The sequence below is a fragment of the Myotis lucifugus genome, unplaced genomic scaffold (assembly GCF_000147115.1).
Source record: "Myotis lucifugus unplaced genomic scaffold, Myoluc2.0 scaffold_27, whole genome shotgun sequence".
NCBI lineage: Eukaryota > Metazoa > Chordata > Mammalia > Chiroptera > Vespertilionidae > Myotis > Myotis lucifugus.
In genome coordinates, this window is record NW_005871075.1 from 7,000,126 (window position 1) to 7,065,107 (window position 64,982).

At 37.8% G+C, this 64,982-nt stretch overlaps 1 protein-coding gene across 2 annotated transcripts; it reads right to left on the minus strand.

Annotated features, from left to right (window-relative positions):
* Positions 1–10,893: 10,893 nt before the first annotated feature.
* Positions 10,894–55,515, minus strand: HNF4G (hepatocyte nuclear factor 4 gamma). 2 transcript variants are annotated; one of them, XM_006086340.3, is made up of 10 exons: positions 55,394–55,515; positions 30,390–30,561; positions 26,769–26,863; positions 23,609–23,715; positions 21,920–22,075; positions 18,626–18,713; positions 16,965–17,117; positions 16,600–16,836; positions 15,137–15,259; positions 10,894–11,221 (listed from the first exon to the last, which is right to left on the minus strand). In XM_006086340.3, the coding sequence occupies exons 2-10, from the start codon at positions 30,533–30,535 to the stop codon at positions 11,100–11,102; spliced, it is 1,227 nt and encodes a 408-aa protein (XP_006086402.1). In that variant the 5' UTR covers positions 30,536–30,561; positions 55,394–55,515; the 3' UTR covers positions 10,894–11,099. The 2 variants fall into 2 exon arrangements, with proteins under 2 accessions (XP_006086402.1, XP_006086401.2); XM_006086339.3 differs by lacking the exon at positions 55,394–55,515 and adding an exon at positions 34,375–34,489 and having other exon boundaries at positions 11,009–11,221.
* Between the last annotated feature and the right edge of the window lie 9,467 nt (positions 55,516–64,982).

Here is a 64,982-nt window from a genome sequence, read left to right on the forward strand (position 1 = left end):
TCCTCCTCCTCCTCCTCCTCTTTGTCTTTCTCTTTTTTCTCATCCTTTCCTTCTCTTCCTCTTCCTTTTCCTTTTTTGACTAGTATTGCATACAATCTATATAGCAGTATAGGGAGAATTAAAATTCTAACACTATTGAATATTCCAGTTTTCAACTTGGTATATTTTCCTCTCTACTTTTTCTCAGAAAATATTTTGTAGCACTCATTATAGAGGTCTTGCATGACTTTTTTTTCTTTTCTCTCTTTATTGATTAAGGTATTACATATGTGTCCTTATCCCCCCCATTCCCCCCCACACCCCACATTCATGCCCTCACCCCCCTGGTATCTGTGTCCATTGGTTAGGCTTATATGTATGCATACAAGTCCTTTGGTTGATCTCTCCCCCTTACCCCCACCCTCCCCTACCTTCCCTCTGAGGTTTGACGTTCTGATTGATGCTTCTCTGTCTCTGGATCTATTTTTGTTCATCAGTTTATGTTGTTCACTATATTCCACAAATGAGTGAGATCATGTAATATTTATCTTTCTCTCATTGGCTTATTTCACTTAGCATAATGCTCTCCAGTTCAGAAAACTTCCTTGATGTGGGGAAGAAAAAAGTCACACAAGCACAGAGAGTCCCAAACAAGATGAACCCGAAAAGACTCACACCAAGACACATAGTAATTACAATGGCAAATGTTCAGGACAAAGAGAGAATCTTAAAGGCTGCAAGAGAGGAACAGAAAGTTATGTACAAGGGACCTCCCATTAGATTATCAAGTGATTTCTCAACAGAAACACATCAGGCCATAAAGGAATGGAAGGAAATTTATCAAGTGATGCAATGCAAGGGGCTGAATCCAAGAATACTCTATCCAGCAAGGCTATCATTCTTGTATGACTTTTGTTTGATTTATGTTTCATTAAGTTTTGATGCTATCATAAATCATATTTTTATTTCATTTCCCAACTGTTACTTGATTATTATATAAAAGTAAATTTTTTGTTTATATTTAGACACCTGTGAATAATGACAGTTTTCTTTCTTTACCGTCTTCATGTCATTTATTATGGAATAGAGGCCCGGTGCATGCCATTCATGCCATGGGGAGAAGGGGTCCCTCAGCCTGGCCTGCACCCCTCTCACAGTCCGGGACCACTCGGGGGATGTCTGACTGCTGGCTTAGGCCCGCGCCTCGGGGAGCGGGCCTAAGCTGGTAGTTGGACATCCCCCGAGGGGTCCTTAGCGCTCCTGCCACTGCCGCTGTTCTTGCCAGCCACATGCCTGGCTTCTGGCTGAGCAGCGCTCCCCCTGTTGGAGCACACTGATCACTAAGGGCCAGCTCCTGTGTTGAGCATCTGCCCCCTGGTGGTCAGTGCGCATCATAGTAACTGGTTGTTCTGCCATTCGGTTGATTTGCATATTAGCCTTTTATTCTAGGATTTAACTTCCAATGCAATTTTGAATAGAAGTGGTGAGTGGATATTTTTAACTAGCTTCTTCTTTCAAGAGGAGAATGACTGATATTTTATCTTTTTAGATTGAACAAGTATCACTTTTTCTGAGATTTTAAGAATAAATTTTATTAGTTTTTTTCTGCACCATTGAGATTATCAAAGGAATTCCTCCTTTATTCTGTTAATGTGCTTAATTACATTTAATGAATGTTGAAACAACCTTGCATTCCTGGGATAAATTGCAAATAAACAAATAAAATAACAAAATAATAGTTATAAATAATAAACTAGTTGAGACACATTTTTAAAGGCATTTATTGTAGTGATGGGAGAAAAGATAACTCTGAAAAGGTGGCATAAGAGCTGAGAGTGGTCTGTTAGCAACATGTTAACATGAGAAAAGTATTCTGAATAGAGAAAACAGAATGGTCAAAACCCCTAAGTTCCACTAACCAAAATGATGATGACGATAATGATGATGATAATGATGATGATGCCAGACCAGTCTAGTGAGTCAAGAGGGTCCAATGTTAAGTGATTAGGTTAGAGAGACAAAATGTATACATTAAATAGGGTCTGGGGGCATATAACGGAATTTAAATTTTATTCAGAGAGTAATGGGAAGCTATTAAAGCAGTGGTTCTCAACCTTCCTAATGCCGCGACCCTTTAATACAGTTTCTCATGTTGTGGTGACCCCCAACCATAAAATTATTTTCGTTGCTACTTCATAACTGTAATTTTGCTACTGTTATGAACCATAATGTAAATATCTGATATACAGGATGTATTTTTATTGTTAAAAATTGAACATAATTAAAGCATAGTGATTAATCACAAAAACAATATGTAATTATATATGTGTTTTCCGATGGTCTTAGGCAACCCCTGTGAAAGGGTCGTTCAACCCCCAAAGGAGTTGAAACCCACAGGTTGAGAACCGCTGTATTAAAGAGTTTTTAAAAAGGTGGGGCATGATCATTTATATTTGATTATGACATGCGAATACAAATTTCCAACAGAACTCCTTTTCTCATTCTACTTTAACATCTTAGTCCAGTTTTATGGTTTACCAAGGCATCTTTCTGAGCCAAATAATTTAAAAAATGACTACCTCTTTCAAAAGATATTTTTAAAAAACCAAAATATTTTCACTTACATGAACTGTAATTTCATTGATTAAAATGTAAATTTAAGTAAATATCTTCTTTTTATACTTACTACTACTGAAATGCCATGCTTTTTTAGCTGGGAAAATATAGAAGTTGAAGAATCACTTTGCAGTTTTTCCAAAGTTTTCCTAAGAAAGGCTATGTATTCTGTGTGTCTGCTTTTATCTGAATCCACTTGGGAGTCAGGAAACGGTCACGGCCCCAGAGTGAATTGCTGTAAATACTTGGCCAGATCTCAAAAGCCATGTGTGACAAGCACTTTGAGCTTGCTGTGATTACAGAAAATTCTCAACCTTTAGGAATTAGCTTGGAGTGATTCTCATTTATAGCACTCTTGCAATTCCACCTGTGTAATTATTTACGGGACTTAGAGCAGCAAGAGCACAGGCTGTGTCACTCAGAGGGATCTTAAGTATTGCCACATAAAACCTGAACCCCCGAGTTCTGCCTCAGGGTCACTCCCACTACCTGTTTCAGGTGCATCATCAATTCCAGGATGAGAGTTAACCATTTCTTTGCATATCTATCATTCCCTTTTCAGCCAGATATTTTTTAAATAGTAATAAAAGTATGTATTAAAGCCATATATATACATATTATTTATAAATTGAAAACACTTTTTGGTATATAATATATAGATGTTTGTTTGTCATTTTATAGTTCACTAATGATAATGTTTCCAGTCATATTTATAAAATGTTGGTCATTCCAGTCATATTTATAAAATGTTGGTCAGTAAGTCCTTGGGTAATATAGGTAGCTAACTGCAATGCTTTATCAGAATATAAAAAGAAGTAATAAGCAATATGTTTAAAAATTCCTATGTATATTCAAGTTATAATCAATACCAGATTATGTGGATTACTTTTAGAAGGTGGAATGTAACCCAAGAATTTATTTAACTGTTTAAAAAGCCTGGCAGGCATGGCTCAGTGGTTGAGCATTGACCTGTGAACCAGGAGGTCATGGTTTGATTCCTGGCCGGGGCACATTCCTGGGTTGCGGGCTCGATCCCCAGTGTGGAGTGTGCAGGAGGCAGCTGATCAATGATTCTCTCTCACCATTGATGTTTTTTATCTCCCTCTCCCTCTTCCTAACCAATAAAAATAAAAAATATATAGATTTATCCATCTAAGCTCTTAAAAGTCATCTGACAGCATTAAGATGATTTATTATAAACTAGGGGTCCAGTGCATGAATTTGTGCACCTTGAAAGAAACTGTGGGCCATGAGGCTGCGGTGGGTACAGGGGTGGGTCTTGGCCCATCCTCTGCGCCCCCACCTGGCCCCTCCCACCACAGCCCCAGGTTCCCTGTCTGCCGGCAGCCCCACTCCCGCCGCTGCTGCTCCCATGCGCTGATGGTGCCGGCCCTGCTTGCACCCGCTGATGGTGCGGAGCGATTGGGGCCAGCACCGTCAGTGGGTGCAAGCAGCGGCTGCTGCCCCGATCACCCCTCAGGAGCAGGGGGAAGCCCCTCAGGAGCAGGGGGAGGTGGAGAAGCCCTGAGGGGTGATCGGGGCCAGCAGCTGCTGCTTGCACCTGCTGATGACACCAAGCAATCGGGGCTGGCACCGGGTGCCAGTAGCGGGTGTGAGTGGCAGCTCTGGCACTGACAGAGGGTGCGAGCACTCGATGGGACTGCAGTGTGCAGGAGCAAAGAATTTTCAGTAACCACCAGAGGCTCGCCCAATGACAGTGACTGGCGCCCCACCTTGGTCTGGCGCCCCAGCTCACCTGCTCCACCATCCCTCCATGGCCTATGCCAGTCATGTTCCATCTCTGTCGCCTGCTGCCAACACCCGCCATGTTCCACGTGCACCCCTGGTGGTCAGTGCATGTCATAGCAACCAGTTGTTTGGTTGTTCTGCCTTTTGGTCTATTTGCATAATAGTGTTTTATATATATAGATAGCCTGAAAAAGACTCATTATTTTTCAAAATGACATCTTAAAGAGAAATTTCTCCAAAATATGTTCTAAGAAACTAGGGGAAGAGATACATATGTTAAAATATAATTGAGACAATAATCTAATATCTACATTAGATCATGACTTTGAAATAACATCACAATACTTAATATCAGAAATCATTGATTTTTAAAAAATGTATTAGTTAGAGAGAGAGGAAAAGAGAGAGAAGCTTGATTTGTTGTTCCACTTATTTATGCTTTCATTGGTTGACTCCTGCATGTGCCGGACTAGGGATCAAACCTGCAACCATGGTATATCAGGACAATGCCCCAGCCAGCTGAGCTATCCAGTCAGGGCAGTAATCACTGATTTTTTTAAATCTGTTCTCTCAGGCCTCACTGTTTATACCTTTGATAATAGTTGCTCCTTTTTTTAGTGTTTACTAAGCCCAAGATCCCATTATAAGCACCAGATTCCAATATGAGAATGACTTGAGTGAATTACATTCTGATAAAACCCTTTAATGATTTGATGCCACTTTTCCCATATAAAAATATAATACATTTTGTGCTGCAGAGTATCTTTTTAAACAAAGTTTATACTTTAAAATATGAAAAATAAGTTGATAAAGTATGTCTTAAAAACATCTATGAGAAAAGAGTTAATAATAATATAGATAGGGATTAAATGATAATGTTTTCCTTACTAAAAATAATTGTCTCTTACAATTTTTATTTTAAAAAATATGATAAACTGTCTTGTTCAAATAGTTACCATTATCTAAATATAATCCATTGACGCTGTAACCGGGTTGGCTCAGTGGATAGAGCGTCGGCCTGCGGACTGAAAGGTCCCAGGTTCGATTCTGGTCAAGGGCATGTACCTTGGTTGTGGGCACCTCTCCAGTGGGAGATGTGCAGGAGGCAGCTGATCGATGTTTCTCTCATCGATGTTTCTAACTCTCTATCCCTCTCCCTTCCTCTCTGTAAAAAAATCAACAAAATATATTAAAATATATATATTTTAAATATAATCCATTGAATAAGTATATTATTTTAATCTTCAGCACATTTCCTTCTTGAGCTTTATAACAAAAAAATTCATAGTTGTGACTAATCTCTTATCTGATTGAGAAATCACTATTGATCACCTATTAATTGCTAGGAATTGTATCAACTCTTGGGAATTCAAAAATGTACCCAATGTGGTACTTACTCTCCTGGGGTTCACTCTAATTAGCAATAATAAAAGTATTGCAATAAATTCTATAAATGGAGCACATACAACCAACAGAGACACATGAAGAAGTCCTTAATTTTACCTGAGAAGGTTGTAAAAATGTCCATGGAAGGGTGAAGGTGATATGTTAACTCAAGTAGGAGCACTAGAAGATAGAAGAAAAGAAAATGCCCACCAAAAGAAATAGTCTGTGGAAAGGGGGAAGCTAGAAATTTGTCAACTGGTCTCTGACATTACAAAGTCCTTAACTACAATAACACTTTCTAACTAAAAATCAGATCTAGCCAGCTTTTTTACTTAGTCACTTATTTCCAAACATCTGTAATTCAACTCCATCAACCCATTTAATGCCTTTTTCTCCTAACCCATCAGTCTTCCATGCCTTAATTTATTTGCAAATAAATTAAACTCTCAGAAATGTTTCATATCTTCAGTGTTTCAATGTAAACATTTTTGATTAGTTTACTGTATTTTAGAAATTTGACTACTGATGGTATTATAATCTACTAGAGGATTCGTGAACTGGTGGGGTCCCTCACACCAGTGCATGATCGGGGCTGGGGAGGGGCCACGGGAGGGCTCCAGGCGTGTCCGACCTGTCTTGCCCAGTCCTGATAGGCCAGACCCCAGCAACAAGCTAACCTACCGGTGCAAAGTGTCTACCCCCTGGTGGTCAGTGTGCATCATAGCGACTGGTCGAACGGTTGAACAGAGGGTCGGACATTTATCATATTAGGCTTTTATTATATAGGATATTTCATATATCTGATTTTATAAATTTTATTTTTATTGATATTATAGTCCTTATGGTTGGTTAATCATCTTACAATTGCATATGATAATACATGAATATAAATGAATTTTACATGTTGTTTCAGGTTGAGATCCCTAGGAATCACACTCCCAAGATTATGATATAGGACATTTATTAGGGATTATTAGGGAATGCTCTAAGGATCTACACCCAAAAAAGAGGATGGAGGCAAACGTTGGTAGAGAAAGAAGTTAAGCTGTGATGCAGACTCAACACAGACCGCAGTCAATCCCATCGTGAGCGCTGAAAATGGGATGGCTCTTCCAAGTTGTCCTGAGTTTGGGGAAGACGGCCAAGCCTGTGCTCTTTGGATGTAAGCTGCATCCAGGAAGGGGCCTGGCAATGGATGAGGTGGCTTTCAAATGAAGTAAATTCCCAGAGATGTCTGCTGGCTGGGAGTTCTTAGCCAGTTGCACTCCAGCTATGGGTGGAGGAAGTCCTTCAATCTCGAGTGTTGACTACAATGTAAGCCTTGTGCCTCCCACTCAGATGCAAATCTTCCTATAAATGTAGGTAGCAGCGTCTCCAAGATTCTGGTGAACTGCTTTTTGGGAACAAAATTAAGAGGAAGGTAAGTGGGACAGATTGATGGTCCACCAAGGAAGCTGGACTTGAGGCCATAGCAAATATTTACCTCTTTCTTCTAGAATCTAAGCTAGAGTCTCCTCGCCTTCAGCTGAACCTCTGCAGTCTCAGTGGCTCGCCTGGTGGCATGATCAAGACCTTCACCCATCCCTGGGCTCTGAGCCTTCAGTCATCAAGCTCTTTGCAAGTATTTAAATAACAACTTCTAAGTCAGTAAAATATTGGTTTATTAAGAAATTGGGAGACTGTCCTGGGAGTTGAGTGTATACATGTAAGGTTTAAAACTAAAAACAATACTGGAAAAATGTGATATAAACATATACTTTCAAACTATAGTGAAAAAATACGAGCAGCTGCATAGCATAATACTCTCCACATCCCTCCATACTGAGCAAAATATGCCTTTAGAGAAAGTAAGTATCACATGATCCCACTCATGTGGAATCTAATGAACAAAATAAACTGAAGAACAAAATAGATCCAGAGACATGGAAGCATGGAACAGACTGATGAATCTCAGAGGGAAATTGGGGGAGAGGGGAGAGATTAACCGGGGAACTTATACGCATATATGCGTAGCCCATGGGCACAGACAATAGTGTGGTGAAGGCCTGGGAGGGGTAGTGAGGGGTGGAGGTGGTAAATGGGGAAAAAGGGGGGGTGTGACATCTGTAATACTTTCAACAATAAAGATAAGCTTTTAAAAAATAAAAATAAATAGCCCTAACCAGTTTGGCTCAGTGGATAGAGCATCAGCCTGCGGACTCAAGGGTCCCAGGTTCGATTCTGGTCAAGGGCATGTACCTTGGTTGCGGGCACATCCCCAGTGGGGAGTGTGCAGGAGGCAGCTGATCAATGTTTATCTCTCATCGATGTTTCTAACTCTCTATCCCTCTCCCTTCCTCTCTGTAAAAAATCAATAAAATATATTAAAAAATATAAATACATAAAAATAAATAGAGCAGCTGCAACATTTGAATGTTGCTACTGAAGGTCAGAAGGTAGGGAAGAAGGGAATGGTGGGGTGGAGGACTGCACTATAAACTTCAAGCATAATTGTGTTTTTAAATGATGTACTCATATTCCCCTGATAAAAGTAGAACTAAAATAAAAATTAGTAGACTATAAAAACGACTGGTCCTCATAATACAAGCACATTTACAAAGAAGCTTTAACTATGACTACAAAATAAAAGAAGTGAAACACTGAGTTTAAAAATTTACATGCCAAGTATACCTATACAAGGTTGAAACTAGCCGGGGCCATATATTTCATTACTGTGACAAAACTAAAAAGCAAGCAAAACTACATAATTAACACACAAATGTGAGGATGGTCCCTTTAATCAGTGTCTAATTCTACGATGATTTGGAAATGTGCTAATTAATTTTGCTCTGGCATCTAAACACCAGTATTATGGAACTCTATGTAAATTTAACTAAATGCCCATACAAAAGATATTAGCATTATCTCTACAATTATAAAACATTTTTAAACAATAATGAAGCACCCCATTTCAGTTTTTTTATCTCAATTTTTATTTCGAAACTTCAGTGAAACAACATGGTATCACAGTTTTGAAATATTTTAATCTCACTATAATTTAACATTTTAAAAAATCTAGTAATTTTTGATTTTCAACAATAAAATTTATAAAAATAATTTTACATTTATAAAATGAATCATTATTTCACAATAAATTATTCCATCTTATTACATGAAAAAAGTATTGTGCTATATAAAAGGAATAACTTTATCAATATTTTGAAAATATCAGTTCCTCTCATCCAGCACTGTTGGCAGTTAAGTATACAAAAATATATTACAAAGTCCCTGACCACAGTTATTAAAACAAAATTGTTGGCAATAATTTGTAAAACATAACTGTTTAGTAAATACATGCAGATAAGTTAAAGGGTTTACTAATATGACTTTGTTTTATATTTTCAAGTTTTTTAATATATTCTAAGAGAACAACACAAAAAAGTAAGCAGAAATCTACAAATAATATCTGTATTTATAACAATCAAAAACATTCTTATTCATCACATAGAGATACCAAAGTAAATATTCAAACAATGTAAGAAAACTTTCCTCTTCTCTTTCTCTCTAAGATTTCCCAGTGACATGAAGATACCAGCTCTTGAAAGAATTTATTGATTCTATTTAACCAACGATAGCTTCTAAGGAATCATTTTCTATTTTAAGAGTTCAATTTCACTTTAAGAGCCAATGGGTTAGTTAACATTTTTATTTGTAGGGTAACTGGGGGTTATACCATCATAAGCTTAGAAACTTTGAAAGGTCCTGAAATTATCATGTAAGTCAGTCTCTTTCAGCTTGGGATACTTCTTTGTATCATTGATAATTATTCAAATGTTTGTTGCCTGCTTCAGACAGAGAGAGGAGGCTGGGGAGAGAGAGAGAAAGGTCATGGGTTTACAGACAACCCATCATTCATTGTTTTTAAGAAGCTCCAGCTTTAGATGATATCAAATAGTTTAGGGCTCCAATGAAGTGTGCTTCTCAGTCCAGAGTTAGGCATTCAGTATATCCCTGGGTTGCTGGATTGTTGAAAACCTGATAAATTAGTCATTTTGCTTCTGTTTTCATGATAACCTATCTGGTGTATCTTTTATTTTCTTTAATTTATTTAAAATATTATTTTAGGGGTAAGACTTTTATTCAAAGTACAAAAGTGGTTTCTTATCAAGCTGCCAAAATTTGGCACTCAATACTTGCATGTAAATATGTGTCCTAGGTAACATGACTGATAGTATTCCATTAATAGTCAATTACATATATTTAAAAACAATAGCAAGAAGCTCACATTTTTTCATCCCACACCAAAGATTTATTCTCATGAAAGTCAACCAGACCCTGGCTTAAATGAAGCTCTCCTACTCTCCAGGTTTATGAATGTTGGTACATTATTTAATCCCTAGGCTAAAGGTTTCTTTATAACTGAAAGATAATAAAACCTCTTTTTCAGGGTTGTTGTGAGGATAAATGAGGCAACACGTGTGTGACAGGTGGATGGTTAATTTGTCTCCCAATATTAGTCTCCCCGAGCTGTAGTTTTGGTTGGCACAAGTCTTTCTTCCTCCTCTCCCAGTCTCCCTGGGAACTGGATGTGGGTATGTGCCAAGTCCTAGTCAATGGATGACTTCCAGATATTTTTTAGGATGGAGAAATAAATGTCTCTCTCGGTGGAGCCACTGTTTTAGGGATTTCTTTTTTACAGTTTAACCTGTAACCTATCTGCTCAAACTAACACCTTTTATCTTAACATACATCTTCAAATACAGTCAGATCTGAAAGAATACACAGTCATCCTTGGAATGGCTATTTATATTTCTCTAAACTGAAAATAGGTATATTTAACTGTGGCCCAAAGACACTTCTTAGCCACAGGATGTCCATGAGGAATTGTTCTTCAAAGAACTATGCCCGATTTTACAGTAACTGCTTTATTGTTTTCTAATTTGCAAGTTTAAAATTTATTATTTATTAAAAACTTGGTTCATTGTATATTCACCTGGGATTTCTGATATAATAATATTCTCAGTCAAAAAAGAACACTTAGTTCTGCATAACATCACCCTAAAGCAATTATTTACAGATTTAAATTAATATGAAGGCAACAAATAGAAATGGTACATAAGATTCAATGGCTTAAGGCCCGGTGCTAGGGGAGCTGGGAAAACCATATGGTATAAATGTATGGATACTCAGATATACAATGGTTGCAACTGAAGGTTTCAGACAATAGCAAAAACAAACAAAATGAGTATAAAAACAAGAAAATAGGTTACCATCTTACAACAGCACCATGAAGAAGCCTTGGCTAAGAGTTTGCCAAAAGCATATCCTGAGATTTTCAAGACTGGTAATTTTTCACATTGAAGCAGTGCTGTTCAGAAGTAAACATATCCTTACAATGGCTTTTGTTTGGAGAGAGACTGGTGTGAAATGACTGAAGCTTGGTTTGCGGCAATTTTGTATTGTTCTTGTCCAGAGCCTTGTGGTGGGGAAGGGAGTGGGGTTTCAGGAGTTGCTAAAAAAGAATCAGAGAATTGTATGTGATGGCAACAGTCACCCTGATCCATCATCCCATTAAGTCCTGCATGACACCAATACACATTATTTTACTTTTTGTGTGTTTTTAAAGATCACACATAAAGTAGTGCTTTATATAACACTAGAGGCCCGATGCACGGAAATTCGTGCAAGAGTAGGCCTTCCTTCCCCGGGCTGCCGGCACTGGCTTCCCTCCAGCACCCAGGAACCAGGCTTCCAACCGGGACCCGGGACCCGGGACCCGGGACCCAGGCTGGCTTCCCTCTGGCCCCAGCTTCATCAGGAAGGACATCTGGAAGACGTCCAGTCTAATTAGCATAATGCCCTTTTATTATTATAGATTATCAGCTCACTGACATACCACTGAAGGTGCTTCCCTACCCTACCTCACCAAATAGATTTATATTGAACCAGATCATTCTTGAAAACCTTAAAGAATCCTTTTAAGGTGTGGTCTGTCTTTCTTAATAGCATTTGTGAGCATCTGATTCTCCCACACACCCAGCAGAAAAAAGTTAATGAAAAGAACGAACAGAATGCTAGTGTTTTTTTCAAATCTCAGATTTCAAGTGTTATAATTTTGTAATAAAAGTGCACATGAAATAAAATATGTTTGATTTGGCTTCCACTAACTCAATCTCATTAGATGACATTTTAAAATGAAGATAAGATACTTTTCAAGTGCTTTGAAATCTATGTTGTAGTTAAAAGGCATCTGAAAAATACTGGCTTTGTCACATCAAGATTATTCTATTATAATTGCTCTTGTTTGTCACTGCCCCCTGTCAATGCAAAGAGCAAACCTAGTTATTTCACTGTTTAGAATAGTGTTTCCTTCCACTGCAAACTTTTTTCATATTATAAAATAATCTAGGAGCTATTCTGTAATTTTTAAAAACTTAAAAGTATTTTAGTACTCATTATTATTTCATATATTCAACAGTGTAGAAAATATTTGATGGTCAGACTGAAGAATTGCAAACTTTATAGATTGTTTTTCTCCAAAACAGTTACTTAAAATTTTGAAAAAAATTCTATACAAATACGAGGACAGACTCTTTTTGCTTGGTTTTCTTTACTATAATAACTTTGGTATTATTAACTATGGATTAGCAATTACTTAGGAACAACAGTTTGAAACAGTTTAATTGACAGAAGAAAAAACAAATTGCTTTAAACATTTATTTTGGGGTACTTAGGGTGGATCTGAAACTGTAGAGGCCTGCTCTAAAACACCAAGAAAATATGCACAAATTAAGTTTTCCTGTGCTTATGTGTATGTTTTGTTTTGGATTAAAACTATTCTAAATGAGCACAAGCAAAGCAAAGCTTTCCTTTAAATGAGTCTTATAAATATTGTCGAAAGAGGGGGAAAAATGAAAAAATGTGATGGTGAGATTCTAAAAATATTAGAGGCAACAGCATGCTTTCAAACTATTAGAAAACTGGCAATTAAAAAGTAAAGAATTCAACCGCCAGCAGAATTGTTCAACCTTCTCGCCAGCTGATGCCTATAATGCTTAATGTGTTGTTAATGTTCTAAGTTTATGAATAACTGAACTTGGAGAGACACAACTCCGAGTATTTTGGTGTGATACTGAGCTTGCCTCTCTTGGCTCTTGACCACCTGTTACATGAAAATGGTAACATCTGCTTTGCAAGGATGGTCCCCAAATTATCACTTCCAAGTACACTGGGACCCGCAGGTTAAATGTGCCACCCTATCTCCAAAAGTATTTTTTCTAACAATTTCATTTCCGCCTCTGTCATATACTCAAAGATCTTTTGTTTTAGACACAATTACAGAGGTCTACCAATGCTTGTATACTACAGGGGAGATGTGAGAACACACATTTTTGTGGCCTCTACTTTTTTGGCCACTAGGTAGCAGTCAGGTGGTACTCACTGAGTTGTTACATTTCCTTGAACACTGAGGTAAAACAGCATTATAATGAGATATGAGTGGCTGCTGTCAATTCAGCGGGCCATACAGGTATGCATGATCATGGCATCACCGTAACTCAAGGCATCTCAGCGAGGTAGCTGGCTTAGTGTTCAGAGGCGATGGATCACAGGTAAATCTGGGATAATTACTATCAATTCAGTGGTAACTCTTGATATTTGGTCAAATAGGGATTATTATCTCCAGGATAGCTTATAGAAATAGAATCGTGTTAAATCTGCAATGATATCAGATTAAGTGAGCCACTCACAATCCTTAGTATTTATATAATTATTTTAGTTTCAAAGTGTTTGCCCAAGCAGCCCTCACTGTGCACAATTCTGATATGCACGAATCCAGTCAGCACAGCTAATGGCCCAGTCCTGCAAAAAGCATGGCCAAGTGTCAGCCTGGTACCTCCCAATTAATTGTGAGTACTGCATAACCAGGAACTTCACTGCTAATGTGTCTCCAATAATCACCTAAGTAACAGATGTCCTGTCATCAGTGACCTAGGGCATCACGTCTTTAATTCTGTCCGTACTTTATTCACATTGGCACATATTTTATTCAATTCACACACTGACAACAGAGTGTGTACTTGAGTTCCCTCCGTGTCTCCCAGTGATAAATCCACGTGACATTTTGCAAAAATAGACAATTGAAAGAGAATTGACTAAAAAAAAAAACCCCACACGTACAACATGACTCAAGTGCAGCAAAGAAACAAAAAGTGATAATCATGGAATCAAAATTCCAATTGCACATAAGTGGAGTGACAGAAGATAGCTGACCGTGGGAATGTGGGCAGGACTGCCGTTTGAGACCCTAAATATGCTTCTAGGACCTTAGTGAAGGACACTCATCAGCGTTCAGCATAAGTGAGGTGACTGGTTGTGTTGGAAAGGACAACGATGCCCCAGGGGAAATGAAACCAGCAAAAAAACTTCACATTAAATGGATTCTCGGACATATTTCAGGACACGGAAAATGCAAAGGATCCAGCACAGGAAACATAGTCAGTAACATTATAATAACTGTGTATGGTGCCAGGTGGGGACTGAAAACACCAGGGGGAACACTTTGTAAAGTATATGATTGTCCAACCACTATGCTGCACACCTGGAACTAATGTAAAATAATATTAAACATAAACTGTAATTTAAAAAAAATAATAAAAGGAGGGGGAAAAAGAAAATGCAAAGGATAAAATGTTAAAAGCTGATCCAAGCTTCAAAAGAGTAACATTCATTAAAGCACATAAAAATCCTCACTTGCTCTTACAAGTTGCAGGAGGAGGAAGCAAAAATACTGTATAAACTATGCTTCTTAAAATTTTTACAAAGAAGTAAAACTTTAATTTTCAGTGTTTCTAATGTTTTACATTACGGTGCACAAAATAAATATTAGGATTACTATATTTTTCAACTTCCCTATATATATTTTTTTAATTTACTTTGTTTTTCAAACTTCCCTCTATTTTTCTAATGTATAGTTAAAAGGGTTCTTAATGTTTTGACAGATATTTTTGTTCATTTGTAACTGAGGTATAATTGACATATAACATGATATGATAGACATTTTTAAAGGTCACAAGTAACCATAATTTTCCAGTGATTATTCGGGTTTCTATGCATGGCCCCAGCCTGCATAATTATTTCTATAAGTCTGCAGACCAGCAGAGCTGGGACTGCCCATATATTCTTTTCTGCTCCCAAACCCATGAAGTAGAAAGACTGAGGTACTGTATCTCCATTTTAGGGAGCAAACTCATGCCTGGAGAATACGTGACTTGCTGAATGTCACGGTCTCCCACAGTGGAGCCCTGGAGAGGATAACACCCAAATCTTGCAGTTCTGGGTACTCATAGATTCTTTCCCCCAATTCCTCTTTTTCTCAAGTAATTAAGTTTAGGACAATTTATGGTTGAAAAGAAGCCCACATACTTACAGATCTGGTCTGTATGAACCAGTGTTGACATGGGGCCTAAAAGTATGGTTTGTCCAGTTAATGGATCCTGAGACAAATGTGGATGCATCGGATGATGGAGATGGTTGACGTCATTGGAAGCGCCTACAGGAGATAAAAAGATGGTGATATTTAATCAGAAATGGCGAGTTTACCTTGGAACAAATGTTTTGATTGACAACTTGAAATATTGCTATTTTTGCAAAGTGCTTTTGGGGAGTTCAAAAATAAATTAATAGAACCACTGCTGTATTAAGGACAATGTCAGCTTTCACTGTACACTGGCTAGATGAATGCTGTATCATATTATGTTGTCTATTAATAATGGACCTTGTACGCTGTTTCCTGGAATCATTAGGGTGGCTGCCTGTTGTTAAGGCAATTCCAAGAATCACTTACCTCAAGTTTATAGTATTTGGGGTCGCCCTAATAGCATAAACAACTTTTATTTCAGGAAGACATCATTAGGGACACATTAAGCACCAGAAAACTAAAAATAAAATAAAGCGATGTTATCAGGAAATTTAATCTAGATCAAAATGCTTTCCTAACTTTCCTAACTATTCCTGGCATTTACTGCAGTAATGAAATCTCATTTTTCCCTCCTCATTGTCTTGTGTCAATTAATTATTTCAGAAGCAAAGTGTTCATATATATATAGGGTGTCCCAAAATTCACACAAGATTTGAATTTTGCGTGAGCATTAACAACAACAACAAATAAAAGCCTAATTTTACTTGGTTTATTTAATCAGATTCTAATATCTGTTGCCCTTTGATTTCAATCCCTTCAATTTGATAAGCATTACCAAGTACCAATGATGGCCCAGGAGCAGGGACAATGAAGACCAATGAAGACCACGGCTTTGCGTATGTGCCAGCAAAGCCGTGGAGGCCATTTACCCGATGTGCTATTCCATACATAACTCTATACTGTATACTTTATGAATCAATAAAAAATTTACAATTTTTAATTATAAACCTGTGTTTTCTATCAAAATTACTTCTTGCGTGAATTTTGGGACTATATATATATATATACACATACACACACACACACACACACACATATATATGTGTATATATATGCATATACACATATTTTGGGTTAGTTTGCAATTCTGTTGAGTTTGAGTTTTTAAAGGAGTAAAGGCATAGAAAAATACAATGATACTTCAAGGACTATTACAAATAGGAAATATAGTTCTATTCACCACATTTGAAGGACCTGAAATTTGAGGTTATTGGGACCATGAGGAGTTAGATGGTGGAGGCTAGTAAGAATGGGGATTTCATTGTGTTCATGTATTTTGTCCCCATCCAATGGGTATTGCAGACTTTCTAAATGTAAAAAGAAATTGAGTTCATTCTGTCACGGACAGAAAATAAAAGGGACAAACTTATTCGAAGTACAAGGTGGGATGCTAACAAGTAAAAGTGACTCACCACCCAGTAGCATCTCCTGGAGCAGGTTGTCGATCTTCACCATCCCGAAGAGCTTCACGAACTGGATCTGCTCGATCATCTGCCAGGTGATGCTCTGCAGCGTGGGCAGCAGCAGGAGCAGCTCCCCGAACCGGCCGCGGGAGTCGTACTGCCGGTCGTTGATATAGTCCTCCAGGCTCAGCTGTACCTGGAACCGCATGTTCTTAATCTTCATGGGGTCACTGAGCCCTTTTGCATCTGGTAAAGGAATAGAGAGGGCAGCCTGAAGATTGGATCTCAACAACGTGTGACGACAAATATTCCAATATTAAAAAGTAGTCTTATCTTCATTATAATTATTGTTTAATGGGTCTTTGGGAACAAACCTGGATCAAAAAATACAATGGCCTTCAAACAAGCGTACTCATTGTCATCGATCTGGATTTCCTGAAACGGCCGGACCAGCTCATCTAGGACCCGGTTGGCCACGCGGCTGATCTCGACCTCACAGCTGTTGCGCTGAATAATGTAGTTGTTTCCTGGGGGGAAAAATAATAAAGTCATCCTGCCCCCAAATTATCAGATACTGTTTAAGTTTTTACAAAACAATATTTTAAATGGCCTTCCCTTGCATTAATAATAATAGTACTTCATTTCTCAGTAGTGTTAAGTTAGAAAAACTTAAGAACACTTAAAGGATCAATAACATTGATAATATGATCACATGCATTTTAATAGCCTCAGTCACTGTTGATAACACTAAAGTACAGGCTAATAAATAAGCTAATAATTGACAAGAGAGAAGCAAAGTATAATGATTAGCTTTCCGCTATGTCAGTTTTCTACCAGTGTCTTACTCATTAATCAGCTTAATTCAAAGCCCAAAGAATCTTTCTGGCTTAGAGTGGATTAAAAACACCATCCTTTAGTGGGGTTGGTATATGTAGGTATGACTACGATTGAGACACTTTTTAACAAACCTAAGTAGATATATTTTATTCCAATTGATAATGAGAAAGGTACTATAGGGTCCTCTAAATGCAACAGAGCATTTAATAGAATTTGACAGCATGGTCTCTACAGTCACATTATGTGGTTTAGAATCCTGGCTCTATCCCTCACTAACCTTGAAACCTCAGCTTAACTTTCTCCACCTGAAAAATAGTACCTATCCCTTAGGGTTATTGTGAGGAGTAAATGAGATAGTGCTGATCTACATATCAAAAAGTACTTACAGCAATGCATATGACATAATAAGTGCTTGATAAATATTAAATATTATTATATTACATTCAATTTATTCATGTTTGGGGGCAAAAATATCTATCACATAAATAGAATAAACAATTTAGTAATCATTTCATACTAGCCAGGAAAAGGTAAAGCTAATAAGCATGAGAGAGATCTTAACTCTTTCTATAGGAAATCTATGTAAGTTAAGTAGGGTGGGAGGTTGGAGATTTAATGAGGACAAAAGCTTTTCCTTTGTGTCATATCTTCTCCACTCACCTTCCCTTCCACCCGCCTCCCTACTTCTGCTTCTTCTGGCAATGTTATTGAATCATCAGAAATTTTCAGACACTGTCACCAAATTATTTTTAACTTGGGATGTTGCACATATCATGGGCAATGATATCATAGGAGATACACATGCTCATTAAAAATGTACCCAATAGCATATATTGCAATTACCTATGTTACAGTTACTAAGTAGACACAGAGGAATGGGAAACAACAGAGACTCCCTAAGATGGTCACACAAGTCATTAATTCTTTGTCCTGATGATTTAATTAGACTCAAGAATCTGTTCATTGAGCAACAGCTTTCTTTTACTTTTCATCTTAATACATGCTGAACACACGCTGAACTTCCCTGCAATCAAAGCTGGAAAAACGGGACCTGGGTGAGGATATCAATTAGACCCAGTCTGCGAAAGGGGAGCACCATCTGTCAGTGTCTCAGAAGGCTCGGGACACACAGAATAGATCCTGTGTAAGAATGAAGCAGGCAGAATTTTTTCTTAAATTAAAAACAACAACAACTTACCCAAAAGCAAAATATCTTTATATATCATGGATCTCTTTGTAGCTCCGAGCAGTAAATGCTCCCCGGCATGAGCTCTCAGCAGGGCCACCTTAATGAAAAATTCCAAGTTGAACAATTAATGATAAAATATGATGATTAACAGATGGTATCACATGAGTCTGGATTAACTTAGAGTTCTTTAAGCCTAAGACTTTTTTTATTTATTTAACAAACTATAATATTCATAGTTGTCATCAGTAAGCCTTCTATTTTTCTATTTGAGAATATCATAGAGTTTAACTTTTCAAAATTTCTAAAACTAATGAGTCAATGTCATTAGTCAGCAAACACACAAACAAACAAAAAGACTCAACAGAACAACTAAGTGTTCTGGAATGAAGTAAAATCAAACCAAGCAGTGTTCAAACTCTGGCTTGGCCACGTACTACCTGTTTGATCTTGGGTAAACCAACCAGTTATGTTTGGGACTCATTTGTTTTCATCTACGCAGTAGAAATAGTGAATAAAATTTCAAATTCTAGACATGAGGATTACATGAGAAAATACATGTAAAACACAATCTCTTACACATAATAAACTGAATAGACAAGAGCGAAGTGAGGGCCTGTGACATGGTGAAATGAGAATGGTGAGTCGGACTGCTAACACACTCAAGACTGAACCCATAATTCCTTGCACTAAGCTCTGAACTGAGTTTCATGCATATACTTCATTGCCTACTGAATATCACCACTAGAGATAACAGGAAGCGTTTCTAATTTAACACTTCAAAGTAATGCTTCTCCAACATCTTCATCCTTGTCCAACATGCTTGTTCATGACAAAAACAGGACTCCAGTTTGATTCTTCTCTAATGGCCCAGCAAATCCTATACCACCCAGGCCAAAGCCTTTGCTTTTCTTGCCCTGGCCTTCACAATATACTCCAAGAACCTAACAGGTATTCTTGCCTCCTTCCTGGTTCCTCCATCCTAAGTTCCTCCATTCTAAGTCCTTCTTGACAGCGCTACCAAGATGAGATTTGTAAAATAATCATCACTTAATATCACTCCTCTGCTGAAAACTCCTCACTGGTTTCTTATTGTCCTTAGAATAATATCTAAACTGCTTAACCAAGGCCTCACAGGTTATAGCTCAATGCTTTGTCCCCCATGCACCCTGCAATATCTCTGCCTCCCTCAGAGTCTGTGAAGATACTCTTTCTGTACCCAGAATGCTATCTTTCTCTTTGATCTTGGTATGATTGGCTTCTTGTCATCCGGGTCTCAGGAAAAATCTTCTCTGATCCCCAATTTAAAGTATCTGCTACCACTTAACCCCGAGTCATTGTCCAACAATTCATCCCATTTCACTTTATAGGATTTATCCCCACCTAGAATCAACTTACTCATAATCTGTATGTCTTTTATTGTCTGTCTCTCCCAAATAGAAGGTAAACTTTATGAGAAAAATGATGCAATCTGAATTTTTACTTGCTGAATGCTCACAGTTCCTAAAACTGAACACTAGTCCTAATACATGCGTTTGGGTGAATTTACTGAGTGAATTGATATAGTATTCAGTTTTGAAAACTGTTAAATGGAGGTTATAAAACTTATGACACAGAGCTCCTGAGAGCATTAAGCAAAAGAATCTAATGTATAAGGCAACTGAAAGCTAATTCCCCAGTGTCTTATCCACGATAGACATTGGCAAGCCATGGCTATTAATGCTATATTGTTAATATTAAAGTCTGAGCTCGTAAAGAAAAATTGTTTTTTGACAGGTTACTGGAATTCAATTTCCCAACTTTTTTAATCACTATCTTCATATTTAAGTCAGCAACTTTTAAAGAGGAGTGATAGTAAACATATAAAACTGATAAATAACATAACCCTACTTATATGGCTTGGGGTGAGACAAGGAGGTTTTAGCAATTTAGCATTATTCACGGTGAAACAACCTTCCGAGCCAAGCTATCTTTATGATATGTCAATAACCATGACTCATAACAGGAAGGCAGTTACAGAACATTTTGAGAATGATTTCAGATTTCACAAGATTTTTTTTTTCGTCACCAAGCGAAACGCTCTCCTAGAAATGTAACTAAACTTCCTATGATTACTTTTTTTCTAGTTGTATATTTCGTCCTTTGAATTTTAAACAATTGCACCTTTCCCTTTTATTGTTTTTGTTTTTGTGTGTCCGTGATAAAGAACACTGGTCAGAGAATGTAAGATATACACGGGATAAACTACATATCCTGGTTTATTCAATGTTCAGGAATTGGAAATTTTCAAATTATTTTCATCTCCAAGATATTATATACTGCTTAGATGGAAGAGTTCAAAATGAATCTGAAACTAGTAATCTAATTTTCATAGACTAATTAAGAAACTAAAGCTTTTAGCTAATAATTAAAATGTCTTAATGTACGTATGACAAAGCATGAAAATATATATGTATTAGGAAAAATCACTATATCTGAATTTTCTCGATTGCTCTGTAGATTTCAGAGCATGATTCTACAGATTTTTTTGCTAGACATACAATTTTTATACAGTAACGCTAGAATAAAATTGTCAATATACAAGGCAAAATTTTATATGTTAATTGTACAATATGTCCACAAAGATACCAATACACCTGTATGGTTTCCTCTAGGAGTGGCCTGGAATTTCTGAGAAATTTCACGGGTTCCTTCACTAAACACCCAGACACAATAGTGTACCATTAACCTCCCAGGCATTTTCTCTGCAATCCTTTGTCTCACAATGGCAGTTACTTGCTATCTCTCTCAAGTTTTTTTAAAAAATGTACGTTTTTAATTGATTTTTTATTTTTTAGAGAGAGAAAGGGGGAGGGATAGAAAGACAGACACATTAATGCAAGAGTAACATCCATTGGCTACCTCTTGTATGCCTTCTACTGGGGATCAAGCCAGCAACCTGGGCATGCACCCTGACGGGGAATCAAACCAGGGACCTCTTGGTTCATGGCTTGACTTTCCACCACTGAGCCACACCAGCTGGGCTCACGTAAGCCTTTTACACTCCAAGAAGGGATCACTGTCCTGCTCAACTTTATCAAATCAATAAATATGCAAGACCTAAAATAGGAGTTAAACAGCTGTGCCTCTGATAGAACAAGGAGGTGAATGGATAAGAAAACCAATCTTTTTCTCATGAGATAACTTCACCTTTGTCAAATAGGGTAAATCTACTATAAACATAATTAAAAGAACACAAAAAACTGGGCAAAGTTAAAAAAACAGGTGTGTGGTTTTTTTTTTAAGCATTCAGAATTTAACTTCTACCTGATCATCCAGCGGTAACTCGCAGAAGGCAGGGATATATTTTGCCCATTCAACCAAGACCAAGAGCTGCTGTTTCATAGATTCACAGACATCACCAATGTTTGCAATTTTCTTCACATTTATGTCTGTGCTCACACCAGGGCTTGAGGCTGACATCTAGCATGAACAAGAACATTATGTTAACTTCTCATTTAAAACAAGACATAACCAATACTCCTCTTTTTTCTATGAATGCCACTGAAGTGGCGCTATCATTGTCACAGTATCTTCAAATACGCTAAATATTTTTAAATTGAGAACTGAAATACCTTTCAGTACAAGTTTAATTGAAAACATTCCCTGCATAGCACATACTGTGGGAGCACTATCTTATTTTAATGGACCCAATTGTAGAAAAAGTTACCCAACTTTTGGAGAGTGCCATAAGCTAAACTGACTATACAAAGAAATAACAGAGTATTTATATGAAATATGCTCTGTGGTTTCCTTTTTCATTAAAAAGTGATATTTCCATTAAAAAATCCATCTTTAATTTGTTGAAAATATTTACAGTGGATAAAGTTTAACAAACTGGGAGAAAGGATTTAGATGAGAAAGAAGACGTTTTATGTTCTGCACTAAATAGAAACCAGTAGAAATAAAATCAAGAAACCAACCTTTGACTTAGCATCATTAAAAAGCTTAATCTAATAATAATTTTTACAACTCTCTATGATTTTGAACTCTATAAAAATATAAGTGGCGTCAAAATGCCCTTCTGCAAGTTCTTATGAACTTTTCTGCACTTTCTGAATGTGTGTGTACGTGTCTTTCGGTAGTGCGTGTGTCCTTCCTCACACCTCCTTGTAAGCCATTCTCTAAGCACTTTATAGGCCATCAGGTAATCTGCAAGCAATGCTGATGATAGCAGTGAGGTTAACCTCATAGTATTACCCTTGTGTTATCAAAAACGAAAGTAGCTGCACTGACTCATTATAGAGCTGGATTAATAGTTAGCTATTTCATAATTTGCTTTATAATAGAAAAAATATCACTAACATTTCTAATAGAAGCAATGTTAAAATAAACTTTCTGAAAGGGTCTGTTTAGTTGATTCTTAAGCCACTGTTATTTATGTAGATAACTAATGTCCTATGTAAAACTTTAGAACTGATATTCTCACGCTAGAAACTTCAACTTTCTCTTGCACTTTTCAAAATCTGGCTCTTCCCTTAAACACCTATTTCCAAAGCAGGTGCCAAGGTGAGTTCTTGAGTCTAGAAACTGTTTGTACGGAAGGAAGCTCTGATGATCCGTCTCAACCAAACTCCCCAAAAGTTGTGATAACTGATTTTACACATTCAACCAACAAAACGAGATTCTCCCCCCAGAGCCCTGTGCCACACACAATGAACTTTGTAAACAAATGTATATTGTACAACCTTCCACTGAAATACATTTCATCGTCCCATTCATAAATTGGAATTGGTCCAGAAAACATCACATTGAAGTCAACAGTTCAACCAATATTTTCAAAGTAAAACTCTTGGATTTGCATAAACGTGATTTAGGTTAGTAATGAGCACATTTGAAAAAAAGTTAGATTATTTCAGCATTACACCTAAACAGCCATTTGATTCTATAAGCAGGGTGGGATGCTGGTCCATTTGATTCTATAAGCCGGGTGGGATGCTGGTGCGAGGTGGGTACCTGGCGAGACCGCATTTCTGCCTGTGCCAGCGTGTTAATGGAGGGGATGTTGGTGCCATCAAAAGTGCTTCTTCGGGTGCTGATTCGATCACGTTCATTCTGCACAGCTAGGGGAGAAAAATCACAATGTCTATTGGTCGCTTCTCTTCACTACGTGTCACAAAATAAAGTATGGAAAGTGAGAAGGGATGTTTCTAAAAGACCTGGGAATGTAGAGAAGTGTGACTGAAGACACTTCTCATTCTGTGTCACTTTTGAAGACAGAGCCAGGCTTGTCACTTGAGCTCAAAAAATATTGCCTGTTGGGATTTCATGACGGCATGCATGTTAAAAAAGTGTTGGGTCAGCCAGTTCAGGCGTGCTGTATTTCGGTAAGATGGTTTTCCAAACTCTTAGAGTTAATAAAACCGTGAGGTAACTGGAGGAAGAGTATCTATCGCCCATGAGATTGACCAGGTCAAAGAGAAGAGTGTCTTCACTATCAGAGATATGAGTCAAGTTGAAACCTCCATTTTCTTATTCTTCTAAGCCATGAGCAAAAATGGAAAGAAAATTTAGTTTAGTTGTGGTGATTTTAAGATTGCAATCTTATGATCTCTTAGGAAACAATGTTCTTGGAAAAGTTTACAACATGAATCAAGCCAAAGGCACAGCAGGTAGGCGTCTCTCCTGAGAAGACTGGGGCTGGAAACGCAGCGTTTGGGAAGGTGAAGAAACCCCCCTATTATAGAAAAGTCTTCTCAGAGAGAGCTAGATCGACCTTCTTTCAGTAGAGGAAGAAAGAAAAATGTGTATCCCCAAATTCCTTATTGAAAACTAAAATTCGCAATAAAATTTCCTAAAACTAATAAGGATGAATAGAGGGGGTTTGACTTGTGTATTTGTCACACAAAGAGGAACAGAGGTCACATGTTAAAAGTTGGATTTCAAAACTTAGGAGGTAAAATTATCTCTGTTAATCAAAAAGGATGGAAACAAGTCCTGTAGCCCCTAAATTATTTAAGTTAATGCTCTGCCCTGTTCTGCTGGGAGGATAAAACATTGAACTATCATAATTTTTAATGCAGTTATTTTTTTTGTTTAAAAAACTCACTAGTTTCTGCCCAGCCAATGTGACTCAGTGGTTGAGTGTCCACTCATGACCCAAGGGGTCACCAGTTCGATTCCTGGTCTGGGCACGTGCCCGGGTTGAGGGCTCAATCCCTATGTTTCTCTCTCATTGATGTTTCTATCTCTTTCTTTCTCTCCCTTCCTCTCTCTCTAAAATTATAATTATAATAAACAACTTTATATTTTAAAAATTCATGAATTTCTATGCTAAAATCTACTATCTATCCAAAACATACTATTAACTATCAACTTATTAATTTGGAAGAGAAAACACTGAACTTTTTGCCATTAAGAGTGAGTAGATTTTAAATTGGAATAAATCAATATTTTATTTTAAAATCTTATTTACTGGTAGCTTATCCTTCTCTTTTTTCATTTCTTTCTTTCTTTTTTCTTTTTTTTTTTTTGCAGAAATTATCATTGACTTTCAGCCTAAACTAATGAAATACATTTATGGAGATAAAAATAAAAATGTAAGTTATGCTTTTATGAATTGAACTTACATTATCAATCTTTTAAAAAAAAATGCTAAAATATATCATGGACATTTGTAACCTTCCTACTGCTAAAGTTTTCAACAGAAAACCATGTTTATATATATTTCCACCTTAAACTGGATATGATGCTATCATTGTAAATAAGGGAAACATAACCACGCTAAAATCCAAACGTTACTTCCTAATGTATTTAGAAAATACTAATGTATTATTCTGTGAATAGTAGATGATATAATTTCACTATTTTTGAAAATAATTCATATAAAAAAGGGGAAAACTCTTAAAGGAAATAAAGGATGGTGATCTGCAAGTGGAGATGGATGAAAATGATGGGAAAAGTATGTAATCAACCCATAAACTATCTGATATGCGACTAGATATAAACCATTTTTAAAAATAGTTTATTGATTTTTAGAAAGAAGGGAAAGGAGAAGAGAGAAACATTGATGTGGATCGATGCCTCCTGCACACCCCCTACCAGGGACTGAGCCTGCAACCTGGGTATGTGCCCTCACCTGGAATAGAACCAATAACCTTTTGGTATAGAGGACGATGCCCAACCAATTTAGTCACACTGGTCAGGGCAGGCATAAGTCATTTTTAAATAGGAAAGTGCCTCTCCTTTAACTCTGGGAACTTTCATTTGCCTTCTTTTTTGAGACTAGCAACCTGAACAAAACTATTGAAACTTTGGTCTCTTTAAAATATTTAGTGTCAAAAGAAAAAACCAGCTATGTTCAAGACAGGTTTGATACATCTTACATTTCTAAAGAATAGTGATTTCATTCCATTAATGTCTTAATAGTTTATGAAATAGTTCTGAAAACTATCTCTGTGTATATGACCGGCACAGGAATGTGGAAAAAACTGATATGCATAAATCTTATAGCGACTATTGCCTGCCAAACGTTTAAATGTGTTCAATACCTTTCTAAATTAACCTTACTTAGGTTGTAGGATAATATAACCAGATTATTTAATATATTCAAAATGAAACTGTTCACACTAAAATAGAGTATCCATTCTATGTCTCTGTTCCTCAATAGAAGACAAGCTCTGCGAGGGGGAGAAATATTCTATTATGCTAACTACTGAAACCTCAGCATCCAGAACAGTGTTGGGAAAGTAGCAGTGCTCAATAAATATTTGTTAAATAAATACATGAATGCATGCACAGTCCTTGTTCAGTTAATGTTTATAAAATAAAGGTATTCAATCTTATTAACAGTAAAAATGTGCTTAAAAATACAGTTATAATTTCAACTGATTAATAGATATTGGCCATCTATTTTTTGAACAAGATGTTGGAATGTTACTTAGACAACAGTTTTGTTGACAGGTGTAACACAGCAGTAAAAAAATGGCATCTGGTTTAGTCATCAGATAGAAACTGGGTGTTAGTTCCTTGGGTAAATCCTTAAACTCAAGGAACCACAGATTCTTCATTAAGAAAAATCAGAACTCATATGAAAATGTTATTATGATGAAATGAGAATGTGTGTATAACACTCTTCATCGATAATGTTAAATATCATTATTATGTCATATGTTACCTTCTTTCTTCATTCCTGCTCTAAAACACTTTCTTAATCGACAATATCTGCATTGATTTCTTTTGTCCTTGTCAACAACACATTGCCGACTGAACCTATAATATTAAAAAAAAAGATATATTAATTTTTCAGATAATTATTTATGGAAAGAAGCAAAGAAACAGACAAATAGACTTTAAATAAGTATGCCCAAATTTGGCCCAATAGAAAGAATGTATAAGAACAATTAACTGAACGCTCATATATAATTCAAAAACAAAACAAAACAAAAAAAAGAACAATAAACTGACTTTTCCAGATTGTGAACATTTGTAGCTTTCCTCCTGCTATCATTTCTAACATAAAACCATGATCAGCACATACATGGGAATACAAGCCTCACCTCCCATGTAGCCTTTAGAATAAAATAAAACTGAATGACAGTGCGCATGGTCATTTCTATCATGAGTCATGAAAGCCAAACCTAGTTTAAGCATCTTTGACATATAAATCTCAATTGCCTGTTGCTAAAGGTTTTTGGTGTAATGGAGACTATATCAGAACTTCATTCCTCTGCACTTTCATGCTTTTCTCATTGTAAATATTCTTCAACTCATTTTAAATGTGCTTCACATCCAATTAAAGTTTACTCTAAATAGATGCCCAACTGCATGTCAAGAACAGCACTGAGTAGTCTCTGCACAATTAGATGTCACCTGACATCCACTAAAATGGCTCTAATTAGGAAAAAAAATCAGACAATACCAGTATTGATGAGGATGCATAAAAATTGAACTTTCCCACATCACTGGTCATAATATAAAATGCTGCAGCTGCTTAGGAAGAAAGTTTGGCAGTTTTTTAAAAAGTTAAACATAGAGCTATCTTATGATCCAGCAATTCCACTCCTAGGTATCAACCCAAAAGAAAGAAACCATATGTTCACACACAAACTTGTACACAAGTGTCCACAGCAACATTATCCTAATATCTAAAAGGTGAGGACAACCCTAATGCCCATCAGTTGATGAATAGATACCTAAAATGTGGTTCCCACACACAATGGATATTATAAATAACAATGAACAGGAATGGAGTTCCGATACATGCTAGGACTTGGCTGAACCTTGAAAACACTATTTTAAATGAAAGAAGTCAGACACAAAAGGCCACATAGTATATAGTTTCACTTATATCAAATGTCCAGAAGAGGCAAATGTGTAGACACAGGAAGTAGACTACTGTGTGCCTCATATTGGTGGAGAGGAAGTTGGTGGGAAAGGGTAGTGACTGCTAAAGGGTAAGAGGTTTCTTTATAGGATGATGAAAATGTAGTGATCGATTGTAGTGATGATTGCAGCTCTTTGGACATACTAAAAAAAACTGAACTGTACACTTAAAAAAAAAGGAGTACCATTTCTGGAATTAGACCTGAAGCTTGATTCCCAGGTCCACCATTCTTGATAGGATTTGGCAATGTAATTGAACACCCACTCACACACACCCCAGTTAATTTACAATTGTAAGATAGGGAGGGCTTGCTGTAAGAGATTGTTATGTGAATGTACTTTAAAGACTTTGGGACAAATATTAAACATATAGTAAGCAACAACATTTCTTTAAAATTCTGGCTTAATATTATCCATACGTATATCTCTGATGACTTGTGGTTGATTAGTAACGATGAGAATAAAATAATATATTTTGTGACCTATATAAAATATTTCTTCTAGAAAATATGAATGGCTACTAAATATGAAATGAGTATAAAGCCTATTATAGATGAACTGAGCTGGAAGAGAGACATACTTCCTGGATGAGGAAAAAAATCATTGTTCATTTGAGAATACATGGCTGAGGAGACTCAGGAGAGAGGGCCAGGTTACCAACAATCACAGCAGGAGAACACATTCAATTAACATTAAACTAATGCAAAATGGAATACATATGTATTAAGCACCTACTGTGTATAAGATCCTGGTGTAGGGATTAAACAGAAAAATATTATCTATCTCTTCCATTCAAGGAAACTATAATCTAGTAGGGTACACATACAAGTTTACAGACAACCATAATAAATAACCTAATGTGAGAAGTAATGAGACAGTATTTTAAAGTGCTTGACAGGGTAAATCCAACTTCAGTGTGATGGAAGAGTTAGAGTGAAAATGAAATTAGTAAACCTAAGAGAATGGATAAATTTAAAACCAGCAAAATGTGAGTTTAAAAAAACCTTTATGATCCTAAATTTGTATCAATATAACAATTTTCCAAATGGAGAATTGTAGCATTTGCTTAAGAGCAAAAAATGTAAAGAAGGCCAAGGTGGTAGCAATACTCATGAAGGGAAAGTGTGAGTCAACTCTACATGTTGGTGGAATCTTTTCTGAATTTCTAAAAGTTGCTATGGTAACACTCCTTTCCTACTTTTCTCAGATAGGAAGCATGGAAATCTTGAAAGCCCTTTATGCTGCGGATAAACTCTGATTCTTAAAAGTTTTTGATGGATTTTGTTGTTTGGACTGTTATTTTTCATATCTATGGATTTCACCTTTAACAGAACACATGACTCAAAAAAGTACTGTTTCCCTTTTTTTTGTATTTATTTTTGTTGATGACTTTGGAAATCTACATTGGTCTACATTTTATCTTTGGAGTTTTGCTGTTTATAAAAGCAAGATCTATCTAAATATTATTTTTTGTTTACCAAAAAGGTGTTAAAGTGAATGATTTACATTTTTTTACATACTAAGGTTTCCTGGAAAAATTACTAGAAAACACTAGTTAAATATTTGGAGAGTTATGTATTAACTTTTCCACACCCTTAGAAATCAAATGGCATCACACTGGAAAAGAATTAACTTCTTCCCAGGCACAATCTGCACTCAAGAACTGTCATTCTGAACACTCATTGTGACATATCTAACCCTCAATTGTGCTATGACATTGACTAGATATTCAAACAGAAAAGCCAGCCTACTAGAAATGTGGGACACATAACATATAGTTTTAGATAAAAATGTTAAATTCAATGGCAAAATTGTGGCACAAGAAATAGATTTAAAATTTTATAACTGAAAATATAAATTCATCCATTAACTTAAAAAAGCTAAAAAAAAATGCTACCAAAGTCAACCGTACTTTTATAATTTTGTTTGAAAAAACTCAAGATACAATGATGCTTAAAAGAATACCAATACTTCAAAAAGGATGCAAACTGTAAAGCCATTGAAATGCAGATTTAAGTATGCCTATTGGCATATGAACATGTGGTAAAACAATAAAGAAATACCAGGAAAAGACAGGAAACTTCCGACAACAGTCACCTCTGGGAGAGAGGGGAGAAAGAGAAAGCCTTCAGGGGAGGTGTCCACTGGGCTCCGACTATATTGGTCTAAGTTGAGTGATAAGTATGTGGAATTTTTTATATACGTTGCAATAACTCTGGACGTTTCATAAAAGAGAACCACCTTGGTGAACTCGCGTCCTGCTCACACACTCAAACATCCTCATTCTTAAAGCAGCTTACAGACTGTGCTCCTAGGGCTACAGAAATAGAAAAGCTTTGAATTGTGTTCCCTTCTTGCATGCCTTTTGAAACACCTCTGCAGATGCCTTTGCTAAAAGGAGCGTTTCAGGTACCTGCACGAATACACGTGGCTCTTGCGAATGCTGCGTCTGAAGAAGCCCTTGCACCCGTCACAGCTGGACGCTCCGTAGTGCTTCCCTGTGGCTCTGTCCCCGCATATGGCACACAGACAGTTGACCCCGTTGTCTGCGGTATTCATACTTGTCGTCTCTGGGGCAGAACTATCTGTTCAAAAAAAGAGGGTGGAGTAGAGTTTGAGTCAGTACTGAGTCTTTCTAGTTAACTCACCCAACTAAATATTCAGAGGCTTGAAACAGTCCACTCTAGGCTTCTTGGAGGCCCCACAAACTGCTTCCTTTGAACCAATGGCTGCTTCTGCCAGTCTTCATCCATTCTCCCCTCTGACTATTAAACACTGGGACACTACAGGGCTCAGTCCCCCAACCACACTCTTTCTCAAGGGCAGCTTAGCTAGTCCCACAACATTACATATTATCTGTATGATTAACAGCCCCAAATTTTATCTCCAGCCCCTATGTCTCCCACAGGCATCAGTCTGAAATGCCCAAATACCTATTTAACAACTTTACTTTGACATTTAAGAGGAATTTTAAATTAATGTATAAAACAGAACACCTTGATTTTCCTTCTAGAACATGTTCTTCTTTCAGTCTTCCATACAGGTCTACAGTACCATCCAGAACCTAATGCCAATAACCTACGGGTCTTCAATGGATTCTCTCCTTATCACTCATACCCAATCCAATAGTAAAGTCTGTATTTAAAATACTTAGAGAATCCATAACTTTTCTCCTTTTTACAATGGCCACCCTTATCCAATTGACCATAATCTTTCCCCTGGGTCATTGCAATAGCCTTCTGTCCAAGTTCTCTCCTTTCATCCTTGGTCCCTACTGTTCATTACTCCAAAGCCCCACAGCGCTCCTGGTATAAGAAAGCCACATCTTACCAGCCTTCTGCATCCAACCCTTAGATACAGGTAAGTAACACCGTGGCTTCTGAAGCTCCGTGGATAGAGCCCCTTCCCACCTCTCCCATTCCACCATCTAGTACTATCTATTTTTCACCCTGTTCACTGACCACCAGCAAGGTGGCCTTTTTTCTCCTTGAAGTCTTTTTCTATCTCAGAGCCTTTACACTTGCTATTCCTTCAGCCTGGAAGGAGAGTTCTTCATCACAAATATCTTCCAACTGGTTTTCCAGTTTCTGTTCTACTCGCTCATTTTCTGTGAAATATTCTCTGAACCTCCCAGAGTCACTTCCCATCTTCCCTTCAAGTAGAACCTAGAACTCTAATTATTTAAAAAATAATAATAATAACTGATTTATTGTCTTAAATTATATTCTGTAATGGTCTGCCCATTTATTATCCATCTCTGTCTGTAGAATACAAACTTTGTGATGGCGGAGCATTTATCTGTCTCATCCACCCTCACTGTCTTCTAGCTCTAAGAACTGTGCCTGGCATAAAGTGGGATCTACTATATAGTTATGAAGAAAGAGGCTTTAAAAATCCACAGATGATTTTACTTAAGTATTTAAATGAGTTAATGTTGTTGACTACATCTTTAAAAATCTGTATGTACTTGCCCTGGTCTGTGTGGCTCAGTTAGTTGGACATTGTCCCAGTCAGGACACATGCATGCGTTGCCGGCTCAATCCTGTGAGGGTGTGTATAGGAGGCAGCCAATCAATGTTCCTCTCTTCCTCTCTCTCTCCCTTCCTCTCCCTCTAAATAACAACAAAAATGTATTTTTTTAAAAAAACCACTACATGGGGCTTAAAAAATCTTTATGTACTTAAAAGATACTGAATATATAAGGTAATATTTTTAATTTATATAATTGTATAATATTAACATAACAATTCATTACTACATCTCCAAAATAACAAAAGATAAAATGAATGGTTGTCATGTCCCAAGTACATTCTGTAACAACATAAATTTTCCATTTACTAATATTTCTGAGTAGACAGATATAATCTATATATATAAAAGCCAAAGCGACTGTTACGACAGAACGACCAAATGACCAGTCGCTATGATGCGCACTGACCACCAGGGGGCAGACACTCAATGCAGGAGCTGCTCCCAGACTGCAGGCCCCAATCGCCAATGGGGCCTGCTGGCCAACATCCTGGTCCCTCCCCCTGGCCGGGCCCCCAGGCTGGGATGGGGATCCCGGGGTGGGTGGTGGTGGACGCGGCCCCTTTCCCAGGGAGGCTGAGGGCCGGCTCCCTCCTTTGGGCCGGTGGCCTACCTCCCAGGTCCCTCCCACCAGCCGGCAGGTCCTGATCACCAGATCGGGGCTGGGCCCTGGGCTGGGACGGGGAACCGGGGGTGGGTGGTGGGCCAACGCAGGTGGCGAGGGAAGGAGCAGGGAGGCGGGGAGGTAGGGAACTGTACAGTGGCGGTGCGTGGGCGGCGAGAGAAGGAGGAGGCAAGGAACCTGATTAATCCTGATCGCAGGCCAGGCCTAGGGACCCCACCCGTGCACGAATTTCGTGCACCGGGTTTCTAGTCATGTGTAATTTCATCAAGTTAAAAAAATAATAAGAATATGCTTAAGGTTAACCATGTGACTTATAGTACTCAAATGTAAGAATTTTTCTTTTTGTAACATAAACAAAATAGATACTAGAAATAGGCAGCTAGAAGTATTTTAGAATTGACAGCATTCTATGATTATATGAAAATACGAAGAAATTCAACACTCATCATTGTCTTAGAGACACACATCCAAGGCCTCCACAAGCCCGGGCTGTGTGAGGGCTGCCAGGCTTTCAATGGGCGAGTGATAACCCCAAGTGAACTGTAACTGAGTGACTCAAGAGCGGATGTGGGCGGAGCCGTAAAGCTGTAAGCTCCTTCAGCAGCTTTAAGTTTAATGTCATACTCATATGTTATTAACATTATTAGAAAAAAACAAGTCCAAAAACATTTTGAAAAGTCAATTATTTTAGTAAATACTTATGATATGCCTATCTCTACTATTAGCAATCGATAGTCTTTTTTTTAAAATCATGATTCTACTGAAATAAATAATACTCTGTTAAATATCTCTCATCAAATCTAAACATAAGGAACCGAAACAGTGACTTTCTAAGATTTGCACTATTGGTTCATTTTAACTCTCTTTGTGCTAAAATTTCAGAATTCATCTTCTGACAATTTGTAATACTTGTTCCACCAATAATACAAAATAGAAGAAAATTAAGATAATCTGAGTATGTTACATTCTCAATTCTGAACTAAACACACAGACACACACATACACACACACACATTTTCCACACTACACATAATTACTAGGTTTTAAGAGTTCTATCAATTATAACTGATCTTAGACAATATTTTTACTTAAAAAATAAATTTAAAGTCAATGGTAAGCTGTATTATAAAAAGACCTGAACCCTAAACAACTCATGTCTTATTTAAAGTTAAAATGTTACAGTAGATGCATACCAAGAGCTTTTGAGGCTAAACATTAGCTTGTCAAGTGGGGTTATAATATAAACCTTTATTTCCTTTCATATTTGTGTGAAATGCAAAAACTTGGTAGTAATTTTCAATGCAGTTTCTCACTGGCAATGAGAACTGGAATAATGAAGTAGGGGGCAACTAGGAAAACTGTCCAGTGTTCTATGGAAACTCTGTCCCATTTGTCTTCTAAATGTTGCCTAGAAAATATACTTTACAGCCAATCTGCCAATGTTACTTATTACTGTGATTTACAGTAAACAAAATAACTCTTTTTACCTAACTGGGCCATGACAGAATTCTGAGGTTACTTTATTAAGCATAGCTAGGCTTTTTCTATTGCAAACATAGAATGGGCAGAACATTATTAATTTAAAATTTGTGATGAAGTCCAGAAGCTCAGATGTATGGCTTTAAAATGTGAGTCCCAATGTATCTCGCATTAAAGCCTGGGACTACCACCCTGGGAAGCTCACTCTGACTTCTCCCACTATACTTACTTAAAAATATATATTTATAAGCAGATGAGAACTCACCATTTGAATTATACAGAATCTGCATGGTTTCAAACTCCAAGGTTGTATACGTTGGGTCCAAAACTTCACTGTAATTTGCCATATCCATGTCCAGGATCGGTTCCGATACCCTCATCATTGACTTAGAGACACACATCCAAGGCCTCCACAAGCCCGGGCTGTGTGAGGGCTGCCAGGCTTTCAATCGGGGAGTGATAACCCCAAGTTAACTGTAACTGAGTGACTCAAGAGCGGCTGTGGGCGGAGCCGTAAAGCTGTAAGCTCCTTCAGCAGGCCAGCTCGGCTCCGGGCTTCTGCTTTATGGCATACGAAAGCAATTTCCTGTGATAATCTTGGAATGTTGCATGAAATCACCTTACCTGAAGTGCTTAGTGGACTAACTTGATTTCCTAGATTGATTTCCAGTAGATAATAAATGATGTCATTAAGAGGATTCAACATAGAAAAGAGAATCGAGTGTCAGGTTTTAAATTGTAATTGAACCAAGATTTATCTTATTGAAGGGGCTGAAATCACATACTACATGTTCCCCAAGATGGGACTTTACCGCCGTAAATGTGATAAGTCACAACGCTAAGCTAACACTTAACATAAGCTCTTAACAATTTCAAGTGTTCTTACCCATACAGTAAAGCTAACTTTGTTTATGTTGTAATAAAACAAGCTTGTAATTTGAAATGACAGGGATTTAAGATATATTTCAGTAGGAACCTGGGCATAACCTTAATAAGGCCTTTAACATATTCTCTCTAACTATCAATGTGTGAGTCTGTGTCCCTGGGTGTTTGCAAACCTCCCAAGGGCAGAAGCATTGAATAAATAATTGTAACATGAATAAGGTTCCATTTCTTTAGACTTCTGATGCCTATTATATTCTAGGTATTAACCTGAAATGAAGCCTTCCCTCACCAGTGTGGATCTACACAATCTCATCACCAACCCTCTATATCTAACTTCCGTATAGCACCCGATATCTTTTAAGTGTATATGTGACAAAGAGCATTTAGAAGATAGTATTCAATGATTATATTTTACTTCTGAGAATACACTTATTAATTTTATCTTCTAAGAAAAGGTTCCACCCACGGTTACACTATGAAGTCAGAATTTCATTTCTACATTTGTTAAAGATTACTATAAGGTACTATTTCTTTCTCAATTTTTTAAAACCATAAAACTTGTAAATAAATTAGTAAAGAAATTATTGTATTTTTCACCTGGGCAGGCTAGGCTGGCCTCTTAAACTCAAAACCACATGAAGAATTGTGAAGACAATGGCAGAGTCACCTTAGCCGCAAGTCACTGAATCAAACAGTGATCCCGAAATAGCCCTCTGGCCTTCATATTCTGTAGTCTCTTACTAGTGAGAATAATATTTGCAGGATACATTTTATGGGCTGATTTTCTTTAGTGAAGACTAACTGTACTAGTAGTTATTCAGTTTTTGGAGCAGTAGACAGCAAGAAAATCCCGTGGCTTTCATGTGCATGAAGTGGTTCTCATTTCTGGTGAACTTACACAAAAGTGTTTCCATTGTGAACCAAAGGATTGAATCGTGTGCACTCTCTTGTCTAGGTAATAACTCACTAGTGCTGAGAGATGTCACCAATGGGAGTGTTGCAACAGAAGGAAAAGAAGAAAAATATAAGGCAGAGAGCCCGGCCTGTGTGGCTAGATGGTTGAATGTTAACCTGTGAACTGGGAGATGGGTCGCCAATCGGTCTTGGCAAGGTTTGTAGCTTGATCCCCGGTAGGGAGGGGCATGGGAAGGCAGTTGATCAATGATTCTCTCTCATCATTGATGTTCATATCTCTCCCTCTCCCTTCCTCTCTAAACTCAATAAAATATAATTAAAAATATATATAAGGCAGAGAACCATTCATTTTTTCCTTTTTATTGAACTTATTGGGGTTGACACTGGTTAACAAAATTATATGGGTTTCAGGTACACAATTCCACAACACATCACCTGTACACTGTATTGTGTATTCACCATCCCATCAAGTTGCCTTTGAGAACAATCTATAATAATAAAAACTTAATATGCTAATTAGACCGGACAGCCAAATGACCTCTGGATGTCATTCTGGATGTCCTTCTGAACAAAGCTGCGGCAGTGGGGGCTGAGGCAGAGGCAGTTAGGGGCGATCAGGCAGGCGGGCAGAGTGGTTAGGGGCAGTCAGGAAGGCAGGTGAGTGGTTAGGGGCAATCAGGCAGGCAGGTGAGCAATTAGGAGCAGGCAGGAGAGTGATTAGGGGTGATGAGGTAGGCAGGTAAGTGTTTAGGAGCAATCAGGCAGGCAGGCAGAGTGGTTAAGGGTGATGAGGCAGGCAGGCAGAGTGGTTAGGGGCAATCAGGCAGGCAGGTGAGCAGTTAGGGGCATGCAGGCGAGCGGTTAGGGAGGCTGAGGTAGGCAGGCGAGTGGTTAGGGGCAATCAGGCAGGCAGGCAGAGGCAGTTAGGGGCGATCAGGCAGGCAGACAGAGTGGTTAGGGGCTATGAGGCAGGCAGGCAGAGTGGTTAGGGGAGATGAGGCAGGCAGCGAGTGGTTAGGGGCTATGAGGCAGGCAGGCAGAGTGGTTAGGGGAGATGAGGCAGGCAGGTGAGGGTTAGGGGCGATGAGGCAGGCAGGCAGAGTGGTTAAGGGCGATCAGAAAGGCAGGAAGGCCAGCGGTTAGTAGTCAGCAGTCCTGGATTGTGAGAGGAATGTCCGACTGCCATGGGATCAGGCCTAAACAAACAGTTGGACATCCCCCGAGGGGTCCCGGATTGCGAGAGGGTGCAGGCCGGGCTGAGTAACCCCCCTCCCCCCATGCATGAATTTCATGTACTGGGCCTCTAGTCTATATATATATATAAGGCTAATATGCAAAGTGTCCCCTCGGGAATTCAACCAGGAGAACGGGGGTTCGATCACTATGATGTGCGCTGATGGCAGGTGACCAGCAGCGGTGGGGCGCTAAGGGAGTGAGGGAAGGAGGAGACAGGGAGGGGGGGAACCTGATCGGTCCTGATCACCGGCCAGGCCTAGGGTCCCTACCTGTGAAGGATTTTCATGCACCAGGCTTCTAGTTCATTTATAAGATTGCAAAACACTAAGAAAAATGTGGATGCACTAACCCCTCCTTATCTGTGGGTCATTTATTCTATGAACCACCCCCCTCCCCAGTGGATGCCTGAAACTGTGGATAGTGTTGAACCCTATATAATACTATGTTCTTTCCTATACATATATACCTATGATCAAGTTTAATTTATAAATTGGGCCCAGTCAGAGATGAACAATAACTAATAATAAAATAGAACAATTATAACAATATACTATAGTAGTTATGTGAATGGCAATGGGCCCATCATCAAATAAAATGGGGGTTACTCAAAGACAAGCAATCGGATACCATGGCAGTCAATCTGATCACCAGGACAGTTACCACATGACTAACGAGATGCTAGGCAAAGGGACAGAGCAGGAAAGCAGGATCAAAACAGCATGGTTTAAAACATGATTTTTTTTTTTTACTTCTTGAATTTTCCTTTTTATATTTTCAGACTAAGAGTAACTAAAACCGTGAAAAGCAAAGCCATGGGTAAGGGGGAGGGGGCTGTGTAAAGCTCAGAGAACAATGCTGTCACAATGTTATTGTTCCACCTCATCCCATGCCCAGGGGCAGGATCACTATGGGCACGGCATTCCACTCACGGTTCATCTTGGCACAGTGGCCACATGTAGCCACTAGCAATTAATCAGAGCTGCCTTTTAAGATGAAACCTGCTTGCCATTCATGTTACTGTTATTATTTTCTTCATTTTATAGAGTAAAAACTGGAGAATTTCCAGAAAATACTGAAGATCCAAATAGCAGGCATATCTCCTCAAGTGGAAAGTTTGTCTTTTTAATGATATTGGGATCTGGACACACACACAGAATCCAGTCAGCTTCCATCTAGTAAAGGAAAGATTCTCTTTGCCCCCAGCCTGCCCCCCCACCCGCCCGCCCACATCAATAAATTACAAAGTACAGAAGTCCTCTTTTTCTTAAATTCTAGGATTTGTAATTTTCCTTAACTGGTTAAGCCAATAATATAATTAAAATAGAGAATCACAAAAATACATTTCATAGTGTATTTGGCTTCAATATATATAATTGCTACCTTTTGTTTGAATAAGAATCCACTATTTGGGATTCTTTATTAATTGTTTAATAAATCCCATACGCTACCTTGATTCTAGTCTGTTTTCTTTAGTGGATAACAAAGTCAAAGCTATCTGTAAAGCAATCTGAATGTTGAAACCTACTAGAATTTTATGCTTTTTCAAAATATTTTATGTATTCTAATCAACTTGTTTTTATCTACTTCCAAAGTATTTCTCATGGTTTTCATAGGAGAAAAGTATCTTTTTTTACACTCATATTTCATTGGATTATGCAATATTTAACTAAATTACAAAATAACAGGAACAAATGCATTAACATGCTAGGTGACAAATACTAGTGACCCTAGATCACTATGTGAAGCTGCTGAGATGTTGGGGGACATTGCAGCCATATTCACAATAGCCAAGATGGAAACAACACAGAAGTCCATCAGTGGATGAATGGATAAGAAAATGGGCTCTACAATGTAATATGTTCAGCCTTAAAAAGGAGTGCACTACCATATTACCACAACATGAATGAATCCTAAAAACATAATGCTAAGTGAAATAGGCCAGTCACAGAAAGACCAAAACTGTGCGTAAATCCACTAATCTGAGAAATCCAAAGTAGTCAAACTCATAGATTCAAAAAAAAAAAGAACAGTCATTGCCAGGAGCCAGGGGGAGGGAGAAATGGGGACACATCAACCAAAGGGTATAAAGTTTCAGTTAAGCAAGAAGAAGAAACCAGGAGATCTGCTGTACAACGTTGCAACAGTCAACAATAATGTGTTGTACACCTGGAAATGTGTTGGAAGAGCAGAGCTGTTAAATGCTCTTACCCAAAGAAAATCGAATAAAAAGATTGATGGAGAAATAAACTACATCATGGGAAAGTGTTCAACCTTTTTAGTAATCAGAGAAATGTAAAATAAAACAGTTAATGCTCTTAAGAAAAGAAAAGGTGCCCGCTACTTAAGGAAGTTAGCCTACCTTGGTGTGCTCCGCAAAGGAAGTTGAGACCCCCAGTTAAACCAGAGTTGGCTTTGTGGAGACTGTCAGAGTTTCTCTAGTATTAATTTTTAACATGAGATAACTTGTCTTTATACATTAATTTATATCCCTTCTTGTGCCCAATCTCTACTTCTAAAATTAATGAGGCTAAATTTAGAATATTTTATTAGCTTAAACAAGAGTAGGGAGAAGAATGGGAAAAAAAGGAAGATGGAGAAAAAGCAAATGTCGCAGAGAAACAATTTTAGCCATAGTGACTTTTGAATTATGCATCATAACCAAAGCAAATATCACCCCCAAAAAAGATACTCTCTTTAGTATTTTTTGGTGTATTCCATTCAATGGTGATTGCAGAATTTTCATAATTTAGTAACTCTGATTTTTGGAAGCATGTCTGTGATGCAACTAAACAAAATAAAATTATACAATTTAACTGTATAAACCATAGGTACATGAAGCAGTTCAGGTATGTGTTTACATATTTTCATGTTAAATTTCAGTTATTTTCAGGCAAACAACAGATTGATCTCACCCAGGGAGCTTTCCATTATTGCTTCAAGTACTTTTTATAAGTAAATTCATTAAGACTACATTAGGTTAAAAGCTTAACTAGTTATTAGGAAAACTATATTAATTTTATGCATAGATGATATAGAACCGATTACCCTTAAATAAATGGGACTTACATTATTAAACCTTACATTTAACATAAAGTATGAGTGCTTTTAATTTTATTTCTAAAGGTTTAACTGGAAAAAAATCATATATTCATGCTAATTCTTTTAAAAATATTTTATATATTTTTTATTGATGTTAGAGACAGAGAGGAAGGGAGAGGGAGAGAGAGGAACATTGATGAGAGAGAAACATCGATGGGCTGCCTCCTGCTGGCCCCCACCTGGGTATCAAGTCCACAACCCAGCCACGTACCCTGACGAGGAATCCAACCAGCAATCTCTCAGTGCACTGGACGATGCCCAACCAACTGAGCCACACTGGCCAGGCCTCATGCTAATTCTTAAGACAGTAATTTATAATAAGTAACATATACACTGAGTGGCCAGATTATTATGACCACGTGACGTTTGTAGGCAAAGTAGCTACACACACACACTAGAGGCCCGGTGCACAAAAATTTGTGCACTGGTGGGGGAGGGGGAGTGGGGGGGGTGTCCCTCAGCCCCACTTGTGCCCTCTCACAGTCTGGGAACCCTCAGGAGATCAACCACCTGCTGGCTTAGGCCCGCTCACCAGGTGGCAGATGGCAGGCCCATCCCTCGGTGCCTGCCCCGCCTCCACAGGTTGCGCACACGGCAGGGCCAATCCAGGGTTTGGGGTGCCAACCCGGGTCAGGTCGCACACGGGACTCCCCGGGTCAGGTCACACACGGGACGCCCAGGTGGGCCGGCCGATCACTGCTGCCCCACCCGGCCACCCCGGGTTGGGTTGCACATGGACACCCGCTGCCCCGGGTCACAGATAGCAGGCCCGGATGGCGGCAGGGCAGGCGGGATGACACTGTCCCGCCCTGCCTGCAGTATGCAAATTAGCTGCCATCTTTGTTGGCGGTCAATTTGCATATCACGCTGATAAGTCCATGGGAGGCATAGCGAAGATACGGTCAATTGCCATGTTTGTCTATTATTAGATAGGATACACACACACACACACACACACACACACACACACACTAAGTGGCCAGGTTATTACGACCACCCCATCAGTACTTCGTTGGGCCACTTTTTGCCTTCAATACTGCAACGATTCTTCTTGGCATTGACTCCACGAGATGTTGAAAGGTGATTCGAGGAATCTGACACCATGCCTGATGAATAGCACTGTCCAGTTCTGTGAGATTTGATGGTTGTGGAACCAGCTGCCTGATGGCTCTTTAACTTCGTCCCACAAATGCTCAATTGGATTGAGATCTGGTGATTGTGGGGGCCACCTAAACAAGGTAAAGTCTCCCTCATGTTCTTGAAACCACTCCTGCACAATATGAGCACCGTGGCATGGTGCATTGTCTTGTTGGAAGAAGCCATCTCCATTGGGATACGCCATCAACATGACAGGATGAAGCTGATCAGCAACGACACTTAGGTATGTTGTGCTATTCAGATGTTGTCCCACATGAATTAAAGGGCCCAAATCATGCCAGGAAAACATGCCCCAAACCATAACACTGCCCCCACCAGCTTGAAGGGTTGTACTCATGCATGTGGGGTGCATGCTTTCATGCTGTGTCTGCCAAATTCTCACTCTGCCATCTGCAACTTGAAATGTGATTCACTGGACCACATGACTTTTTTGCAATGCTCGACAAAGTACTGATGGGGTGGTCATAATAATCTGGCCACTCACGTTCAAATATATCCCATGTTCAAAGGCTGTTAAATTGTGTTGTTTACCCATATCTTCAGAAAAAAATCACTTCTACTGTTGTGGTAAACAACCTGCTTCCCTATTTATAATGGTCTGGCCCTCTAGCAACTTCTGCTCAAAATTATAGCTAATTTGCCTACAAACGTCAGGTGGTTATAATAATCTGGCCACTCAGTGTATATTCTAAAGTGAAATATATAAACTTAATCTGTGCCCCCAAATATAACATCTATATATATAAAAGGCTAATATGCAAAAGTGTCCCCTCGGGAGTTCGACCGGGAGAATGGGAGTTCAATCTATGATGCGCGCTGACCACCAGGGGGTGGCGCAGAACATGGTGGGCAACCAGTGGCAGCGGCAGGGCACTGAGGGAGAGAGGGAAGGAGGAGGCGGGAAGGCGGCGAGGTGGGGGAACCTGATTGGCCCTGAACACCGGCCAGGCCTAGGGACCCTACCCATGCACGAATTTCGTACACCAGGCCTCTAGTATATGATAAACTAAGATCTATTAAAAATCTCTCTTAACAGAGATCACTAAATAGAGGTCACTGTGCAGGAAGCTGAGTAGAATATTACAGTTCTTTGGCATGATCTCATAATTTGTGAGCTAAGATGGACCTTCTTAGTCCTAATCAGGTCACATACCTCAGAAAGAAAGACAATATTACTTACAGATAAAAGGTTGATTTTAAATAACACAACTAATGTTCTTGAGAAATGTTTCTCTCAGACCATGGTTCTCTAAACTGGCATGTGAAATATGGCATTTAAGTTTATTCAGAGCAACATAACGAAAGATGAAAACAACAGAGTGTTTTAAAAAACAACTCAATTTACTATTGACTATGCAATATAATAGCAGAAACATTTCTATCTTATCTGCAAGACTATTAAACCAGTTAAATTGTTCTAAACTTTATATTTGACTTAATCATTCCTTCATAGCGTGCTTGAAAATAGAAAACAGGCTAATAAAAATCAAGGTTATTTTCAAGAAAATAATTTGAAATGTTAATATCAATATTAAAACATTCTATTTTTCAGTTATAGTTAATAATTTTTTTCTGTAAACTTATTTCCTTGAGATTACTTTTCATTAGCAAACATAAACACTAATTTCAAAAGCGCATTTGTAGTTTCTCTTATTTCCATATTTCACCTTTTCAAGTGCAAAGGTTACACACATGTGATCACTAAAGTTCAAATGAAAAAGAATGACAATCCAAATCAACCCAGCATATGTTTCAGTGTTAGCAGGGAACCATTAAGTGGAGAACTCCAACAAATCAAATGGTTTATTAATTCTAAGCAAAGCCTCCTTTCATTTCTAAAATTAAAAAAAAACACCTCAATTAAAAAAATCATTATTTTCCTTATTGCCACTGTCTTAAGCTAACCAGTATTCCTCTGAAAAAGAAATCTCTTCTCCTCTCCATTCTACTTTAGATGAGGGAAAATAAGCATATAAAAAAATTAAAACAAACACAAATAGGCGTCTCAATCTTCAAAGCAAGTTGCTACTACTGACATGGAAAGAAAGATGTTTGAAATTGGCTATAATAATCGGACTCTATTTTCAAAGAACTTCACAGATCCTTTCTTAAAGCCCAGATTACATATCATTTTTAGATAAACAAAAATAAATTTTGCTTGTCTTTTTTCCCCGTTCTTCTAGCTGATGACCATGCAGTAACCAGCAGAACCACTGAGCTCACCAGGTCATTTAAACCAGTCATTCCCAACATTTAAAAAGTCTCTTATTAGTTTTGAAACATACTCCTATCCTATAATTGCTGACCATTCTTAAGTTAAACTGAACATTCATAGACTTGTTTGCATATGTTTAAAATCCCCCTTAAATAATTATAATTATTCCATAGTTTATCACTCATTCATATTGTTTTTCAATTAATGTTAAGGCCAAGACAATTTAAATCCTTATTTTAGACCCATCTTTACTCTGATCAATGCAAACAAACAACTCACATCACTACTAAAAAAATTCCATTTTATAATAAAATCTAAACAAGTTGGACAGAAATACACAGCATCTTGCCAAATAGTGGAATTAGTTGAGCTATATGTTACTATTCTTTATAATATTTATCATTTGGCTCATGTTCATATTTGTTTATTTGCTAATAAAGCATCAGATTATTAAAACTAGTTCTACAAATAAATGTAAAATGCAAAACTAAAAAAGATTTGAAACTGTATTATAACTAAATCAGATGCTCTTTGGATAGATAAAAGGAGGATTGCACAGCTGAGATTTAAATGTAATCAAGAAAATACTCTGACAAAAGCTAAGAGGTGATCTGAGAAATCTGCATATATTAATTTACCTTCAGGGTCAGTTGCCGTGTGACTCTAAACAGACTCTCCTTTTCAGAAGATAAGGAGCTGATTAGCATTAAATTATTAACTGGAATATAGGTATCCTGGTAGGGAAAAAACAAGTCTGGATATAAGGAACATGTTAGCATTCAACAGCTATTATTTCTGCATTTCCTTTTACAATGGGCATTATCTTTGTTGCTGCTGCAAGCTCAGCAAAAGTTAGTGGAATATTTAAGATTGTGGAGGCACTCTGATACCAAAGTTGCTGCACTGCGCAAAATGCAGGCAAGGAGGTTTTCAGTTTGGGCCAATGATATACCAAATATGTTCTGAAGAGGTATAATGTTTCATAAATGTTAGCCCAAGCTGGTTTGGTTCAGTGGATAGAGCATAGGCCTGTGGACTGAAGGGTCCTGGGTTTGATTCTGGCTAAGGGCACATACCTGGGCTACAGGCTCCTATCCACCCTGGCCCTGGTCAGGGCACATACAGCAGGCAATCAATCAATGTGTTTCTCTCGTATTGGTATTTCTCTCTGTCTTTCCCTTTCTCTTCTACTCTCTCTAAAAATAAATGGAAAAATATCCTCAGGTGAGGATTAAAAAAAAAAAAAGGAGCAGTTAATATGTTGACTGACTGACTGGAACATTGAAACATATGTATTATGACTGTTAAACTTTAGTATCTGGGAGCTAATACATATATACGTAACACATGCATACATACATGCATTCATACATACATGAGTTACTATTTCTTCATTTCAAAAATGTAGTAGTAGATTATATAGACAGTCATACACTCAAGAACTGCTCTATGTCCCTCCTAAAGCTTTTTTATATACATAGGGAGAACAATATATTAATGTGATATTATCAAACTAAATATTTGCACTCCATTTAATAAAGATAGGTATATGATGGCCTCAAATGAAATGATAAACATGTCATACCCTTTAAGATAAATTTATTTTTGAAAAACATACTGATTTGTTTTTCAAAAATACCATAATAAAATGTTACTATAATTTTATATCCCTAATTTTTATTAATCCTTTCCCCCCTAGAATGCTTTTCTGTCATACACAGTAAAACTTTTCCACAATAATATAAGTGGGGACCAAAAACTTCAATCTCATTACTGCGAAGTTAATAAAATGACCCAAGTCGGCCTATAGAATTAGTTGGCTTAGAGGTGAATGTCAGGGGGCTCAACCATGTTCTCAGGTTTTATACATAAAATGTAGCTCATTTACCCACAGCAAACCACAAGGCTTCCTTTTATGATTTCCCTAATTTTATCTTGGTAAAATTATTCTTGTAGTATATATACATAATATAAAATCTTGATAATCATAGCAAATTCAGTCTACTTTTATCAATTCAATAATCAAGTCATATTGGTTCATCCTAAGTAAACATTTCTTACTTGTCCCTACCTATTCATTCCCACAATTTTCCTAATACAGATGAAATCACTCCCTGTGTGGGCCATTGTCCCAGTCCTTTCACTTACTGCTTCCTCCTGTTCATCCATATCATCATGTGCACTCTGTTCTGTATGCAGGCTACTGCTCCTAAAACACTATTTTCTAGTGTTATCATTCAGATATAATGACTGTGACAACATAAAAAGCATACAGTTTGTAGACAGAAATACATAAGGAAGGTTTTCAAAACTACTCAGGATACAAAATGATCAAACATTTTTCATGATGACCATTTTAACCAGTCTGATCTTGTAATTTCTTGAGTCTTCGCTCCCACTGAAGAAGAGGTTGGGCATGTAATTATGGAATGTTGACTTGGGTTTCCTTTTACTATGTCTACCAAATTCACAGTAATTCCTTCCAGTTATAATCTTACCTAGCTATTCATATTCCTTAATGTATCTAGGTTTCATAGTGTATATATTGTGTATATGTGTACGCCATAAATTTTTATTTAATAAGTATATTAAAAGAAAGTCAACCCATGTGAAATGTGTGTCCACCATAGGTTTTTCAGAGATACTCAGATCTTTGTGTTCAAATTTTAATCTGTGGATATATGGGAGTGTATAGCTGTGAAACTTTATCAAGCGATACACTTAAGATATGTGTCATTTTCTTTATCTATATTATACTTCAATAAAGAGTCAAAAATTTAATCTGCTAAAAGATTGTATCTTAAGGAAATATCACTATTACTAAGAATTCAAGGTAGCCCATATAAAGTGTCTTCCATTAAATGGTTCATTATACAACACACATCAGTACACTAAGAATATTCTTAGAGCCCAGCCAGTGTGCCTCAGTGGTTGAGCATCAAACCAAGAGGTCACCGGTTCAATTCCTGGTCAGAGCATATGCCTGAGTTGCTGACTTGATCCCCAGTAGGAGCGTGCAGGAGGCAGCTGGTCAATGTTTCTCCTTCATCTACATCTCTATCTTTTTTTAAAAAAATTCTTTATTGTTTAAAGTATTACATAGGTCTCCTTTTTCCCCCATTGACCTCTCCCCAGCCGCCTCCACCCCCCAGCACATGCCCTCACCCCCCTACTGTCTGTGTCCATTGGTTATGCTCATATGCATACATACAAGTCCTTTGGTTGATCTCTTTATGTCTCTATCTTTCTAACCCTCTCTCTTCCTCTCTCTCTAAAATCTATAAAACCACATTTTAAAAAAAGAAAATTCTTAGAGAAGTGACAATTATTGATATTTCTAAGAAAAATGATACAGAATTATTTTTCTGGTTATTATAATCAATGTAAATGTTAATGAAGTGTCTTGATAAGCTTTTTACTAAATGTAAGGCTCTCTTCAAGATTATGGGCTTTGGGGAGGTTTTAAGAAATGAGTTCCAGGGTTCAGTAGTCCCATGTGTACGCTTATGTAGCACTACTGAGTATAGAAGCTCCCTCACACGTTCAACATACACACAAAGGTACCTCCTCACATCTTCAACTACTGTTCATCCCTAGGGTTCAAAATATAGAAACAATTAGTTTAGTATATATCTACTAGTAGGTCAAAAGAAAGTGAAATAAATTATTTAAATTTTTTCTACAAGAAGTAGCCATCTCAGCAATGGAGTTAGAGGCTACTTAGAGAGCCTATCAGATAATGATAGAAATATAATGTCCCAATTCCTTGGTTCTAAAAGGCAGAATTAGCATCTGGAAAAATCATGAGATAGAAGATTGATCATCCTGGGGATTCAAGGACGTTCCTATTTCTTTGCATAAATTATAGAGAGCTGAGATTCAACACAGTTTTCTGGTTCCAAAAGCTTTGCTTTTCCTTTTGTGCCATCTGTGTTGTGGTACGCTTCAGTTCCCTTTGTCCAGCTACTTAGACAAGTAACCAAACTCCAGTGAAAGCCTTTCCCCCTCTGTGGGCCTGGCATATTCCCAGCTTTACATTAATTTATATGGCAGATCACTCTTGAAATATCACTTCACCTAGATTAGGTGGCATATTAGGAAAACCTTCTAACTATAGCAGCGGTTTTTCCGTGAGGGGTGACTTTCCCTTGGGGACACTTGAAAATATCTGGAGATGTGTTTTTATTGTGACAACTGAGAAAGAGGGGTGATACTGGTATCTATCTAGTGGGTACAGGTCAGGACCGCTGCCAACATCTTGCAATGACAGAGCACCCACTAAGACCAAAGAATTATCTAGGTCAAATGTCAATAATGCTGAGGTGGAGAAACCTAGGCCATGTGTCCTCACTTAACATTCAACATATTTTAAATGAGAATCAATAGTGATTATGTATTTAAGTATTTTGAAAATTACCAAGATCAACTGTGATAATAGGCTTCATCAAGCCTTTTGGAAATTACATAGAACTGTCTAATCATTATGTGTTTATTTAAACACTAGAAGCCCGATGCATAAAAATTTGTGCACTGGCGGCGGGGGGAGGGGGTGGGGGGGGGTCCCTCCCCTGGTGGCAGATGGCACGCCCGATCCCACGCTGGGTCTGGCGGTGGCTCAGGATCGCGCTGCCGCCTGCCCTGCCTGCCCTGCCCCGCACAAGGCAGGCCCGGATCCCGCGCTGGGGCGGGCGGCGGCTCGGGAACTCACTGCAGCATGCCGCCCGTCCCGCCCCACACAAAGCAGGCCCAGATCCCATGCTGGGGTGGGACTGCTGCCCACCCCGGGTGGGGCAGTGCAGCGGGATCTGCCTGCAGTATGCAAATTTAATGGCCATCTTTGTGGGGTTAATTTGCATACTCTTCTGATTGGCTGATGATTGTAGCGAAGGTATGGTCAATTAGCATCTTTGTCTTTTATTAGTGTAGATGTATTTATTTAAAGTTATTATAAAATAAAGGTTTGTATAAACATATTCTGGTATACTCTAAACTATTCAGACATAACTTCTTATATATCATATGAACCCACTATCCCATGAGTAAGGCACTAATATGTGTATGACAAGGTTGTTTAATTGATGAACTAATGCAGAAGCATAGAAGATGTAATGCCTGGGCAGAATCTTTTACATGGAAGTCTGACAAATACAGCTTTTATAGCTTTCAAAGTTAATTAATCACTAAGTATTGGCAAGGGAGATATGAAACAGCATGAGATATGGAGTGAACTATAACTTTAAATAGATATGCAACAGACATTTTAAAAGATAATTTTCATCCAAAAAGTCATGATTTTTATTTAGTAGCATTGAAAACACACTGTTAATACACTCTTTGAATTTTCTGTTTGGTGTCTCCTCAAGTGAACTTTCAATCCTACAATCACTTCTACTCCGTTCTTTCAGTGAGATCTTGGCTGTTTCAGTTCTGATGCTCTTAAGTTTGGCAATCTTATCCTCCTGGTTGCAATTATGTACATAGGAATAAAATTCACATATATACACACATATATAGACATACAGAATCTATAGGTATAGATGGGAATAGTGATAGGGAAAGAGAGACAGAGACAAAGAGAGACATCTATAATGAAAACTATAAGATATTTATGAAAGAAACTGAAGACACAAATAAATGAAAATATATTTTATGCCCATGGATTGGAACAATTAATAGGGTTAAAATATTCATACTATTCAAAGCAATATATAGGTTCAATGCAATCCCTATAAAAATTCCAATAGCATTTTTCACAGAAATAGAACAAACAATTCTAAAATTTCTATGGAACCACAAAAGACCTCGAGCCGATTAGGCTCAGATAGAGCATCAGCCTGAGGACTGAGGGTTCCCGGGTTCGATTCCCAGTTGGGGCACATGCTCAGGTTGTGGGCTCGATCCCCAGTGGGGCGCATGCAGGAAGCAGCCAATAAATGATTCTCTTTCATCATTGATATTTCTATCTCTCTCTCACCCTTTCTCCCTGAAATCAATAAAAATATATTTTTTAAAAAAGACCTCGAATAGCCAAAGCAATCCTGAGAAAAAAGAAAATGCTGGAGATTCCATACTCCCTTATTTCAAAGTATATTAAAAATGTATAGTAATCAAAACAGTATAGTACTGGCATAAAAACAGACATATAGATCAAAAGAATGGAATAGAAAAACACATAAATATACGGTCAGCTAATTTAGGACCAAGTAGCCAAGAACATACAGCGGAAAAGGACAGTTTCTTAACAAGCCTGTTCTCCTAGTTCAATCAGGAAATCTAATTTGAATTAGAAAGCAGGTCAAAGGGAATGATAATCTAGTAATCAAGATATCTGCTACCTTGCAGGAATTAAGGGATATGAAAATGAGGTGGCTTGTTAATTATTTTCTCTGATTATGTTACCTATTTTTATCCATGTACATTTAAATATTAATCAGAGATACACTATAGTACAGCATTATTGAAAAAAATAAAATGAGAGTTCAAGATAAACCGCCACTTCAAATGCAGGATAAGAGTTCCCTACTTACTAAACTTTGTATTTAATAATTACCAAAGCTGCTTGTAAATTTTTTTAAAGATAGATTTCATTCTTGCTATCTTATAAACTGAACTTTTATGTTTATGGAATTAGTTTAGTATTTGTTTAAACTTTCAAACTCAGATTCTTAGAAAAATCACTAAATCCTCTATTTTCAGACCTATTATTATATAACTTTGAGCCTGGCTCTATAGTTTCTAAGAGACCAGAACAATGTATGCTGTGGTAGGAAAAACGGTACAATTGTCTATAATATATGCCTGATCTTAAATATTTACATAATCATTTTTAGAAGAACATTCAGGTGTTTAAAATATAAAATGTCTCATTTTCACTAGGAGAGAAAAATTAGTAAAATGGACCAATTTTAAAAATGCAATTCTACCTCCAAGAATGTTAAACTCTGGGGATGTCTTTTCCTAATTAAGAAAATAATTAAAATGCACTGTGTTAGTTATTACAAACAGACTGTCAAGGGTCATTCCACTTCAATCACTGAGTCCTAAGCAGAGTTAATTATTCAAAGTCCATGTATCTACAAAATATTTAAAATGTAACTGAGAGTTGAATGGATTCATCACATTCTCCCTCAGACCATTTTTAAACTACATGAAAAGGTGGCAAGAACCCTCAAATGTGTACATTCACAAGGCCTGTATCTTTACTTTTTGTAAATAATATTCTGGAGCTGCAATAGCACTCTCTCTAGCATCAGGTGCATTTGCATCTGTTTTCAAGTGACAAGACAGTGAAGCCGATCAGAGAGGCTGCAAGGTAAAACAAACAACGTTCTTGCGCATTTCACTTTAACTTTGTCCATATTTCAGTGAGTATCATTTGAGTACACTGTGGTTTGGGGGTTCCAGACTTTTGAAACCTTTGTACTGTTTTGCTTTGTGCTGGAAGAAAAGTTATAGACTGAGATAGAGAAGCCAACTCATGGTTGACCATGAACAACCTCAAATTCATTTGGAAATCCCAAAGGTGTATTTGGAAACAAGAAATGCATCCTATGAATCAGAAAGGCGTAGCCGGCATGAAGCCCAGAGACATCTCAGGCTAGCGCCTCATTTGCGGTTGAGGAGACAAAGAAGTTAAAGTGACCTGTCAAAAGTTCACCAACAAGTTAGCAGGAGAATCAGGTTTAGAAATCAGTAACTACATCAAATTTAACCAGTCAAAGCAGTACCTGCACTCCACAGCTCACCTATTTTTAGAGAGTGTCAGCATAGAAAAACAGAGATCTTCTCTCTAAACCCTAAGAGACTACTGATAAAATCCCCTGAAAAGAAAATTCCTCAGTGACTGTCATAGTAAGTGTTTAAGAGTTGAGTGTATCCCAGATCCTAGTAGAAATTTCTAAAACCACTACGTTAGTGAGTGGACTTATGAAATATCCACCCTCCTTTCTACGCATGAACCACCAAATGGAATAGGTGTAATTCAAAATCACAACATGATAGAAGTTGACAGTCTCAAACTAGCTTCCACAGTTCATAACTCACTTTATTAGAACCGAGGGTTAGGTACATATAAGCTATGAGGCCATTTTAATTTGTAATAAAAACATCAAGAACCTAATAAACAAATCATCATCAGTGAAATAAAAATACACAATCTAGACAAAGGGAAATATAAATGAAAAATGAACATATGGGAAATGTCCGAATTTGGTAATAATCAAAGGACATTAATCTTAAAATATAACTTTATGCCTAGTAAATTAGCTTATTTTGTAAATAACATTATTTGCCACAGATAACCAATAACATTCATATGAAGTTGTTAACTATGCAAACTGCCATCCTCCAAAATGTATGTGTATATGTCGGTGGATATGGACCTATCAAGAGCTATTAAAATGCTTATACCTTTGGCCTAGTAACACCAGTTCTAAGAATGTGTCTCTCTTAGATTTAATAACCAGAGCTGCACCTGGTATTTTAAGAGCAGAAACACTACTGTTTAATATAAAGAAAGGGTAAGGTTATATTTTGTTTTCTTTCCTGATCATGCCCAGAATTTTATTGGCTTTTAGGATTATGGAGGCAATTTAGGCTTGTGAAGTCTGAAAATAGTCTACAGTGATTTTTATGTCCTCAGATCATCTCCAACTTCAGTTTTACTGACTTGAAACTAGTTCCCTTCCGGAGCCAAGGATTATAGCTTGTGATGATGTGATTTTCTCATACGTGGCTCCCTCCCACAGGCACACCCAGGGTTGTCAGCAGTTCTCTGCACTGTGGCTGTAACTCCACCCATTTCTGTCTCATTCAAAAACTCAGTTCTTATTTCAATCAAGCGTAAGAGTTCTTATAGGCACAGCACTGATTCAGTTCTAACATAAAACAAACAGTCCTCAAACTTTGGTGGAGTATTGTAAGAAGCAAGTTAGTCACAATACACACGATGACTGCAACACATCAGCTTCTCCTGGCACCATGGAGAGGAAGCTCTCATCAAGATCAGCAGCCATTGCTCAGTTGGTTGGAGCACTGTCCAGTATATCACAACATCACATCGATGTTTCTCTCTCTTTCTTTCTTTCTTTCTCTCTCTCTCTCTCTCTCTCTCTCTCTCTCTCTCTCTCTCTCTCTCTCTCCCCCCCCCCCCCTCAAAATCAAGAAAACCATATCCTTGGGTGAGCATTAATAAAAAAAATTCAGTAGCCACTGCTACATATGTATGTACAATGGAATATTGCTCGGCCATAAAAAAGAATGAAATCTTACCATTTACGACAGCATGGATGGACATAGAGGGTATTATGCTAAGTGAAATAAGTCAGTCAGAGTAAAACAAATACTAATGATTTCACTTATATTTGGAATCTAAACAACAATATAAGTGAACAAACAAAGCAGAGTCAGAGTTGTAGAGAACGAACTGATGGTTGTCAGAGGGGAGGGGGGTTAGGAGGCTGGGTGAAAAAAGTGAAGCAACTGAGAAGAGCAAACTGGCAGGAGTATAAAAACAGTCACAGGGATATAAAGTACAGCAAAAGGAATATCGTCAATACTACTGTAATAGCTATGCCTGGTGCCAGGTGGGTACTGGAAATATCTGGGCCACACTTTGTAAAGTGTATGATTCTCTAACCACTATTCTGTACACCTGAAACCAATGCAAACAGGGGGGAGGCATCTGGAACACTCTCAACCATAAAGATTTAAAATAAAAATAATATTGAATGTAAACTGTAACTGAAAAAAGATCAGCAGGCACTGACAGAATGTCTTAACAGCAGCTCTAATTGGAAGCCAAGAACTCCATACATTACTGTTACTATTATTAATAAAAATAATATATCGCATTTAATAGATGATTACTCTTTGCCAGGCCCTGAGTTACTTTTCATTTCATCTTATTTAATACTTAGGCTGGCTCCTAGGTGACCACCATTTTCATCGTTATTTTACAGAGCGAAAACTGAGGCTTAGAGGGTTTATGGAATTGACCACATGAAACCAAACACAAACATAGGGCTATCCAGTGTCAAACTCTGTACTCTTAACCAAGCTTTTGTTTACCCTCGGAAACAATATATGTTGGCACAAAGCCGTGGCCAAGAAAATCCACACTCCCCAGGAGCAAACCTTGCTTGGAGAGGATGGCAGTGAAAAGGCCTTGAAGCGAAAAGCCGTAACGGCCCCACCGTCCACAATGGCTTATTGGTCCTGTGCCATCTCCTGGCACGGACTTGGCACAGCATTCTGTCTGCATATAGCTGGCTTCCTCTGCTTATAAATCTTCATAATGGATCTAAAGCTTTGTCTTCTAATGGATCTGTATTTCCCGTTTCATTGATCTTAGAAATATGTTTTCATGCTCTTCAGATTTCTATCATTAGAAACAACTGCCCACATGATCCTATGGTTCTAATGTACAATTATTAAATGTCTATTTTCTTCATTCTCCACATGTATCTATTGGTATTATATACAAATATAATAAAACTATAAATCCTTTAGCAAAAATTATATATTAATAATGTCATAACCATTACAAATATCTAATATGTGCATTTATTCTTCCAATAACTCTTTGGTTAGATATTATTACTACTGTAACATTATTATTTCTTTTTATAGTAGGAAAAATACTGTTATTTACAAGGACCTAGTTATTTTCCTCAAGTCAAAGAGTTCATAAAAATCCATACTCTTCAGACATAATCAAATTAATTTTAAGGAATGGAAGAGACAAGTAGCTTCTTGGATTTCCAAACTATAAAGGGAACTAAAATAACTACAGCCCTAATTCACAAAGTGTATACAGGTCCAGAGCCTAATGGTGTAGAAAGCCAGGGAGATGGGGAGGGAGAAACTCCTATTACTAAACACAGATCTCTTTCTGTGGAATATTCATGTGTGTGTGTGTAGTTTCAATCAGCTAAAAGTAGGCAGTCACAATTTCAAAGTGCTTGTTTACTGCACACGAAGTGCATTTTCATTATTTAAATTATAAACATTAAAAAACTCAGGGTTCACAAAATGAAAGAAAAATCTAAGAGATGAGAATAATTCAGAAAAAAAGCATTTGTAATTTTTTTCAGAACAATGATCCCACTACATCAGTACAACTGAATCAAATATGTACCTCTGCTCTGATAAAGAATGTTTTAATAGAAACTGCTTCCTCCATCATTAAATACATGTCCTTCAAATACTTTCACTTTTTAGTATGAGAATGTGCTAATTGACTGTGTCTAGTGCTCAGTCTGGAATATGAATATATATGTGTGTATATATATATATATATATATATATATATATATATATAATATATATATACATATATATTATATATATATATATATATATATCTCCAGCGACTGACGACTGAGCAGGCAGGCAGTTAGGAGCAAGGGGTCCTGGATTGCGAGAGGGCTCAGGCTGGGCTGAGGGACCCCACTCCCCCCATGCATTTAATTTCGTGCATTGGGCCTACAGTACATATATATGTGTACTGATAATATTTTGTATGAATAAAGCAGAAATAAGAATGACAAAAGACAATTTCAATAAGCTCAGAGCAGATCATACTTTCAAAATAAAGTAGGGAGGAAAGGAGTTCCATGAGAAGGCTGTGGTCAGCAAACACACTGAGACTTTTCAATATATATGAGACCTGAGCAATCACAAGCACGTCAGACAAGAAAAAAAGAGGTCTTTACAAGGTGTCCAAGCAATAAATAATTTACAGAGCAATTTAGAAATCTCAGCAGTCACCACTTACAAGGCTGTGGTGGGGAACGGAGTCTATATTTGTAGAGAAGAATAGAATCAATATAAGGAGTAAGCTGTCAGTTTTTCCTATAGTGTCAATATCTCAGACTGGCTGCTTCCACTGGTGCTTCTGTGGAAACAATTTCCAAAAGTATACTACCGAGTGACATGCAGCATGGATTAAATGATTTACTTTAATCCCCTAACTGCACGTTGGCAGACCAATAGCCCAAAAGGAATATTAGAGGGCCTGAGGACAAAGCAACCTATAATAACAGTGTGATTTTGGAATGGTTTATACTTAAGAAAACCCTAGTGCCACAGCAAGCTCCCTCCAGAATAACAAGTAAATATAAGAAGGAGCCACGACAGATTTATACTATCTGGCTACCAGAATGATCATTCACAACAATATTGAGAGATCTGATTCAATAGAATCATTGGTCAACTTCCCGTTTGTAAGTCATCAGCTAAAATGGGAATTGGATCTTGGAACAGCAATGAGCAGTTTTAAGTCCCTTTTTGTTTGGAACTATGTGATAAAGATCTAGTAAAACATTTCTGCAAGTGTGTCTTGTGAAACTCAAACATAGCTTTAGCACTAAATAATTAGGCATAATTTATCTGATTAAGTCAGAAGGTTATACTATTAAATTGACTGTAAGCATAGAGAAATGGGCAGGTTCAGAGACAAGGGTAGCAGAAAATCACCTCTAGCCATAGAGGAAGGGTGAACAAGGCTGACTCACCAACTCCATTGCGATGTGACTTTTGATCATTTAAATGGGAAGATGGGTTCAATTTGGTTCTACTTCCTTCCAGAAATACCAATTCTATCATTATTAAAAACATCAATCATTGCTCAGGCTTTACAGCAGATTAAGAATTTGTGAGATACTGAGGGGTGTGGGAACATCTGTCCTTAAATTGGAAGGCACTGTACTGTTGGGATAAGGAACTATGATGTACATATAAGAATAAGTTTATTTTTCTAGTTCAAATTCTATTCACTTACTGGCTCTATAATTTGGACAATCTTTTTGCTCTAAGATGCAGTTTCCTTATCCATAAAATACAATAAAGATGGTCCTTACTTCATACTTTCTTGGGGGATCTCAAGATTACATGAAAGGTTCTCAGCACAGTGCCTTCCATTCGTTCATTCATTTCTTCAACAAATGTTTACTGAGTTCATTCTGTGTCCCAGTCCCTGGGCCAGGCATTGAGCAAAGAAGATTGACACAGTTACTGCTCAATGAAGCTTCTAGTCTACTGAGAAAGACAGACATTCAAAAGATACCCAAGGTGATGAATTATAATCGTTACAGGTACTATGAAGAAAAATGAGAGTGTTGTGAGAACATATCATTGGGGGACATATTTGGTCTGAAGTGACCCTGAAGATCAGCAAATGCTTGCTTGAGAAAGTAACATTTAGTTTGGAACCTGAGGGAGGAGTAGCCAAGTAAAGAGGTGGAGCAAGACAATTCCAGAAAGGGCCCTGAGATGGCAGGGGTGGGGGATGTCTGGCTCGTGGGCCATATAAGGGCCGTGAAGTCATTTGGTCTGGCCCTGCCAAGGCAACATCAGGCGGGACTCAACATTTAATAAATCTAGGACCTTTTTTTCATAGCAACATAAATTTATATTAAGTGAATTCTATTAAGTGAATGATGTTATAAATATCCAAATGGCCCTTGGCAGAAAAAAGGTTCCCTACCCCTGGCTTAAAGCTTTGTGCATTGGAGTATTCAAGCTCCTGACTCAGAGACAGTTTCCATAATTGTGATCATGTGGATTATATATTGTATATCCTCTTCTTTTCACTTACCATTAATTTTTCCATGCTATTAAAAATATCAATTGTTATGGCTACTTAATGCTCATAATGAAAATAAATAATAATATACTTAATCATGCTATTTAACCATTTGATATGCTTCTAATAATTTCTATTTTAAGAAATGCTGAGATAAAAATTCTTAAGTATACTTGAGACTACTTTCTCATAATGTTATATTGGGTCAAAGAAAAAAATATTGTTAATCTCCCAAATTTTCATTTTATCCAAAGAGTAAAAATTTACATTCTGAAAAGTGGCTATCCACTTGGCTTCATTAACTTGAATCTTTCTTAACTTTATTTTTGAAACTTTCATAATTCATATGAAAGTGTCATCTGTATAAAAAATTGTACTAAGAGGTTGGTTATTCGTCAATGCTGGGCATTATCACTGGCCAAGTATACTAACACAGGGAGCATAGTTCTAAGCAACTATAATGAATAATACTTATTAAGCTCTTATGATTAGCCTGTTTAATCCTGCAGTGGATATTAAGATCAATTTTAAGGGAAATATCTGCTAACACCTAGTTTTAAAAATAGTATCGACTGTCTACTTAAATGCTAACATGTTCCTTAGAGAGTAGACCTATCATTAAATAAGAGCACTTTTATATTTTTTTCTCTCCCTTCCCCTCACTAATAAGAGCTCCTTTAGATCAGTGATACTGAACTTCAGTGAAAAGTGACACAGACTGTATATTTTTTAGGGAGCAGGTAAAATGAGTCAACCGAACAATTCACACTGTAAGGCCACTGGCTGAGAAGCAGGGGGCAGTGTAACAAAGGCAGAGGGAAGAGAGGCAGCGCTGCTGAGTCCCTGTGGGCAGGAACCAGAACCTTCCCTGGGCGCAGTAGGTGGCCAGTTCTTTTTTAAGGATAGAACATCTGACTTTGTAAACAGGACAGCTGAAAAGGAGAGGCGCTGAGTGGCGCAAAGAGCTCTGAGCCATCCAAACCGCTTACAGGATTCCATCTGTGTTGGAAAAGAAAGTAAACTTCTCTTGACTGACTTCAGATAAAATTAGGGACATTTTTTTTTTGTCTGATTCATTTGAAATAAATGAATATTTAAATCAACACTCTTTTTTAGAAATATAATCAAAGTTTTGGTTTATTTTAGTAAAGTGCACCAGGAGTTTGGTTTCATTCTACTGGGACATAGGTTCTAGTTAGAACATTTACATACTCAGAAAATAGGAGTTTCTCTCCTGCTTGAATGGCCACTGAATGCTTTTCTGCTCCCTGTACACGTGTTTCCAAATCTGGTCTAGAAATGAACTGTTCTTCCCCTTCTGTACATATAAAGAGACTTGAAGGATTTGATTCTAAATATACAGGATCCAACAGACAACAGTACTTCTTTCTCCATAGTGTGATTTTTAATAAATATTTTAGCACTAAAATTCCATGGTTAAAAAACTAAGCTAAGAATCCTTTCAAATGGGTGGGGGCTGGGTGGAGGTGTACAAAGGGGGGTGTTGGGAGACATCTGTAATAGTGTCAACAATAAAGTTTAAAAGAAAAAAATTTAAAGGTAGGCTTTGACCTCAGGGAACACATGCATGCATCAACTGGAACGGTTTCCTTTTTAATTTTAGGATAATCTATAAAAAGAAAATATTTAAGATACTTGAAGCTACACTGGCAAATGTTTCTAGTTCACTCTACAAACCCCAGTGTAGGTGCTGTCAGTAAAATTGACAAGATGTTGATAAAACAAGTAGATTGACGGGTAGTCTAATTAATTCTAATGTTAAATAGGAAGTCTTTCCTTTTATTTTGAAAGATAAGTAAGCCATATTATCAACCCCTACATTAAATGAAACTTTTATGCTAATACAAAATAATATTGAATGTAAACTGTAATTGAAAATTAAATGCAAAAAAACCCTTTTATGTTTAATTTTCAGGCTAAATCTACTCTTGACTATTAGAAGTAGTAATACTTTGGTGGGGGCACTTACTCCTCTCTCCTGGTGTGTCCTGTGAACCAACTCTCTGCCCAGTCCCAGAGGAGGGAAGCCACTTCTTCCGGTTGGCACATTTGGGAACCCTGAACTGGACCATCCGGGCCCTCTTTCCTTGGGGAACGTGTTGCCAGAAAGTCCCCACAAAAGATTACCCAAAAAGCAATTCCTATTTCCCAAATTCTGAATAAAATATGGCATGAATAAAATTACAATATATGTAAAAACACCTTTTCAAAATTGTGCTTCATTGCGTTATCTCGTCACGGATGCTAACACAGTATAACCACGTTAGTTTTGCCAGTAAGTTCAGCCTAGCAAGTCTAATAAGCCTGATAATGAAGTTGACAGTGAGACATACACTCAAACTCAGAAGTTCAAGTTTGCATTAGAAATCGAAAGAAAATTAGAAAGTCGCAGACGAATTGCCAGTTATATTCATTTAACATATAGATCTAGGTCCTTCTCTGTAGTAAAAATTGTATTTCTATGGTTTATTGTAAATGAAAAATGAGACTGGGAATTGGGCATTTTCTTTTTGGCACTTTAAAATAAAAACAATAAATGAATAAATTTAAGAAAACCTCACTGAAGCTGTAGGTTTCCAGTGCTCATCAATATAACTCACCCATGAGCCATTAGCGTGTCATAAAGTTAGAAAGCTCAATAAAATAATCATAACCTCACATGTTTATTTAGTTCTGAAGCTTAAATGATGGACCTTTGTACCTCGCCATGCCTGGAGACAGTTTTATTAAACACACACACACACACACACACACACACACACACACAAATACACACTTAGTTCATGTTCTCTCTTAATTATGTAAACTCACATCATAGCTTTCCTTTAATAAACAGCAAAGGGGCATTACTTAGTTTCCTTTTGAAATAAGTAACTTAAACAATGATTTTTTATTTTTTAAAAATATATTTTATTGATTTTTTACAGAGAGGAAGGGAGAGGGATAGAGAGTTAGAAACATCAATGAGAGAGAAACATCGATCAGCTGCCTCCTGCACATTCCCTACTGGAGATGTGCCTGCAACCAAGGTACATGCCCTTGACCGGAATTGAACCCGGGACCTTTCAGTCCGCAGGCCGACGCTCTATCCACTGAGCCAAACTGGTTACAGCAGCAATGACTTTTTAATTTAAATTATAATTATTTATAATTCTTAACTTCTGATTTTCCTCTGAAAGGCAGATAGACCCAAACCAAAAAGAAAGGCTCAACTGATGTGAATATACTTCAATTTTTTAATTATTTTTCTAGCTTTCATTTTAGCAAGTTTTTAGGGACATTTGGATTTGAGGCAAATCAGTTTTCATTCAATACTCATCTTTCTAACTTACATGAAATACGGGAAATGCTCAAAGTTATATAAAATCTCAAGTAACATTAGTATAATAGACAAATTTACCCTTCCTTCCAAGGTCATCTCCTTAGAATTTTGCTGTCTTCTTTAGGTTCATTTCTAGTCTGTGTCCAGGGGCCTTTTTTTTTCCAGTCTCCCTAATTGACCATGGAGATTCTCACAACTTCCTGACCCTGTACTGCCTCCTTTGCATCATCCTCTTTCTGGATCCCCAGTTCCAGTCCAATTTATCCACTCCTGACAGATTAATCTTCCTAATCATTCTAAAGTGTAGTTTGGTTAAATCCTTTCAGAGTGGAGGATGGAGACAGCAGAAGGCAAAGAGGATTCCCAATGGTTCTGCGATAGCTGAAGAACCCAATGGATTCTGCTTCCTCTGGATAAACTTTATCTTGATTTCTTTATTCTTGTCACCTCTGATTTAGCAAAACTGTTAAGTCACTATTCTCCACAAAGCCTTCACATGCCTACCTGAGACTCTAGTATCCCCTTGTCTAAAAACCATGGCTTACGGTGAGACATACATTTTAAATTGTGACCAAGTGCACACATAAATGTAATTGTACATGTGTGTTTTATGTCGATGTCACCTGTAAATCTAAACAATTTTCATGACATAATGACACTGTAACTTTTTATATGTAAATCATGATCCACTAAACTTATTTCATCACCCAATAGGGAAGTGCAATCCACTATTTAAACAGCCTGATTATGTAAATCCTTGATCTTCTTCTAAATGTGATTCATTATATGTTTCATTAAGTCATTCACTCATTCATTCATTTGTTCGTTCATTCATTCAAAGAGGTGGGTAATAATCCCCTGATGGAAGTCAGGCATTTCTGTATGTGCCAGGGATAAAATGACAATGAGCAAACAGTAAGTCCCTGCCCGCAGGAATCTGCAGTATCCATCCTCAAAAGACAACGATTCCCCTTGTTCCTCCCTTCTTGAAGTATTTACTTACTCCAACCATTTCAGAGCTATATCATGCTACTTTATATTTACTCATCTTTCACATCAGAATTCCATCTCCATGAATAAACTGTAATATCCTTTAAGAGAGAAATCTTAATTTGACATATTTGCACTCTGTACCTTCACTTAGTAAGGGGAACAATTGGGCAAAAGCAAAAAACAACTGCATTCCAGCCTTAGCTCACCACTTACCCGCTGTGCAAGTCTGGGCCAGTCAATCAACTTCTCTCAAATTCAGGGTCCTCATCTGTAAAAGAAGAGGTTGGGCTACATCAGTGGTTTTCAAATTCTACCACACCAAAGTTTCAGGATTCATTGGAGGTTCCAGAGCATGACAGTAAGTAATCTTCACTCAAAAAATGGGGGTGGGGGCTTGGATCCCCATCTCCTGCCTCATTGGAGCTTAGAATTTTGTTCAAAATAGTCTGAGTGCTATTTTTTTAATTTTTAAATCTCAAGATTGTGCAATCGTGTGCCCCACCTTCTTTGTCATGCAAGGTTGAGATGGAGGAAGAAGAATAAGGTGGGAGGAAAAAGAGATGGTTAAGAGGGAAGGAGGGAAAAAGAGAAAGTACTTGTGGTAGCGTATACTACACTGGTATGTTTCAGGAACTATGTTAGGGTAAGCATATATGTTACCTTATTTTTTCCATGCAACAACTTCAAAAGATATGAATCATTAGGCCATTTTACACATGAGGAAAATGAAGTTCAGAAAGGTCAGGTAACTTGATGTAAGTGCCCAATTAAGAAGCAGTGAGGCGGCCGAAACCGGTTTGGCTCAGTGGATAGAGCGTCGGCCTGCGGACTGAAAGGTCCCAGGTTCGATTCCGGTCAAGGGCATGTACCTGGGTTGCGGGCACATCCCCAGTGGGAGATGTGCAGGAGGCAGCTGATCGATGTTTCTCTCTCATCGATGTTTCTAACTCTCTATCTCTCTCCCTTCCTCTCTGTAAAAAATCAATAAAATATATTAAAAAAAAAAGAAGCAGTGAGGCCAAAATCTGTTCTCTTTCCATTATCCGGTTACCTTAAAAGAAGCTAACAGGGACATGGCATGTGGTGTGTTTTCCTTTCCCTCATATTTCACATGACTTTATCCTAACAACTTTGAGAAGAAGACATCAGCATTATTCTGATTTTGCCAATTAGGAAACCAAATTTCAGAAACCTGAAATTGACCAGCCTAATGTCAAAGTAATTTAATGGGGCAAAGACCTAATTAAATATCTGAATTCACATTTTGTGCTCTTTCCATACACCAAACTGCCTTCTTTAAAAGGAAGAAAGAGAAACAGGGGGGAAATAAGAGAGAAGGAGGCAGAAAGGGTGGGACAGGTGGAGAATTATAACAATTCCACTGCTTATTGAAGAAGGTTAGTGAGTTACATGAGCTCATTGAATGGAAAGCACCTTGAGAAATCTGAAACACCCTGTCAAAGGAAGTCGTTGTTATTAACTATTAAACAGTGTGCTCTGAGGATAACATCTTATATTTTTATAAAATTCCACGTGGTGACTGCAAACATAAGAGGGCTATATAATGAATTAATTGCTTAGACAGCCTACAGGAAATCACACAAAAGGAGGACAATCTGACACTCTTGAGATTATGATACAGAGTCGGTTACATATGCCTGCTCTCTGTTCATGATATACAGCCCCTACTGGCAGTAGAATAATTCAAATTTTCAATTTTTCTTGGATTTCATCACAAACTCAATCAAAAGCATGAAAGTCAGTATTTCAATACCCTTGCACCATGTGAAAATAATAGCATGCTCTACTACCTGAACTCTTAAAGCATTTTTTATTTTGATTGTCTTCCCATTATACTGAAAGATTGTAGGGACTTTATCAGGACGAGCATCCAAACAAACTAGAACATTATTAAGGTTCCAGCAGTGCAGTAACTCATGGAGTGTATGAGTGATTAAAAGCAATACAGTTGTGACAAGGACCATGAGGAGATCAGACAAAGAAGTTACATGTCTTTAAAAGAAGAAATTAAAAAAAAAAGAACTAGAATGATTTAACTCCTTGTGTCTTTTACCAGCGCTAAACCTGTGGCATGATTTGATCAATATTCACAGCCTATATGACTAGATTCCTTATGGCAAATAACTTCCCAAGGTCAAAACAGTGGAAAATAGGATTAACACAGAATTATAGCATAACTATCGCCTTGTCACAAGGCCAGGATTCCAAAAAATGATACTTAACATAACAAGAGGCGCTGACATTAGTAAAACACTGCCCCTTCCGGAATTTATCATTGATTCTAGTTACACTTTTTTTTTTTATTCATTGAATTATTTGGACTTAGAAATATGTTCCCATTTCATTTAACATTCACAAAACTGAGTTAAATGCTTGCTATTTGCAGACATTGAACTATTCACTGGAAACGGTGTGATCATAGAACAGAGGCTCCAGAAGGAATGAATGATGTAGGGCGAGAGACAAACAGCTGAATTCATTATCATAAAAGAATGCAATATCAATAATGCCTATGCCATATCTACACTAATAAAAGAGAAACATGGTAATTAGCGTACGACCGCTACCCTTTTCATTGGCTAATCAGTGAGTATATGCAAATTAACTGTCAGCCAAGATGGCGGCCGGCAGCCATGCACTGAAGCGAGCAGGGAGGCTTGCTTTCTCCAGTGACTGCGGACTCCAACTTTCCCCGCCTCACTTGCCGGCCTCTCAGCTGCAACTCTAAGCAACTATGCACTATGTTGCAAATAAGAAGCTAAAAAAAACCCCAGAAACCGGCTTTCATTCAGCCAGGCTTTAGCAACATTGTATCGATGTTTTCAGCGGCGAGGCCTCAGAGCTAAAGCTGGCCCAGAATAAAAATTAAAAAAAAAGAAAACAAGGAGCGGTTGGAAGCTTCAGTCACTCGCTTCCAGAAAACAACCCTCAGCCCCTCACCCAGACTGGCCAGGCACCCCAGTGGGGACCCCCACCCTGATCCAGGACACCCTTCAGGGCAAACCAGCCAGCCCCTACTCATGCACCAGGCCTCTATCCTATATAGTAAAAGGGTAATATGCCTCCCAGCACCGGGATCAGCAGAGCAGCGAGGCTCCCGGCACTGGGATCAGCGTGACAGGGGGCAGCGCCCAAACCCCCTGATCACCCTGCGGCTTTGTGTGTGACAGGGGGCGGGGCCACAACCTCCCTATGTGCCCTGCTCTGTGCCTGATGGGGGGAGCTCCCCAATCCCCTGATTGCCCTGCGGCTCTGTGTGTGACAGGGTACGGCACCCAAACCCCCCCACCCCCACGGGCCCTGCTCTGTGTGTGACAGGGTAGAGCCATAACCTCTCCATCGGCCCTGCCCCGAGTGTGACAGTGGCGGCGCCCCAACCCCCTGATCGGCCCTGCTCTGTGGGTGATAGAGGGTGGTGCCCCA

Bases quoted from the DNA above. Each gene is read 5' to 3' on its own strand.
- HNF4G (XM_006086339.3), bottom strand. From the start codon at position 34,489: ATGAGGGTATCGGAACCGATCCTGGACATGGATATGGCAAATTACAGT. The intron at 17,118-18,625 runs GTAAGTTGTTGT...TTTTCCCCCCAG, and splicing joins TAAAGATATTTTGCTTTTGG to GAAACAACTACATTATTCAG. The intron at 15,260-16,599 runs GTGAGTCACTTT...TATCTCCTGTAG, and splicing joins CCAGGAGATGCTACTGGGTG to GCGCTTCCAATGACGTCAAC.